The 72,089-nt window shown below is 45.8% G+C and overlaps 1 protein-coding gene across 1 annotated transcript; it reads left to right on the forward strand.

Annotated features, from left to right (window-relative positions):
• The first annotated feature begins 293 nt into the window (after positions 1-293).
• On the forward strand, positions 294-35,044 carry LOC132387265 (oxidized low-density lipoprotein receptor 1-like). The gene is made up of 9 exons (XM_059959615.1): positions 294-341; positions 2,268-2,387; positions 19,779-19,898; positions 26,358-26,474; positions 27,795-28,061; positions 32,369-32,511; positions 33,656-33,717; positions 34,184-34,287; positions 34,918-35,044. Exons 3-9 carry the CDS (start codon positions 19,877-19,879, stop codon positions 35,031-35,033), a joined length of 831 nt encoding a protein of 276 aa, XP_059815598.1. The 5' UTR covers positions 294-341; positions 2,268-2,387; positions 19,779-19,876; the 3' UTR covers positions 35,034-35,044.
• The last annotated feature ends 37,045 nt before the right edge of the window (positions 35,045-72,089 follow it).

Below are 72,089 nucleotides of genomic sequence, written 5' to 3' on the forward strand. Positions count from 1 at the left end.
TCAATCACTCCCTCAGTCTCTTCCACTTCCATCAAGCATGTTTCAACCATCCCATCGATCCAATTTAGTCCTCTCTCCTTCTGTTCTCCTTCACTTCTCTTGCTGTGCTCCCATCCCTCTCTCCCCCTCTGTTACCTCTTCTTTCCGTACTCCGTCTTCCCCTCTCCCGCCACCCCCCATTCTCGAACACTCTCTCTCACATTCTCTCGCATTTTCTCCCAGACGGTCTGACTTCCACCTACTCACAGCTGAACATTGGGAAAGGCGAACCAATCATCGATGAGGATGAGGATTCTCCGTAGCCTCGGGACCCGGCGATCTGCCAGTCACTGGACAGACAGGTCAGAGTTCTCGACAATGACGTCATTCTGGAGAAGTGGCGCGTCATGTGCCCAAGTACCCAAGTTTCTAATGCTTCCGCCTCGACCGCTTCACAGTCAGCTCGTTCCATAGACTGACCAGCATCTCGGTAACAAAATGCTGTCAATCGACTCGCCAATTAAATATCTTTCCCCCCTCACATTAGTCATGCGCGCTCTGGTCCACGATTCCCCACTTCGCTGAAAAAAATATCACTCTGTCTGTTCCCCTCGTGGCTTCAGAAACCCTTGAAAGGTCATCCCTGCCCTATGAGTAACTCAGTCCGTGGAGGCCCGGCAACATCTCGCTCAGCTAGCTCTCTTTCCTGTTCTGTTGCATCTTTCCTAGAGCAGGACGATCAAAGCTGAATAACGTACCCCTTGTGCTGCCTTACCGACGTCCTGTACGTGGCCTGCAGACTCTCGTGGTCTTATGGTCTAATGTTTTTCTAGAGCGGCATACCATTTGCAACATAATATCTACCATCCCGTCCTGATCAGTCCTGCTGATTTAAATTAGTCAAACAGATCACTGATTTTCATATCTTCCTCCAGAACAGACAACTATCTCGCCTTGTTAATCGCCGTGTTATAGTCTGTCACCGCTCCATTTACTCTCCGTGCCTGATCTGTCTTACCCGGTGAAACCAGCCCGACAACTGACCCTGGGTCTCACACTAACTTCCAGCCGCGCTATCTTCCCCTCTCCATCCCTCTATCAGTGCTCAGTGTTCCTTCTCTGCCTCTGCCATCCCTCTCTTCCAGCTTCTGGAGTTATCGACTTCCAGGGACCTTGTGAATGGATGTTTTAAAGTCAGTGTGCAGTATGCCTAACAATTCGAAAAATCAGTCAGTCAAATCCCCCGGTCCCCACACCATTATACAGAGTGACCTCCAAAGTGGAAACGTGAATTCATCATTGAGTTCCCCACACATTCTCGTCTACTTCCCTGTTCTCATAAACTGTTCTGGTTCCTCATTCATAATATAGAAACTGCTCCGCCCGTGACCCTGAGAAGCTGCAGAGCTCTGCAGACGCAGCTGAGCACAACTCCGAAACCAGCCTCCCCTCCATGACCTCTGATTGCACTCCCTGCTGCCACGGGACAGCAGCCAGCATCATTAAATTCTACCTTCACTCACCCCCCCCCCCACCCGTTCTTCTTCTGCACCAAACCAATGGGAGGATAGATATCACCAGGTCATAGAATAGAGAAATCTACAGCACATTGCAGACCCTTCGGCCCACAATGTTGTACCGACCATCTAACCGACTACAGAGACGGCCTAGAAATGCCCTAGCCGCAAGGTCGACATATATCCAATGTGTTAGAAAAGAAGGTTTCATACAAAAATAGAACGAGGAGAAATATAGTACAAACATAATCCTCTGTCTCCTCCCTCTCTGTCTGCAATTCTCTCTCGCTCCCTCTCTCCTCCTCCCACTACCCCTGTCCCTCTCACTCTTTCGCTATCGCTTTCACACTTCTCACTCCCCCTGCACTGTCCTCTCTCCCTCTTCTCTATCCGTCTCCCCCGTCCTAATTCTTCCCCTTTTCCCTCTTCCCATTCTCTCCATTTCCCACCCATTGCTCTTATTTCTCACCCTCTTTCCCTCTCCATCCACTCATTCCACCCTTTCTCTCCTCCTCGGTTTCCCCGTGTTTTTCTCTCAACTCACTCTCTCCCTCACGTCCTCTCAGTGCTCTCTCAACCTCACATAATACTCTCCCCCTCTCTCTGTTCAATCTTTCTGTTCTCACTCGCCCCATTCTAAAACGACCTCTCTCTCTCTCTCTCTCTCTCTCTCTCTCTCTCTCTCTCTCTCTCTCTCTCTCTCTCTCTCTCTCTCCCTCTCGCTCTCACTGTCTCTATCTCTCTCTCTCATTCCTTCGTTTTCTCTTTCAGACCGTTTCAGCGCCACCTACTCAGTGCTGAGTCTTCGGAAAGAAGAACGTCTCATCGATGAGAATGAATATCCTCCCATCGCCTCGGGACCCACCGAAATAACAGTGACTACACACGCAGGTCAGAGTTCACAGTAATTACGTCATTCTGAAGGGGTCACGTGCCTGCTTAGAGAGTTCAGGGAGTTAGGAGTGAAGCTGAAAGGCAGGACATCCAGGGTGACAATCTCGGGATTGCTACCTGTGCCACGTGCGAGTGAGGCGAAGAATAGAATTGTTATGCACATCAATACGAGGCTGAGAGCATGGTGCAGGAAGGAAGGGTTCAGGTTTTTGGATAACTGGTCTTTGTTCCAGGGACTTTGGGAACTGTTTCGAAGGGACGGTCACCAACTGAACCGGAGGGGTACTAACATTCTTGCAGGAGTGTTTGCCAGTGCTGCTCGGGGGGGGGGGGGGGGGGGGTTAAACTAGATGTGCAGGGGGCAGGGATCCAGATCCAGAGGGTTGGTCAGAAGGAGCATGGGGTTAAATGTGTAGAAGGTTTGGGTGACCTTGAGAAGGTCATCAGAATTCAGGGTGCAATTAGCCCGATGGAAGTTCAAGGAGCTGGGTTAGGTACAGTAGATAGTGTTTTAAGCAAAGAGTGGAGGAATGGGCTAAGAAATCTATTCTTGAATGCGCGTAGTGTCAGAAATAAGACAGATGAGCTTGAAGCTCAGATGAAAATGGGGAACTACGATATTGTTGGGATAACGGAGACATGGCTGCAAGGGGTTCAGGCCTGGGAATTGAGTGTACCAGGGTATATGTGCTATCGTAGAGACAGAAATATGGGAAGAGGGGGTGGGGTGACCCTGTTGGTGAGGAATGAGATTCAGTCCTTCGCAAGAGGTGACATGGGAACAGGGGAAGTAGAGTCTGTGTGGATTGAGCTGAGGAACAGTAAGGATTAAAAAGACCATAATGGGTGTTGTGTACAGGCCCCCAAACAGTAGCGTGGATATTGGGTACAAGTTGATTAGGGAGTTAACATTGGCATGTGCAAAAGGTAATGCAGTCGTTATGGGAGATTTCAACATGCAGGTGAACTGGGAGAATCAGGTAGGTGCTGGACCCCAGGATAGGGAGTATGTGGAGTGTCTAATGGATGTATTTTTGGAACAGCTTGTGCTTGCGCCAACCAGGAACGAGGCTATTTTGGAATTGGTGATGCGTAATAAACAGGAATCGATAAGTGATCTTGAAGTAAAGGAACCATTAGGAAGAAGTGATCATAACATGATGTTTTTATCTACAATTTGAGAGGGATAAGGACAGATCAGAGGTGTCATTGTTGCAATTAAATAAAGGAGACTACGGAGCCATGAAGGAAGAGCTGGCCAAAGTTAAATGGTCAGAGTTCACAGTAATTACGTCATTCTGAAGGGGTCACGTGCCTGCCTAGAGAGTTCAGGGAGTTAGGAGTGAAGCTGAAAGGCAGGACATCCAGGGTGACAATCTCAGGATTGCTACCTGTGCCACGTGCGAGTGAGGCGAAGAATAGTATGGTTAAGCACATCAATACGAGGCTGAGAGCATGGTGCAGGAAGGAAGGGTTCAGGTTTTTGGATAATTGGTCTTTGTTCCAGGGACATTGGGAACTGTTTCGAAGGGACGGTCTACAACTGAACCGGAGGGGTACTAACATTCTTGCAGGAAAGACAGTGGATCAGCAGTGGCAGATATTCTTAGGCATATTACAAAAGATGCAAAAGCAGTTCATTCCAATGAGAAGGAAGGATTCAAAGAGGGGGAAGGCGCCACAGTGGTTGACAAAGGAAGTCAGAGAATGTATAACATTAAAGAAAAAGAAGTATGACAGGGCTAAGATGAGTGGGAATACAGATGATTGGGAAAGTTTTAAGGAACAGCAGATCTTAACTAAAAAAGCAATACGGAGAGAAAAAATCAGGTATGAGCTCAGGCTAGCCAGGAATAGAAAAGGGGATAGCAAAAGCTTTTTTAGCTATGTGAAGAGAAAGAAGAAGATAGTTAAGAACAATGTTGGCCCCTTGAAGAATGAATTGGGAGAAATTGTCATGGGAAACAGGGAAATGGCAACAGAATTTAATGTACTTTACATCTGTCTTCACGAGGGAAGACGCAAGCAATCTCCCAGAAGTTTGGATGGGCCAGGGACATAGGGTAACAGAGGAAATGTAACAGATTGACATTAGGAAAGAAACTGTGATGAGTAGACTGGTAGGACTGAAGGCTAATAAATCCCCGGGTCCGGATGGTCTGCATCCGAGGGTTCGAAAAGAGGTGGCTCAGGAAATTGTGGATGCATTGGTAATCATTTTTCAATGTTCCTTAGATTCAGGATCAGTTCCTGAAGATTGGAGAGTGGCTAATGTTATCCCACTTTTCAAGAAGGGAGGGAAGGAGAAAACGGAGAACTATCGCACTGTTAGCCTAACGTCAGTCGTGGGGAAGATGCTTGAGTCCATAATTAAGGACGAAATAGTGGCATATCTTGATGGCAGAAATAGGATTAGGCCGAGCCAGCATGGATTTACCAAGGGCAAATCAGGCTTGAATAATCTGTTGGTGTTTTTTGAGGGTGTAACAAGGATCGTAGACGAGGGTAAGCCAGTGGATGTTGTGTACCTAGATTTTCAGAAGACATTCGATAAGGTGCCACATAGGAGATTGGTGAGTACAATCAGAGCTCATGGCATTGGGGACAGGGTTTCAACATGGATAGAAAACTGCTTGGCAGATAGAAACCAAAGGGTAGCAGTGAATTTGTGTTTCTCGGACTGGCTGCAGGTGACTAGTGGGGTACCACTGGGCTCTGTATTGGGGCCACAGCTCTTTACGATTTATGTCAATGATTTAGATGAGGGCATTGAAAACTATATCAGCAAGTTTGCTGACGATACTAAACTGGGTGGCAGTGTGACATGCGAAGAGGACGTTAGGAAAATACAGGGAGACTTGGATAGGCTGAGTGAGTGGGCAGATACTTGGCAGATGTCATTCAATGTGAATAAATGTGAAGTTATCCATTTTGGAAGCAGGAACAAGAGGGCAGAGTATTGTATGAACGGTGTAGAGTTAGGTACAGGAGAAATGCAAAGAGACCTAGGAGTCCTAGTTCATCAGTCAATGAAGGTGAATGAGCAAGTGCAACAGGCCGTGAAGAGGGCAATTGGAATGTTGGCCTTTATAACAACGGGAATTGAGTACAAGTACAAGGATGTCCTATTGCATTTGTACAGGGCCCTGGTGAGACCACACCTGGAATACTGTGTACAGTTTTGGTCTCCAGGTTTGAGGAAGGACATTCTGGCAATTGAGTGAGTGCAGCCCAGATTCACTAGGTTGATTCCTGGGATGGCAGGGCTGTCTTACGCAGAGAGATTGGTGAGATTGGGCTTGTACACACTGGAATTGAGGAGATTGAGAGGGGATCTGATTGAAACGTTTTAGATAATTAAAGGATTTGATAGGATTGAGGCAGCAAACATGTTCCAGATGTTGGGAGAGTCCAGTACCAGAGGGCATGGATTGAGAATAAGTGGTCAGTTATTTAAAACAGAGTTGAGGAAGAACTTCTTCTCCCAGAGAGTTGTGGAGGTGTGGAATGCACTGCCTCGGAAGACGGTGGAGTCCAATTCTCTGGATGCTTTCAAGAAGGAGCTAGATAGATATCTGATGGATAAGGGAACCAAGGGATATGGGGACAAGGCAGGGACTGGGTATTGATAGTGAATGATCAGCCATGATCTCAGAATGGCGGTGCAGACTCGAGGGGCCGAATTGTCTAATTCTGCACCTATTGTCTTTTGTCATATGCCCAAGTATTCAGGTCCTAAAGCATCTGCACCGATCACTTACTCTGCCAGCTCCTTCCAGCACGGGTAAAAACAAAGTCGTCACTCGGTCCCCTGTCAAATCTCTTTCTGATATCAACTCAGACAAGTGTGCTCTGTTTCTCGATTAAACATATAACCATATAAAAATTATAGCAGGAAAACAGGCCATCTCGGCGCTTCTAGTCCGTGCCGACGCTTACACTCAACGTGTCCCAGTGGCCCGCACTCAGCTTATAACCCTCCATTCCTTTCTGTCCATATACCTATCCAATTTTACTTTAAATGGCAATACGGAACCTGCATCCACCACTTCCACTGGAAGCTCATTCCACGTAGCTACCACTATATGAGTAAAGAAATTTCACCTCGCTTTACCCTTAAACTTTTGCCCCCTAACTTTCAAATCATGTCCCCTTGCTTGATTCTCCCCTATTCTCAATTGAAAATGCCTATCCACGTCAACTCGATCTATCTCCCTCGTTATTTTAAATACGTCTATCAAGTCCCCCCCAACCTTCTACGCTCCAGAGAATAAAGACTTAACTTGTTCAACTTTTCCCTGTAACCTGGGTGCTGAAACACAGGTAACATTCTAGTAAATCTTCTCTGTACTCTCGCTATTTTGTTGATATCTTTCCTATAATTCGGTGAATAGAACTGCACACAATACTCCAAATTCACCCAAGGCCTTTAACAATTTTTACATTACATCTCACCTCCAATACCCAATGCTCTGATTTATGATGGCCAGCATACCAAAAGCTGTCTTCTCCACCCTATCCACATGAGATTCCACCTTCAGAGAACTCTGCACAATTATTCCTAGATCACACTGTTCTACTGCATTCTTCAATGTCCTTCCATTTACGGTGTAAGTCCTATTTGGATTATTCCTAACAAAATGTAGCACCACACATTCATCAGCATTAAACTCCATCTGCCATCATTTAGCCCACTCTTCTAACTGGCATAAATCTCCCTGCAAGCTTTGAAAACCTTCTTCAATATCCACAACGCCATCTTAGCATCATCTGCATAATTACTAATACAATTTACAACCCCATCATCCAGATCATTAACTTATATGACAGACAACTTTGGACACAATAGAGATCCCTGACGCACACCACTAGTCACCGGCCTCCAACCTGACAAACAGTTATCCACTACTACTCTCTGGCATCTCCCATCCAGGCACTGTTGAATCCATTTTACTACTCCAAAATTAATACCTAACGATTGAACCTTCCTAACTAACCTTCCATGTGGAAACTTGTCAAAAGACTTACTGAAGTCCATATAGACAACATCCACCGATTTACCCCCGTCAACCTTCTCCGTAACTTCTTCAAAAAATTCAATAAGATTTGTGAAACATGACATTCCACGCACAAATTCATTCCGACTGTTTCTAATCAGACCCTTTCTATCCAGATAATTATACATACCGTCTCTAAGAATACTTTCCATTAATTTACCCACTACTGACATCAAACTGACAGGCCCATAATTGCTAAATTTACTCTGAGAACCCTTTTTAAACAATGAACCACATGAGCAATACGCCAGTCCTCCGGCACAATCCCCGTTTTATGACATTTAATATCTTCGAGCTTCTATTATTTTATACATTAAATATTCTCAACCCTATTTCTACACTACTTCCTCAAGGTCCTAGGAAACATCCTTTCAGGAACCGGCGATTTATCCACTTTCATATTCCTTAAAAGTGCCAGTACTTTATCCTCTTTAATCGTCATAGTTCCTATCACTTCCCTACCTGTTTCCTTACATTACACAATTCAATACCTACTCCTCAGTGAATACCAAAGAAAATCAATTGTTCAAAATCCCCCCTTTCTCTTTCCGCTCCACACATAGCAGTACACTCTGATTCTCTAAGGGACCAATTTTATCCCTCACTGTCCTTTTGCTATTAACATAACTGTGGAAACCCTTCGGATTTACTTGTACCTTACGTGTGAAAGAAACCTCGTATCTTCTTTAGCGTTTTTAATTTCTTTCTTAAGATCCTTTTTACATTCTTTGTATTCCTCGAGCACCTCATTTACACAATGCTGCTTATATTTATTCTGGATTTCCCTCTTTTTTCGAAACAATTTTTCAATATCCCTTGAAAACCATGGCGATCTCAAACTTTCAACCTTTCCATTCAAACTAACAGGAACAGAAAGATGTTGTACCCTCAAAATTTCAACTTTAACTGGCCTCCATTTCTCTATTACATCCTTCCGATAAAACGAATTGTCCCAATCCACTCCTCCTAAGTCCTTTCGCTTCTCCTCAAATTTAGCCATTCTCCAATCAAAAATCTCAACCGTGGGTCCAGTCCTATCCTTCTCCATAATTATATTGAAACTAATGGTATTGTGATCTCTGTACCCGAAGTGCTCCCCAACACTTACGTCCGTCACCTGACCTATCTTATTCCCTAACAGGAAATCCAACACTGCCCCTTCTCCAGTCGGTACCTCTATGTATTGTTGTAAAAAAAGCTGCCCAGCACACATTTTACAAACGCCAAACCACCCTGCCCTTTTACTAAATTGGGTTCCCAGTCTACCCGTGGAAAATTAAAATCTCGCAAAATCACAAACTTGTGCTTACTACAAATATCTGCTATCTTCTTACAAATTTGCTCCTCTAGTTCACGCTCCCCATTAAGTGGTCTATAATACACCCCTATAAGTGACACTACACCTTTCCCATTCCTCAATTCAACCCAAATTTCCTCCCTAGATGAGCCCTCTAATCTATCCTGCCAAAGCACTGCACTAATATTGTATCGGACAAGCAATCTCCTCCTCTTGTCCTTCCGATTCTATCACACCTGAAGCAAAGAAATCCAGGAATATTTAGTTTGCAATCACACACCTCCTGCAACCATGTTTCATTAATAGCTACAACATCATATTCCCAGGTATCAATCCATGCTCTAAGCTCATTTACATTCGTTACAATACTCATCGCATTAAACTAGATGCATTTAAGAAACACTCCACCTCTTCCTCTCTGTTTATCCCTAACAATGCGTTCAACTTTATTACATTTTTCTTCCTTCTCCCCTACATCTTCGTTCTGAGCGCTCCCCTTCCCTATCACCTGCCTATCCTCCCTCACACACTGTCTACTAGCCTTCTCTATTTGTGAACTAACCACCACTTCACCAGTCTCTTTAAATTGATTCCCACCCCCCAACCATTCTAGTTTAAAGTCTCCCCAGTAGCCATAGCAAATCACCCCGCCAGGATATTGGTCCCCCTTCGATTCAAGTGTAACACCTGCCCCAAACTTCATTCCCTGCCCCCTAATCTAATCCGTTAGCCACGACCTCTGGCGACTCACCTTCCCACCTCAGAATATATTGGACGCGTTCAGAAACATCCCGAACCCTGGGAAAAGGGAGGCAAACTACCATCCGGGTCTCGTGATCGCGTCCATAGAATCGCCTATCTGACCCCCTAACTATCGAGTTCCCTATTACTGCCGCCTTCCTCTTCCTTTCCGTTCCTTTCTAAGCTACAGGACTGGAGTGTGTGTCGGAAGCACGGCCACTCTTGCTTCCTCCAGGAAGGCCGTCTCCCCCCAACAGTACTCAAACAAGAGTACTTACTGTCAAGGGGTACAGTCACTGGGGAAATCTCTGGTACTTTACTCTTCCCCTTCCTAACCGTGACCCACCTGCCTGGCTTCCGTGGTCCCGGTGTGCACACCTGCCTGTATCTCCTCTGTATCCAACTCCTCACTCTCCCTGACCAGACGGTTGTCATCGAGCCGCAGCTCCAGTTCCCTAATTCGGTCCCTCAGGAGCTGCAGTTCGGCGCACCTGGCGCAGATGTGGAGGGTGAGAGGCTAGGAGGCTAGACCAACACACTGCCCTGACACTCATACTTCCCCTTTCCTCAAATAACAGGAAAAACTGAAACCTAAACCCACCTTGCCTCACCCTTTTCCACCTAAACCCGCTGAGCCAAAGCCCATAAGCCTTCAATCTGCTTCCCGCTCACCAACTGCCCTCACAACACTTCTTGCTGTTTAAGGCTGTGTCCTTTTTAAACCTTCCCGTTTCGCTGCCCGACGTTACACGCCTGCGCTGTCCCGCCTCTCTTAACTCCGATGAGGACAAGAAAAAATCAAAATGGCTCCTCCTTTTTCACGTCTAAACATAGAGAAACCCGAAATATCGCGCAGTCCTGCTTGCTCTTCCTACAAGTAATTCTGAAACAAATGTCTCCAATATCATAATGCATTGTTCACAACGGCCTTTCTTTAAACCTTCCTGGAGTCACATATACGCTGCTCAGGACACTGGTCGCAACATGCTCAACCTTTTGATTCGAGCTTTTTTCTGAGATCTTTACAACTTCAGACCCCATAAGGACTTCACTATCTACCCTGGAACTGTGCGCTGGAATCCCATGCCCCCTGCAACTCGAGTTTAACCACTCTCCCCAAAAGCTTCATGCACTGTTCTGGAAATCCTTCCCGCTGGAGTATCAGTTGCCCTCCAGTTTAGGTGTAAACGGTCTTCCGTCTCTTCTGTACACATCCCAACTTCCTTGGAAAAAACCACAATTATGTCAAATTTTTAATCCATCCGTTCTATACTAACTCTTGAGCCAAGTGCTAATCTGTATGGTTTCCCTATGTCTCGACTCACTGGGACGTGTAGTGGTCCTGTCCTTTAAATTACCAGCTCGCTTTTGTCCGAATTAAACTGCATTGCCACTGCTTAGCTCACTTCCCCAACTGAGTGATATTTCCCTGAAATATCTTCACTTTTAACAACGCCACCGACGTTAGAATCGTCCGCAAGCTCACCAGCCGAGTCTTGAATAATCTGCTACAAATCGTCAAAACAGTTGACAAAGATCTCTGGTCCCACCCCTGAAATGCTAGTTAACACCACTAATGACGGAATGACAGCGTGCAAAATCATCGGTTAGTGTGGGTTTAGCATTTTGTAAGGATTATATAGGTCGGTAGAAAGTGAAGTGCTGAAGGGCCTGTTTCCCTCGGGATCAATATAGTTTGTCTGTCTGTCTGATCTTCAACCCTAAAGCTATGTCCCTTCAACAAATAGAACATTACGGCACAGAACAAGCCCTTCAGCCCTTCATGTTCTACCGACCCATATAATCCTTAAAAAAGCACTAAACCCACAATACCCCATAACTATTTTTCTTTCATCCATGCCCCTATCCAAGAGGCTTTTAAATACCCCTAATGTTTTAGACTCCACTACCATTCCTGGCAAGTCATTCCAGTCTCTCACAACCGTCTGTGTAAAAAAACTTACACCTGATGTCTCCCCTCATCTTCCCTCCCTTAATTTTGTACGTATGCCCTCTGCTGTTTGCTATTGGTGCCCTGGGAAACAGAAAGTGACTATCCATCCGATCTATGCCTCTCATAATCTTGTAGACCTCTATCAAGTCCCCTCTCATTCTTCTAAGCTCCAAAGAGAAATGCCCCAGCTCTGCTAACCTTGCTTCATATGACTTGTTCTCCAAACCAGGCAACACCCTGGTAAATCTCCTGCGCATCCTCTCCATAGCTTCCACACTATTCCTATAATGAGGTGATCAGAATTGAACATTATACTCTAAGTGCGGTCTCACCAGAGATTTGTAGAGTTGCAACTTGACCTCTCTACTCTTGAAATGAATCCCACTGTTAATGAAGCCGAGCATCCCATCGACTTTCTTAACTACCCCATCTACCTGCGCAGCGACCTTGAGGGATGTATGGATTTGAACCTCAAGGACCCTTTGTTCATCCACACTCCTAAGTAACTGAACATTAATCCTGTACTCAGTCTTCTGGTTTGTCAGCCAAAATGCATTACCTCATAATTACCCGGATTGAATTCCATCTGCCACTTTTCTGTCCAACTCTGCAGCCTGTCTATATCCTCTTGAAACCTTCGACAACCTGCAGTTTCATTCACCGCTCCTCCAATCTTCGTGTCATCCGCAAACTTACTCACCCAACCTTCCGCCTATCCATCCAGGACATTTATAAAAATCACAAACAGCAGGGATTCCAGAACAGATCCCTGTGGCACTCCAGTACTCACTGACCTCCAGTCAGGATACTTTCCTTCCACAACTATACTCTGCTCTCTTCCTTTTAAGCCAAGCAACAAATGTTCCAGTTATTCCGTGAATCATGCCTTCCTGGATGAGTCTTGCGAAGCGACCTTGTCAAATACCTTGCTGAAGTCCATGTAAACCACATCCACTGCCCTACCCTCATCAATTTATTTTGTTACCTCTCCAAAAACTCAATCAGGATCTTCAGGTACGATCTTCCTGTCACAAAGCCATGTTGACTATCCATGAGTAGACTGTGCTTCTCCAGCGACCTCTTCTTTCAATTTCCACAACAACCTGTGGTGTAACATATCCGGCCCGGGGGGGTTTATCAACCTTGATGTTTTTAAGAAGATCCAGCACTTCTTACTGAATCTCCACGTTGCCTGGCATACAGGGCTGCTCTATTTCGGCCTCACTCTGATAAAGATCCTTTTCACTTGTGAATACTGAAGCAAGGTATTAACTTAGGACTTCCCCAACCTCCTCCGCCTCCAGGCACATGTTGTCATATTTATCCTTTAGCCAATTGTATATCCAGCTGGTCAGCCCTCACTGCGTCGCACACCATCTTCTAGAGTGGTGTGCCTTCTCGGACATTGTTCACAGCCCTGTTAGTCTGTGTATGCTGCATCTGCTGTCGGTGCCAGGTCTTTCTTTCCAGATAAAGAGGCCCGATTACACTCCCGGTGTCTCACACCATCTGGCATCTCCCGCGCTCTTCTATATTCCAATCCCCCTATCGTCCCCCTCCCTTCCTTTATATCTGCTCCATTACTTCTCCGTCTCTCCCTACACCCCTGTCTTCCGTCTTCCAGATCGATATACAATCTGAGACCTGTTTAATTGAACGTTCATTATGCCTACCAATCTGCACAAATCAGTTAGGCAGATCTCCCTATGACCCACACCATTCCACAGAATAGCCTGTAAAGTGGAAGCATTAAACGCCTCATTGATTTCCCGGCATATCACATCTACCATCCTGTACTCATGAACCGCCCTGCTTCCACAACCAAAATACTGCACAGCACTGTGGACACAGCACACCACATCTCTGAAACCAACCTCCCCTTCATGAACTCCGTCGACACTTCCTGCTGACCCTGGAAAGCTATTAACAAAGCGGATGAGCTTAAAGCGTAGATCAGGACGTGGAGATATGATGCGGTGGCCATTACAGAAACTTGGAGGGAACAGGGACAAGAATGGTTTCTTTAGGTGCCGGGTTTTAGATGTTTCAATAAGGGCAGGACGGCAAAAGAGGTAGGGGCGTGGCAATCTTGATCAGAGATAGTGTCGCGGTTGAAGAAAAGGTGAATACAATGGAGGGATTTTCCACGGAGTCTCTGTGGTTGGAGGTTTGGAACAGGAAGGGGTCAATAACTTTACAGGGTGTTTTTATAGGGTGCTCAATGGTAACAGGAATATCGAAGAGCAGATAGGGAAACACACGCTGGAAAGGTTTAATAATAACAGAGATTTCATGATGGGAGATTATAATTTTTCAAATATCGATTGGCATCTCCCTATAGCAAGGGGATTAGTTGGAGCCGAGTATGTTAGGTGTGTTCAGGAAGGTTTCTTGAAACAACATGCATATAAGCCTAACATAAGAGAGGCTGTAATTGATTTGGTACTGAGTAATGAACCAGTTCAGATGTCAGATCTATCAGTGGGAGAGTATTTTGGAGATAATGATCACAATTCTATCTCCGTGACAATATCATTGGAGAGAGAGAGGAACAGACAAGTTAGAAACACTTTTAATTTGAGTAATGAGAATTATGATGCAATCAGGCAGGAAAATAAATGTTTAAATTGGAAACGTATGTTCTCGGGGAAAAGTACGCAAGACGTGGCAAATGTTTCTGGGATATTTGTGTGCAGTTCTGTACAAGTACGTTCGAATGAGACAGGGAGGTTATGGTAGGGTAAAGGAACCGTTGTGTACAGAGGCTGTAATAAATCTAATGAACACGAAAGAGAAAGCTTACGAAAGTTTCAGAGGGCTTGATGATGTTAGAGATCTAGAAGATTGTAAGGGTGATAGGAAGGAACTGCAAATTTACCTTTCAGCTTCCAAACTCTATCTCACGGTTGATGAAGGCAAATACACCGCACGTCTTGTTAACCACAGAGTCAACCTGCGCAGCTGCTTTGAGCGTCGTTAGGACCCCAAGATCCCTCTGATCTTCCGAACTGCAAAGAGTCTTACCATTAATACTGTATTCTGCCATCATATTTGACCTACCAAAATAAACCACTTCACACTTATGTGGGTTGAACTGCATCCGCCACTCCTCAGCCCAGTTATGCATCCTATCATTGTCCCGCTGTAACCATTGACATCCCTCCACCCTATCCACAACATTTCCAACCGTTGTGGCATTACAATAGACAATAGATAATATACAATATGTGCAGAAGTAGACCATTCGGCCCCTCGAGTCTGCACCGCCATTCTGAGATCATGGCTGATCATTCACTATCAATACCCAGTCCCTGCCTTGTCCCCATATTCCTTGATTCGCCTATCCATCAGATATCTATCTAACTCCTTCTTGGAAGCATCCAGAGAATTGACCTCCACCGTCTTCCGAGGCAGTGCATTCCACACCTCCACAACTCTCTGGGAGAAGAAGTTCTTCCTCAACTCTGTTTTAAATAAATGACCTCTTATTCTCAATCCATGCCTTCTGGTACTGGACTCTCCCAACATCTGGAACATATTTCCGGCCTCAATCCTATCAAATCCTTTAATTATCTTAAACGTTTCAATCAGACCCCCTCTCAATCTCCTCAATTCCAGTGTGCACAAGCCCAATCTCTCCAATCCTTCTGCGTAAGACAGCCCTGCCATCCCAGGAATCAACGCTGCACTTCCTCAATTGCCAGAATGTCCTTCCTTAAACCTGGAGACCATAACTGTACACAATATTCCAGGTGTGGTCTCAACAGGGCCCTGTTCAAATTCAAAAGGACATCCTTGCTCTTGTACTCAATTCCCCTTCCAATAAAGGCTAACATTCCATTTGCCCTCTTCACTGCCTGTTGCACTTGCTCATTCACCTTCATTGACTGATGAACTAGGACTCCTAGGTCTCTTTGCGTTTCTCCCTTACCTAACTCTACACCGTTCAGACAATAATCTGCCCTCTTGCTCCTGCTTCCAAAGTGGATAATTTCACATTTATTCACATTGAATGACATCTGCCAAGTATCTGCCCAATCACCCAGCTTATCCAAGTCTCCCTGTATTCTCCTAACGTCCTCTTCACGTGTCACACTGCCACCAGATTAGTATCGTCAGCAAACTTGCTGATAGAGTTTTCAATGCCCTCATCTAACTCGTTGACATAAATCGTAAAGAGCTGTGGTCCCAGTACAGAGCCCTCTGGTACCCAACTAGTCACCTCCGAGAAACACACATTCACTGCTACCCTTTGCTTTCTATCTGCCAACCAGTTTTCTATCCATGTTGAAACCCTGTCCCCAATGCCATGAGCTCTGATTTTACTCACCAGTCTCCTATGCGGCACCTTATCGAATGCCTTCTGAAAATCTAGGTACACAACATCCACTGGCTTACCCTCGTCTAACATCCTTGTTACACCCTCAAAAAACTCCAACAGATTAGCCAAGCATGATTTACCCTTGGGAAATCCATGCTGGCTCGGCCTAATCCTATTTCTGCCATCTAGATGTGCCACTATTTCGTCCTTAATAATGGACTCAAGCATCTTCCCCACGACTGACGTTAGGCTAACAGGGCGATTGTTCTCCGTTTTCTCCTTCCCTCCCTTCTTGAAAAGTGGGAAAACATTAGCCACTCTCCAATCTTCAGGAACTGATCCTGAATCTAAGGAACATTGGAAAATGATTACCAATGCATCCGCAATTTCCTGAGCCACCTCTTTTCGAACCCTCGGATGCAGACCATCTGGACCCGGGGATTTATTAACCTTCAGTCCCACCAGTCTACTCATCACAGTTTCTTTCCTAATGTCAATCTGTCTCAATTCCTCTGATAACTTATGACCCTGGCCCATCCATACATCTGGGAGATTGCTTGTGTCCTCCCTGGTGAAGACAGATCTAAAGTACACTTTAAATTCTGCTGCCATTTCCCTGTTTCCCTTAACAATTTCTCCCAATTCATTCTTCAAGGGGCCAACATTGTTCTTAACTATCTTCTTTCTCTTCACATAGCTAAAAAAGCTTTTGCTATCCGCTTTTATATTCCTGGCAAGACTGAGCTCATACCTGATTTTTTCTCTCCGTATTGCTTTTTTAGTTAAGATCTGCTGTTCCTTAAAACTTTCCCAATCATCTGTATTCCCACTCATCTTAGCCCTGTCATATTTATTTTTCTTTAATGCTATACTATCTCTGACTTCCTTTTTCAACCACTGTGGCCCATTCCCCCTCTTTAAATGCTTCCTTCTCATTGGAATGAACTTCTTTTGCATCTTTTGTATTATCCCCAAGAATATCTGCCACTGCTGATCCACTGTCTTTCCTGCCTGGGCATCCGCCCATTTAACATTGGCCAGCTCTTCCGTCGTAGTTCCGTAGTCTCCTTTATTTAATTGCAACAATGACACCTCTGATCTGCCCTTATCCCTCTCAAATTGTAGATAAAATCTTATCATGTTATGATCACTTCTTCCTAATGGTTCCTTTACTTCACGATCACTTATCAAATCCTGTTCATTACACATCACCAATTCCAAAATAGCCTCGTTCCTGGTTGGCTCAAGCACAAGCTGTTGCAAAAATACATCCCTTAGACACTCCACAAACTCCCTATCCTGGGGTCCAGCACCTACCTGATTCTCCTAGTTCACATGCATGTTGAAATCTCCCATAACGACTGCATTACCTTTAGTACATGCCAATGTTAACTCCCTAATCAACTTGTACACAATATCCACGCTACTGTTTGGGGGCCTGTACACAACACCCATGAGGGTCTTTTTACCCTAACTGTTCCTCAGCTCAATCCACACAGACTCTACTTCCCCTGTTCCCAAGTCACCTCTTGCTAAGGACTGAATCTCATTCCTCACCAACCCCACCCCCTCTTCCCATATTTCTGTCTCTTCGATAGCACTTATACCCTGGTACACTCAATTCCCAGGCCTGATCCCCTTGCAGCCATGTCTCCGTTATCCCATCAATATCGTAGTTCCCCATTTTCATCTGAGCTTCAAGCTCATCTGTCTTATTTCTGACACTACGCGCATTCAAGTATAGAATTCTTAGCCCATTCCTCCTCTCTTTGCTTAAAACACTGTCTATTGTACCTAACCCAGCTCCTTGAACTTCCATCGGGCTATTTGCACCTTGAATTTTGATGACCTTCTCAATATCACCCAAACCTTCTACACATTTAACCCCAGGCTCCTTCTGACCAACCCTCTGTAGGTGTAACTTTTCCAACACGTGTTTTGTCTCACCTTTCTCCTTTATACAATTAATATTTGGGAAATGTGTATTCCCCACCTGTCCCCTATCCTTCATCATATCATCTTCTCTCGCAATCTGGATCCCTGCCCCCTGCACATCTAGTTTAACCCCCCCCCCCCCCCCCCGAGCAGCACTGGCAAACATTCCTGCAAGAATGTTAGTACCCCTCCAGTTCAGATGTAGACCGTCCCTTCGAAACCGATCCCAATGTCCCTGGAGCAAAGACCAATTATCCAAAAACCTGAACCCTTCCTTCCTGCACCATGCTCTCAGCCTCGTATGAATGTGTATAACCATACTATTCTTCGCCTCACTCGCACGTGGCACAAGTAACAATCCCGAGATTGTCACCCTGGAGGTCCTGCCCTTCAGCTTCACTCCTAACTCCCTGAACTCTCTAAGCAGGACCCCCTCACTCACCTTACCGACATCGTTGGTCCCTACCTGGACCAATACATCTGGGTTCATGCCCTCGTTCTCAAGAATAGCCTGCATTAGAATAATTTCCAACCCGTTCCTCCCCTTCCTCATCCAGGTCATTTATAAAAATCACGCAGAGTAAGAAACCGAGGACAGCTCTCTGAGGCACTCAACTGGTGACCGACCAATGCAGAATGTGAGCTGTCTACAACCGCTCTTTGCCTTTTCTAGATTCACAGAGTAAACTCCCCTTGCTTAACACGCCTCCTTACTTTCTCAGTAAGCCTTGCATGGAGTACCTTGTTAAATGCCTTGCTGAATCCAAAGACAATGCGTTTAGTTATATCCTCAAAATTTCAGTCAGGCTCGTAAGGAACGACCTGCCCTTGCAAAAACCATGTTGACTACACCTAACCATATTATACCGCTTCCAAATGTTCATAAATCCAGTCTCTCAGGATCTTCTCCATCAACCTACACACCACTGAGGTAATATTCGCTGGTCAACAATTTCCTGGCCTATTTCTACTCACTTTCCTAAGTAAAGGAACAGCATCCACAACCCTCTAATCATCGGGAAACTTTCCTGTCCACATTGATGATCTAGAGATCATCGCCAGAGGGTCACCGATCTCCTCCCTCGCCTCCCACAGTAGCCTGGGGTATATCTCTTCCGATCCCGGCGCCATATCCAACTTGATGTTTTACAAAAGCTCCAGCACATCCTCTTTCTTAATATCGACATGCTCAAACTTTTCAGTCTGCTGCAAGTCATCACTACTATCACAAAGATCTTTTTTCTCAGTGAATACTAAAGAAAAGTACTGATTAAGTGCGTCTGCTATTTCCTCCGTTTCCGTACCACCTTTCCCACTGTCACGCTTGATAGATCCTAGTCTTTTACGTCTTATCCTCATGCTCTTCACATACTTGTTGTAATGCCTGGGGGTTTCCTTAATCCTGTCCGCCAATAACTTCTTATGGCCTATTCCATCTCCCCTCATTTCCATTTTAATTTCCTTCCCGTTAACCTTATAATTTTCTAGAGCTCTAACATTTACTTAGGTCTCTGAAACTTTTGTAAGCTTTTCTTTCCTTCTTGAATAGATTTATTACAACATTTGTACACCACGGTTTCTGTACCTTACCCTACCCTACAGGAGAAGCAGCTTGACGCAGGTTGCGCGGATGTGACCGTCCGGGAGGCTGGGAATCCCCCGTACTTCCCACATCTGACACGCAGTATAGAATACCGGCCTCACAGACACACGGTCTGTTCTATTCCTCACAGGTAGCTTACCTAACCTCGACCCGTTATCGTCGAAGCCCGAATTAACCAAAGCCCTATCGCTTTGTCTCAGATCACTCCTTTGATAACCGCTCCTTTGTTGACCGCTCCGCGAGGCAGCGTCTCCCTCTTGTGGCTGAACATTCCCGGCTATCCAACTCATGATTGGTACTCCAGTTACAGCCACTTACAGGCCACGTTCAATGGCCTCCCGCTCTCGAATCCCCCTTTTTTAAATAACCCTCGCAGAGCTTCGAGAAATTCCGCTTCAGGAAGTGCTGTTGCCGCCGCCGATAGCAAAGTACATTTCCTCCTTTAATCTCTCTCTCTCTCTCTCTCTCATTCTCCCTTAGACGGGCTGAACTCCACCTACTCATTTCTGAAACTTCCGGAAGACGAATATCTCGTGGAAGAGTATGAAGATCCTCCCATTGCCTCGGGACCCGCCGAAATGTCAGTGACTGCACAGGCAGGTCAGAGTTCACAATAATGACGTCACTGTAAAAGTGGTCACGAGCTTTGCGCACAAGTGTTCAAGTTTTATGTATCTGCTTCGATCAGTTCCTCTGGCAGATCTTTCCACAGACGGACCACTGTCCGGGTAAAATAAAAAGTTGTCACTCTTGCACCCACTTAATGCTATCACGTTTGGTCCACGATTATCCAAGCCTAGAGAAAAATGATTATGTTTATTCACCTTGACTATGCCACATGTGGTTATACACAACTCCGTAAGGTCACCTCTGTGCTCCGAGGTAGAAAGTCTCCGTAATTCATTCACTCAAGTCCCTGCAATGTCCTCGCAAATCTCCTGTGTACTGTCTCCAGCTCAGTGACATCTTATCTAAAGGAGGACGCCAGCAAGGGAACACTTTACTCCAAGGGTGGTTTCACTGACGTTTTGTACAGTTCCAGCGTGCCCTCCCTACATTTGTATTCATCTAACCATCTGATGAAGGGCGGTACGACAGATATTTTCTTCAACGCCCTGTCTACCTATGACTGCACTTTCCAGGAACCGTGTATATGTACCCCTAGATCCCCAAGTTCTACAACATTCCCCTGGTTTCCTGTCTACCTGTGACTCCACATTCAGTGAACCGTGTCCCTGTACCACTGGGTCGCTCTGCTCTACAACACAACCCCAGGGTCCCCGTCTACCCGTGACTCCACTTTCAGAGAACCTAGTATCTTTAGCCCTGGGTCCCTCTGCTCTGTAATATTTCCGAAGGCTTCTCACGTTGATCGTGTAGGTTAGAACATAGCACATAGAAAAAAAATATATGCCCTTCCACACACAAAGTTCTGCTGAAAATGTCCCTACTTTAGAAATCACTAGGCTTGCACGTAACCCTCCAGTTTGCTAAGCTCAATGTACCTATCTTAAACTCTCTTGAAATACCCTATCGTATCCGCATCCACCACCGGTGCAGGCAGCCCATCTCACGCACTTACCACTCTTTGAGTAAAAAGCTTACCCTGACATCTCCTCTGTACCTAATCACCAGCAGCTTAATCCTGTGTCCTCTTGTGGCAGCCATTTCAGCCCCGGGGAAAAGCATCTGACTATCCACAATAACAATGCCTCTCATCATCTTGTACACCTCTATCAGGTCACCTCCAATCCTCCCTCACTCCAAGGAGAAAAGGCCCATTTCACTCAACTTATTCTTATAAGGCATGCTCCCTAATCCAGGCAACATCATTGTAAATCTCTTCTGTATCATTTCTATAGCTTCCACATCCTTCCTGTAGTGAGGCGACCACAACTGAGCACAGTACTCCAAGTAGGGTCTGACCAGGGTCCTTTTAGCTGCAACATTACCTTTCGGTTCCTTAACTGAATTCCACGATTGATGACAGCCAATACACCATACGCCTTCTTAACCAAAGAGTCAACCTGCCCCGTTGCTTTGAGCGACCGATGGATTCGGACCCCCAGATCCCTCTGATCCTCCACACTGCTAAGAGTGTTACCATTAATACTATATTCTGCCATTATATCTGACCTACCAAAATGAACCGCAACCACTTCACACATATCTGGGTTGATCTCTAACATTACCAACCTCTCTAAACTTTTTGTAAGTTTTTTTTTTCTTCTTGACTTGAATTATTACAGTCTTTGTACACTACAGTTCCTGTACCCTACCATAACTTCATTGTCTCATTGTAACGTACTTATACAGAAATCCACACAAATAACATCATTTCTTCTATACTTTTCCCTGAGAACATCTGTTTCCAGTTTAAGCTTCCAGTTTTCTGCCTGATAGCCTTATAATTCCCCTTACTCCAATTAAACGGTTTTCCAACCTGACTTTTCCTATCTATCTCCAATGATATTGTAAAAGAGATAGAATTATGATCACTATCTCCAAACTGCTCTCCCACTGAGAGATCTCACACCTGACCAGGTTCATTTCCGAATACCAAATCAAGTACAGACTCTCCTCTTCTCGGCTTGTGCCACATAATGTGGCAGGAAACCTTCCTTGACACAAGTTCTACGCTGTTGTTTGTCTTCCTGAAGTACCATAGCTCAAACTACATTGCATATCTCAAAATAAAATGATAGCCTTATAATTCCCCTTACTCCAATTAAACGGTTTTCCAACCTGACTTTTCCTATCTATCTGCAATGATATTGTAAAAGAGATAGAATTATGATCACTATCTCAAAACTGCTCTCCCACTGAGAGATCTCACACCTGACCAGGTTCATTTCCGAATACCAAATCAAGTACAGACTCTCCTCTTCTAGGCTTGTGCCACATATTGTGGCAGGAAACCTTCCTTGACACAAGTTCTACGCTGTTGTTTGTCTTCCTGAACTACCATAGCTCAAACTAAATTGCAAATGCTGCTGTTCGGCCACATCCCGGACTAATCGAGATCCCGCTATAAGAGATAACTACCTTCACTGCTTAAAACGCCAGCAAAGTTAATGCCATATGCTAGTCTACATACCGTGTATTTTATAATCTGCTTTTAATGGCAGATGTAGTTGACAAAGATCACTGGTCCCACCACCGACCATCCGTGAACACCGCTAGTGACGGGCCTCTGGTCTGAGAAATGAACTGCTACCCTAAACCTTGTCTCCTATCGCCGAGTCAATCGTATACGTAATCAGCCATCCCTCCCGGACCGACACGCAATCTCCTAGAACGGTATACCATCTTTGGCTTTTTAAAAAATCTATGTGCATTAAATCCAGCACATCTACCTGATCAGTCCTCCGCAATAAAATTAGTCAAACAAGAACTCCTTGGATTCCACGCCATGTCCCGACCAATCTACCATCCGAGACCTTGTTGACAGCTTTGTTCAAGCCTCTGAATGGTACATCTACTACCAATTCCTGGTCTGTCCTTCACAGTCAAATCTGCCCCAGAAATCTATTTGGGTCACAAGCCAACATCCCCCTAATCTCTTTTACTCTCCCTATCTTTCACTCTACAGCCCAGTCTCACCACTCCATTCCTTCTCGGTCTCTCTCTGCATTCCTCTCTCTCTCATCTTCAAGAGTGATCTGCCATCTGGGATCTTGATACGGGACATGTCAAGCGTGCATTATGTCTATCAATCCGATCATCTCAATCCTTCAAACCCCTCTGGGTCCCCACACCATTACACAGAGTAGTCTACCAAGTGAAAAAAAAATACAGTTTTATTTTCTTCCCTGTTCACCATGTCTACTACCCTGTTCTCATGAAACGTCCTGGTTCCTCACTAAAAATATAAAAACTGCTCCGGCCATGACCGCAAGAAACTGCAGAGCGTCGTGCAAAGAGCTGAGCTCAGTTCCGAAACCGGCCACCCCTCCATGAACTCTTTCTACACACACTGCTGCTCAGATAAAGCACCCAGAGTCATCAAAGGTCACCGGTACATTCTGTCTTCTGCACCCTCCCATCGGAGGGAAAATGGGAAATCATGTATCATGGGGTTCAAGGACTGTTTCTGCACGACAGTAATCAGACTACTGAACGGACCCCAAATACGATAAGATGTACTCTTGACCTCAAATCTAGATCTTCGTGGCTCTTAAACCTTATAGTCTGACGGCATTGCAATTTCTCTGTAATTTTGATACTTTATTCTGCGTTCTGTGACTGAGTAACCTTGTTCTACAATGAAGTGACCTTATCTGTGGCTGTGGGTGGGATCTGTCCTCTCTGTGATGTATATGTGGATTACTTCTAATTATCAGGATAGACAGGGTCTGAAAACCAACAGTCAACATGGATTTGTGCGTGGAAGTTCATGTTTGACAAATCATATTGAATTTTTTGGAAATGTTACTAGGAAAGTTGACAAGGGTCAAGCAGTGGAAGTTGTCTATATGGACTTCAGTAAGGCCCTGTCATGGTTCCGCACGGAAAGTTAGTTGGGAAGGTTTAATCGTTAGGTATTAATATTGAAGTCGTAAAATGGATTCAACAGTGGCTGAATGGGAGATGTCACAGAGTAGTGGTGGATAACTGTTTGTCAGGTTGGAGGCCGGTGACCAGTAGTGTGAGTCAGGCATCTGTACTGGGTCCAATGTTGTTCGTCGTATACATTAATGATCTAGATGGTGGGGTGGTAATTTGGATCAGTAAGTATGCAGATGATTCTAAGGCAGGTGGCGTTGTGGATATCGAAGGAGGTTTTCAAAGCTTTCAGAGAGGATTATGTCAGTCGGAAGAGTGGGCTGAACGGTGGCGGATGGAGTTCAATGCTGATGAGTGTGAGGTGCTACATTTTGGTAGGAATAATCAAAATAGGACATACACGATACGTGGTAAGTCATAGAGGAATGCAGTAGAATATAGTTATCTCGGAATAATGGTGCATATTTCCTTGAAAGTGGAATCTCATGAGGATAGGTTGGTGAAGAATGCTTTTTTTGTATGCTGGCCATTATAAATCAGACCATTGAGTATAGGAGTGGCGATGTAATGTTAAAATTGTACAAGGCATTGGTGAGACCATTTTTCCAGTATTGTGTACAGCTCTGGTCAACGAACTATAGGAAAGATGTCAACAATATAGAGAGCGTACAAATGAGATTCACGAGAATGATACCTGGGTTTCAGCACCCAATTTACAAAGAAAGTTTGAACAACTTCGGGTTTTATTCAATGGAGCGTAGAAGGTTGAGAATGAACTTGATAGATGTATTTAAAATTATCAGGGGGATAGACAGAGTTGACGTGGATAGATTTTTTTTTATTAAGAATAGGGGAGATTTCCACAAGAGAGCATGAGTTGAGAGTTAATGTCTAAAAATTTTAGGGTGGACCTCTTTACATAGAGTTTGGTAGCCGTGTGGAACGAGCATCCAATATACGTGGTGGAGGCACGTTCGATATTGTCATTTAATAAAAATGGACAGGTATATGGACAGGAAAGGACTGGAGCGATATGGGCGGAGTGCAGGCCGGTAGGATCTGGTGGGAGTAAGCATTCGGCACGGACTAGAAGGGCCGAGTTGGCCTATTTCCCTACTGGAATTGTTATATGATTATATGTAAATTGCAGTCAATTAGATAATCAGATAGTAATATATAAACGATCTGGATGGGAATGTAGATGGGTGGTTTGGTATGTTTGTAGATGATACGTTGATGGGTGTTGTGTTCGTTTAGAGGACCTGCGAAGAATTCCGCGGGACATGGATCAGTTTCTGATATGGGATGGAGGAATGGCAGATGGTGTTTAACCCGGACAAACGTAAAATGTTGCACCTTGGTAGGCGAAATGCTCAGAGATAACACAAGATCATAAGAGTTACAGAGGGTATCATTCCCAAATGTGAAATGTCTGACACCAGAGGGAATGCATCCCGGACAGCATTGCCGGCCGAGGGGCCTGTTCCTCTGCTGTACTGGCTGGTCTACGATGCAGGATGTTGGAAACACACAAAGCCTTGTTAAATCTCCAGGTTCTCACAGGTCTTGGCCACAGACATTAGAGGTCCCGTGGGTAGCACCACCAGTCACGGACGGCCGCCGGCCTCTGGGTTCTGTGGACAAGCCAGTACGGCGACTTAATTCCCAATTCACTGTGAATCCCGGCCATCACAATCTTGTGAATGGATCTCCAATGAGAGAGACTTTGTCAAAGGCCCGTCTGCAGTCAAATCTTTATCTCTCCATTGAACCGCGTGATCAACCCGAGATCCCTTTCCCTGTCGACAGTTAAAATTTATTTTGTTTTTTTTTTATTATAGAGAAACAGTGCAGAATCGGCTCTTCCGGCCATTCAGGCCGCGTTGCCCAACAATACTCCGAACTATTCCTTTTTAATGACAGTTATATTTACAATAAACAATTAACCGAAAAACCGATATGTCTTTGTGCTACGGGAGGATCGCAGATCGCCCGGAGGAAATCCACTGGCTCATGGGGAGTATTGGAAACTCCTTGCAGGCAGTGACGGGAACTGAACCAGGGTCGCTGGTACTGTAAAGCGCTGCGCTAACCATCACGTGTCCGTGCTGCCCTTCTCCTTGTCAGCAGCTGCAAAACAAAGAAACACAATGGAGTCCACGAAAGCACCACAACATCTTCATCCCCAGAAGACAGTCATTTATATCTCATGCGTGAAAAATGAACAAAGCGGTCAAACAGTGATACAGATAGGAAAAATAATAAACCCGTGACACACTCTCTTTCCACTCTTTCCCACCCCTCTCTCTCGCTCCATTATCTCTTCCCCCCTCTCTCCCACTTTTCTAAATTGTCATTTCGCCTCTCTTCCCCACTTTTTCTCTGTCTCTCTCGCACATCCCACTCCCCATTCACACCGAAAATCGCTTCCACTTCTCACGCGGCCACATCCTAGGTTTTCTCTCCCCCGTTGTTTCCCGTTTTCCGGCCCATCGGTCCTCTCACACCATCCCCTGAATTCTCCTTCTGTTTCTCTGAATCGTCTCTCTGCAGGTCCGCATAAAGAGCAGACGAACGAGAACATTGGAAATAGACCGGACCGTAAGATCTGTCTACTCTGCCTGGTTACGTTCGTACTCTTCGCGACAGTGGTCGGGCTCTCGATCCATGGTGAGTCGAACGGACTCCGGTTGGAGTCAGACCGTAAGCTGGGAGTGTGGAATAAAACATGACTGTAAAACTCTGAATCCAGACGGCCAATTCCCCGTGCATCCCATGTATTCCCATAGTCTGGAAAAGCCTCCCCTGAGGGCTCAGTCAAACACCCACATTTTCAACTTAAACGATGACATTCGGGAGACGTGATTAAGTTTCTGGAATCAGAGAGACGCTGGTCAGCCCTGGGAAGTCAAGCTATTTGGAATCTCAGCGATGAGGCTCAATGTAACTGAGATTGAGAGAGGGAGGGGTGTTGGTGGTGGAAGGAGAGACCGCGTCTGGTGGGTGGAAGAGAGTCCCAGTGGGCGACATGGCTGCATTCACCAACACACTGAAAGAGAACATGGGGAATAGATCGCACCGTAGGATCTGCCAACTCTGCCTAGTTACTTCCGCCATTACCGTGATTGTTGACGGGCTCTCGACCCAAGGTGAGCCGAACGGGCTCCAAATGTAAATAAATTGTTATTGTACAGCACCACAGTGACATCGACACGCCCTGGAAAGTGACACTGAGACACCAGTCTCTGTGACACCAACACGCATCTCACCCTGACCCGTCCAGCTCCGCACCGTGACAAAGACTCACACGTCACTGGAACACCCCTCACCGAGACGATTGCGCCCCTCAACATAACACAGATGCACCGCTCACTGACGCAATTACCTTCACCTCACCCTGACACAGGCAGACACCTGAGCGTGATACCGGCTCCGAAATTCACAGCGAAACCTCAGTGACATCGACGCACACCTTGGCGTGACACTGTCACACCTACCGTAGCCATGACATGCCGCTCACCGTGACACAGACACATCCCTCTCTGTGCGACCAGTGCACCCCAAACCATGTCACAGGTACTCTAACCACAGTGACACCCCCACGCCCCTCACTCTGAGATTTCCCTCGCAGTGACATCGAGAAACACTTCATTATGAACCACCTCAACTCTCGACAGTGCCCCTAAACACCTATCACAGTGACACCGACACTTTCATCAGAGCAACTCGGACATGTCCCCCATGATACTGACGCAGACCCCCATTGGAAAATCAACAAAATCTTCACCGGGACATTGATATACCCCTCAGCTTGCCACAGACACGACCCTCAAAATGGTGCCGAATCCTCTCACTGTGCCACCAGCACATCCTTCACTGTGACACCCTTCACCGTGACACTGACACAACACTCTCGGAGACTCGTTCGGTAGCGTGACGCTGACTCACGTGTCACTGTAAAGGCTAAACATCCTTCACCATCTCTCGCAGTGTCACAGATTCGTCAGTCTCAGATCACATCCGACAGAAATTACCATGAGTTAAACTCAACCCTTCAATCCAAGATATCCGAGAATACCCACCTGAATTTCTCCCGGAGAACATGTCTGAAAAATCTCTCTGCGCTCAACTCTAATCTATCCGATCTTAACCGAATGCACAGCGATCTCCGTCACAAGTTCACGGAGATGGAAACGAAGTACAGATCTGCCAACGAAACCAAGGCTCGAATCTGTGAATTGTTGACCAGCAGAAGAGGTGAGGCATCATCCCCCTCTTTCACCCGCTCCTCATCACAGGGCAGGCATGGAGAGAGGAAGCGTCACTCTGTGATTGACATCGGGAGTGTGTGAAGAGATGGTATGGAGGGTGATTCACTCTGTGTTTGACCCGGTGAGTGTGTGACGCGTCTGTCTGGAAGAAGTTGTATTCTGTCACTGAACCCAGGAGAGTGTGGCGGGATGTTGTAGAGGTGGATTCACTCTGGGTCTGACCTCGGGATTGTGAGACGTAACATTAAAATTTTATTCTATGTCTGACTCCGTGAATCTCTGATGGGACCGTATGGATCCAGCTTCACTCTGTGTCTGACAGAGGGATTGTATGTTGGGACAGTGCCCAGAGAGATTCACCCCATGTCTAACCTCTGAAGTGTGTTATAGCACCGTGGAGAGAGAGTTTCACTCTGAATCTGGGAGAGTGTGACGAGACGGTGCAGCGTGGGCTTCACTCTGTGCCTGAATCCGGGAGTGAGTTATGGGACGTTGTAGAAGGGGTCTCACTCAGTTTCTGATCCCGGGAGTGTGTGATGAGACGTTGCGGAAGGTGCTTGGATAAAAAAAAATGACTTAAAGGAAGAAAGCAGAGTGTAGTTGTGAAAGGGAAGTATTCTTCCTGGAGGTCGGTTACTAGTGGAGTGCCGCAGGGATCTGACCTTGGACACTTGCTGTTCGTGAATATAATAAATAAATGACCTGGAAGTAGAGGTGGAAAGAAGGGTGAGTAACTTTGTGGAGGACACAAAGATTGGAGAAGTTTTGGATGGAACTGCAGGTTGTCGAAGGTTACAAGAGGATACAGACAGGCTGCAGAGATGTACATAAAAATGGCAGATGGAGTTCAATCCGGACAAGAGTGAGGTGATGCATTTTAGAAGGACAAACCAGAAGACAGAGTACAGGATTAATGGTCAGTTACTTAAGATTGTGGGTGAACAAAGGGGCCTTGGCTTTGAAATTCATACATCCCTCAAGGTCGCTGCGCAGGTTGATACGGTAATTAAGCCGATGGGATGCTAGGCTTCATTAACAGGGGGATGGAGTTCAAGAGTAGAGAGGTCATGTTGCAACTCTACAAATCTCTGGTGAGACTACACTTAGGGTATATAGTGTTCAATTCTGGGCACCTCATTATAGGAAGGATATGGAAGCTATGGACAGGGTGCAGAGGAGATTTACCAGGATGTTGCCTGGATTGGAGGACAAGTCACATGAAGCAAGGTTAGCAGAGCTGGGACTTTTCTCTTTGGAGCGTAGAAGAATGAGAGCGGACTTGATAGAGGTCTATAAGATTATAAGAGGCATAGATAGGCTCGTTAGTCTGGACCTGTTTCCCAGGGCACCAGCAGAAAAAAAAAACACCAGAGGCATAGGTACAAAATTAAGGGAGGGATGTTTTGGGGAGACATCAGGGGTAAGTTTTTTTACACAGAGGGTTGTGATTGCCTGCAATAACTTGCCAGGGATGGTGGTGGTGGCTAAATCGTTAGGGGTATTTAAGAGCCTATTGGACAGGCACATGGATGAAAGTAAAATGGAGGGTTATGGGGTAGTGTTGGTTTAGTACATTTTTAAGAGTTATATGGGCAGCACAACATGGAGGGCTGAAGGGCCTGTACTGTGCTGTAGTGTTCTATGGCTTTATGGTTCTATGGAGAAACACGGTGAAACTGACACCGGGGGAGTGTGACTGGACGGCGTGCAGGAAATTTCACTACACGTCTTAACGCTGGAATGTGTGATGAGGCCATGCCGGAAGAGATTCACAGGCGGTGCGTGACGGGACTTTGTGTGATGGGGCGGTGTGGAGGGAGATTCACTCTGTGTCTGACCACGGGAGTGTGTGATGGGACGGTGTGGAGGGAGATTCACTCTGTGTCTGACCCCGGGAGACTGTGATGGGACGGTGTGGAGGGAGATTCACTCTGTGTCTGATCCCGGGAGTGGGTGATGGGACGGTGTGGAGGGAGATTCACTCTGTGTCTGACCCCGGGAGTGTGTGATGGGACGGTGTGGAGGGAGATTCACTCAGTGTCTGATCCCGGGAATGTGTCGTTGGACGGTGCGGTGGGAAATTCACTCTGTGTCTGACCCCAGGAAAGTGTCATTGGACGGTGCGGAGGGAGATTCACTCTGTGTCTGACCACGAGAGTGTCTGATGTGAAAGTGTAGTGTGGATAACGCGGCGCTTCTGAGGCAGGAGGTCAAGCGTGGGAATAAACGGAGACATATACCGAGAGGCAGTTACATCCAAGGTGGACACAGGTAACTGGTTGACAGCCGGGAAGGGGAAAGCGTTTCAGGAGCCAGTGCAGTGGTCAACCTCATCAGCAGCCGGTATAACACTTCAGATGCAGTCGGGCATACGGACTAATAGAGGGAGGTCCCAGTGGTCGGCTGTTTGGAGTGGGTCTGCCTCCTGACTCAGAAGGCAAGGGGGGAAAGAAGAGACACGCTGCGGTGAGAGGGGATTAGTGAGTTTTGGGAAAGGACAGGAGGTTCGCCGTGCCAGAATGTGATTCCCGGATGGTATGTTGTCTCCCGCTTGCCAGGGTCCGGGATATCTCAAACCGAGTCCTCAACACTCCTAAGTGCGAGGGTCAGAAGTCACACGTCTGTTTACTGAGGAGGTGTGATTAAATTCATTCTGTAATTTGTGAGGGAGAAGCGACACTCGCATATATCAGTATCAAAATGGAATAATGGGACTGACAGAGGCATCAAAGATGTGCTTTCCCATGTAGACAGGAGGTGGGGACTGGATGGGATGACCGTAGTCTGAAATTTCTGGTAATTTTACACAATGAACAGGACACATACGCCCCAAAGAAGAAGGGGTTCTCACATGATAAGAGTAGAAATCCGTGGCTGACAAAGGAAATTAAGGATTGCAGTTAAGCAGAGGAAAGCTCATGTAAAATGGCAAAAGTGAGTAGGAAATAGATGACTTGAAAGCATTTAAAATCAAACTAAAGGCAATGAGAAAGGCTGTGAAATTTAAAAAAAAACTGGAATATAACTGGAATATGATCGCAAGCTAGCCAATAATATAAAGCAGGACACTATAAGTTTTTTTTTAATTTCAGTTTATCGGCACCCGTTGTTCTAGTGAGACTATGGACTTGGGCCTGGGAAGGATTCCAGGGCGCAGGCCTGGGCAGGAGTGTATGGGAGACCGGCAGTTGCCCAGGCTGCAGGTCTCCCCTCTCCACGCCACCGATGTTGTCCAAGGGAAGGGCACTAGGACCCATGCAGCTTGGCACCGGTGTCATCGCAGTGCAATGTGTGGTTAATTCCCATTCTCAAGGACACAACACGCTGCTTCAGCTCGAACCAGTGACCTTCAGAATTTCAGCCTCTGTCTGGCCGTGTTAGTGTGTGATCGGACGGTGTGCAGGGAGCGTAAATCTGTGTCTCACCCCGTGCGTGTCTGATGGGACTGTGTGTTCGACACAGTTGCTTGTGATGAGAAGCTACTGCGGGAAGGAGGGAGGGTGGGTGAATGTCTTTGGTGTTGGGGGGGGGGGGTGTCATTATATGTGTGTCTGACACCGGGAACGGTGACGCGTGCCTGGATGATGTTCCGCTCTGTGTCAGATATCTCTGTGATAGGACGGTGCGGAGGGAACTTCTCTCGTTCACAGACCCAAATGATGTCACCGGGTGGAAGGAGCATCATACTATGGATGACCACGGGAGTGTGCGACGGGATGAAGCAGAGAATGTTACATTTCCTATCTGACCACGGGAGGTTGGGGTAGTGTGGAGGAAGGGTCACTCTGTGTTTGACCCAAGGAGTGTGTGATGAGAAGGTGTGGAGGGAGATTCACTCTGTTTCTGAACACGGGAATGTGAGATGGGACGGTGTGGTGGGAGATTCACTCTCTGTCAGACCCCAGTAGTGTGTGTTGGAACGATGTGGAGGGAGATTCACTCTGTGTCTGACCCCGGGAGTGTGTGATGGGACGGTGCGGAGGGATATTCACTCTGAGTCTGTCCCCCGGCGTGTGTGATGGGACGGTGCGGAGGAACATTCGCTCTATGTCTGGCCGGAGGAACATTCGCTCTATGTCTAGCCGGAGGAACATTCGCTCTATGTCTGGCCGGAGGAACATTCGCTCTGTGTCTGGCCGGAGGACTGTGTATTGGACGGTGTGAAAGCAGCGACACCTGCTGTCTGAATCTGGGATGGGACGTTGAGGAGGGAGGTTGACTGTCTCTGATCCCAGTCGGTGCAATGGCGGTTATGGAGGGAGATTCACTGTTGATTTTGTTCCTGATTTGCAGTGCAAGCGTGTCCTCAGGACTGGATCGAAAATGAAGGTCGGTGTTATTTCGTATCCACCTTGGAGAAAGCTTATGATGTGGCCAGGGAACATTGTTCAAACTTTGATGCAAGGCTCCTCGAAATAAATTCAAACCAGGAAGAGGTATGTGATTCCCGGGGTCAAACATAGATTGAATCATTCCACACCGTCCCATCACACACTCCCGCGATAGACAGAGTGTGGAACTCCCTCCAGAATCAGAATCAGGTTTGTTATCACCGGCACGTGACGTGAAATTTGTTAACTTAGAATCAGCAATTCAATGTCATGCACAACTTGGCAGAGAGAGAGAAAATAACAATAAGTGAAATAAAACATAATAAAGATAAACAAGTAAATCAAACACGAACATTGAATAGATGATTTAAAATGTTAAAGAAAACAGAAATAGTCTACATTATAAGAAGTGAGGTAGTGTGCAAAGTTTCCTGTCCATTCAGGAATGGGATAGCAGAGGAGAAGAAGCTGTTCCTGAATCACTGTGTGTGCCTTCAGGCTTCTGATTCTCCTACCTGAGGGTGACGGTGCGAAACGGGCAAGCCCTGGGTGCTGGAGGTCTTTAATAATGGACGCTGCCTTTCTGAAACATTGCTATCTGGAGCTTTCCTGGGTACATTGCAGACTACTGCACAAGATGGAGATGACTAGATTTACAAACTTCCACAGCTTCTTTTGGTCCTGTGCAGTAGCCCCTCCATACCAGGCAATGATGCAACTCTCCACGCTGCAACTAGCGACGTTTTTTCAGTGTGACCGAATGAAGTCTCTCCACGCCGTCCCGTCACACACTCACGAGGTCAGACACAGAGTGAATCTCCCTCCACACCGTCCCATCTCACACTCCCGGGGTCAGACTCGGAGTGAATCTCCCTCCACGCCGTCCCGTCACACACTCCCGGGGTCAGACACAGAGAGAACCTCCCTCCAAACCGTCCCATCACACACTCCCGGGGTCAGACACAGAGTGAATCTCCCTCCACACCGTCCCATCACACACTCCCGGGGTCAGACACAGAGAGAATCACCCTCCACACCATCCCATCTCACACTCCCGGGGTCAGACACAGAGAGAACCTCCCTCCAAACCGTCCCATCACACACTTCCGGGGACAGTCACAGAGTGAAGCTCACTCCACACTCCCGAGCTCAGACGCTGTTTGATTCCCTCTCTATACCGCCCCTTCACATGAATATACATTGTGAGAGTCTTGTTCTAAACATTAACCGAAGGGATTTAACTTCACAGAAGTTTGTTTCCAGTGCTGTCTCCCGATACGTATTATACTGGATTGGAAAATGCGCAGACAGGTGAGGTTTGGTCTGTTGCAGCTCTGTGGTGCGGGAGTGGGTCAGTGGGATTAGTTTGGAGACTGAAACGAGGTCGTGGGGAGAGATTCAGGCAGTGGGATTAGTTTGAGTTCTGACTCAGGTCTGGGGGAGAGAGTGAGTCAGTGAGATCAGTTTGGAGAAAGAATCAGGGTTGTGGGGAGAGTGGAACTGTGGGATTAGTTTGTTCACTGACACAGGTTTGGCGGGTGAGAGTGGTGCTACGGAATTAATTTGGGAGCTGATTCGGGATTGTAGGGGAGAGCGATGTAGTGGGACTCGTACGGCAATGGGCCCGGGGCTGAGGGGAGAGCGCGGTATCATAGAATGTGTTCGGAGTCTGACAAGGGACTGTGGGGAGATCGCAGATTAGTGGGATTAGTTTGGCGACGGTTTGTCAGCTGGATCTGTTTTGACTCTGTTCAAATTGTCAAAAACTCTTTGTCAGGAATGTGGCCTCTGATCTTATGTACGAGTTGAATTATGGATCGCCCACCTGCCGTAAGTGCGAATCGCAAGGATGGAGTTACAGTTCCAGTTACAGTTGCAAACGTAATTACAGATTCATCTGCGAGAAGTCGGCACCGTTTTACCCGGATATTCATGAAGAGATCCGAGGTCTCTGTCAACACCCCGTGGGGCCGACTTCACTCAAATGACTTCACCCCACTTCTCCGCATTCACTCTACCACACCCTATCTCCCCCAACCATTCATTCTCACCCACACTCTCTTCCACTCCTTCCTACCCCAGTCTCCTCCTCTACTCGCATTCTACTCCACTCTCCCGCTCCCCACCGAGACCACTCCTCTCCAAACTGCCCCGAACTACCCCACTCACTCCATTTACTCCTCCTTCCTACTCACTCCTCTTCTCACTCTGCCCTTCTTCTCACCAACTCAGTTCGCTTCTCCACATCTCTCTCTCTCTCTCTTACCCCATTCCCTCCCTCTCTCCTCACCGTTTTCTCCACCCACTCTCACCTCAATTCTGTGCTTACGAGCTTTCGATACCCCAACACACGGTAAAACAAAACTGTGCACATTCACCCTATCTGTGCCTCCCCTGGCTTTATACCTACGCTCCAAAGAACAAAGTCCCATCCTGCTTGACTTCCCACCATAACTCAGACCCGCGAGAACCGGAAACATCCTCGTTAATCTCCCTCTACACTCTTTCCAGCTCAGTGCCATCTTTCCTACAGCTGGGAGACAAGAACTGAACACCGGACTCCAAGCGCGGACTCACCGACCTTTTCTGCGACTACAACGTCACTTCAGTGCGGTGCAACGATGTAAAATTAACGTAAAACGGGGAAGTTAATAAATATTGCAAAAAAGGTGATTACCGAGGGAGTGTTTAAGTATTTAGGGAGCGTTGTCAATCTGACGGCGGAGGGGAAGCAACTGCTTGTAAATTATTGAGTTTACAGGCGCCTGTACCCCCTCCCCGATGGTACCGATGAGCACAGGGCATTTCCCGGCTGGAGAGGGTCCTCGCTGATGGATGTGGTCTTCCCGAGGCATTCCTTCTTGAACATGTCCTCGATGGAGGGGAGGTTTGTGCCCGTGATGGGGTTGCTGAGCCTAGTACCCTCTGCAGCCTCTGGCCACCCTCTGCGTTGCAGCATCCACACCAGGCGGCGATGCGACAAGTCAGAACGCTCTCCACAGTACATCCAGAGAAATTAGCGAGTCTTCAATGACAAACCAAATCCCCTCAAACTCCTAAAGCTCCAATACGTTTTGTAACGAGAGATATAACCATAAAACTATATAAAATTACAGCAGGGAAGCAGGCCATCTCGGCCCTTCTAGTCCGTGCCGAACGCTTACACACAGGTAGTCCCACAGAACTGCATTCAGCCCATAACCCTCCATTTCTTTCTAATCCATAAACCTATCCATTTTTTTTAATGACAATATCGAACTTCCCTCTACCATTTCTACTGGAAGCTCCTTCCACACAGCTACCACTCTTTCAGTATAGAAATTCCCCCTCGTGTTACCCCTAAACCTTTGCCCCTTTACTTCAAACTCATGTCCTCTTGTTTGAACCTCCCCTACTCTCAATAGAAAAAAAAAGCCTATCCACGTCAACTCTATATAATCCCCTCATAATTTTAAATAAGTTCCCACTCAACATTCTACACTCCAAAGAGTAAAAGCCTAACTTGTTCAACCTTTCTCTGTACCATAGCTGCTGAAACTGAGGAAAAATTCTTGTAAATCTCCTGTGTGCTTTTTCTATTTGTTGACATTCTTCCTATAATTCGGTGACCAGAACTGTACACAATACTCCAAATTTAACGTCACCAATGCCGTGTACAATTCTAATGTTACATCCTAACTGCTATTCTCAATGCTATGATATATAAAGGCAAGCATCCCAAAAGTCTTCCTCACCACCCTATCCTCACGATATTCCACCTTCAGGGAACTATGCACCATTATTTCTACATCACTCAGTTCTACTGCATACCTCAATGCCCTACCATTTCCCCTGTACATCCTATTTTGATCAGTCCTACCAAAACGTAACACCCCACACTTATCAGCATTATACTTAATGTGCTATCTTTCATCCCTCTCTTGCAACTGGCTTCAATCCCTCTGCAAGCTTTGAAAACCTTCCTCATAGTCCACTGCACATCCTAACTTTGTATCATCAGCAAATGTGCTGATCAAATTTGCCACATTATCATCCAGATCATTGATATAGATGTCAAATAACAATAGACCCAGCACTGATCCCTGTGGCACACCAGTAGTCACAGGACCCCACTCAGAGAAGCAATCCTCAACTACAACTCTCTGACTTCTCCCATTTAGCCAATGTCTAATCCAACTTACTTCCTCTCCATGTATACCTAGCGACTTCCTAACTAACCTCCCATGCGGCACCTTGTCAAAAGCCTTACTGAAGTCCTTGTATAGAACATCCACTGCATTCCCTTCATCCACTTTCATGGTAACTTCCTCCAAAAACTCCAATAGAATGGTTAAACATGACCTACCACGCACAAAGCCATGCTGACTGTTTCTGATATATCCTGTCTATCCAAATACTTATAGATCCTATCTGTTAGTATTCCTTCCAATAATTTACCTACTACCGATGTCAAACTTACCGGCCTATAATTTCCCGGGTTACTGTTTGAGCCTTTTTTTAAACAACAGAACTACATGAGCTATCCTCCAGTCCTCTAGCACCTGACCCGTGGATATCGACATTTTAAATATTTCTGCCAGGGCACCGCAATTTCAACACTAGTCTCACTCAAGGTCCGAGGGGATTTATCTACTCTGATTTGCCTCAAGACAGCAAACACCTCCTCCTAATTAATCTGTATAAACTTCCTGTTACAGACACAGAGTGCAGCTTCCTCCTCCCCGTCAAATTACACACTCCCGGTTCTGACTTTAGCTTCATTTCTTCCCTTCACAATCACACCATCAAACTCTATCCGAGTGGACTGTTGGCTGGCCTGTAATGTAGCTCCATGAGCATGGTCATGCATGGCTCATTCCTCATTCTGTCCTGACGCCCCTCAGCCTTTGCTGCCCCGGAGCAAAGAAGCAAAAAAATTCTGACCTCTGCTTATAGATTGTGCTCTCGATTCGCGCCAGCATCCTAGTGAATCCCTTCTGTATCCTCTCCAAAGACACCCACACTCGTCCTGTAACGGGGCGACCAAAAATGAATTAGGGAACTCGGAAACGTCAAGCCCAGTCCCAAATCCTATCTATTTTGTCGGTCTGTTCCTCGGCACCCCAATTGTGTTGACTGAAGTCGTTTTCACCTTCAACGCTTCCATCTATTCACGGTCTGGTCCTTTCCACTCTACACTGAGGCTGAACAGCGCTTCCGCTCCATCTTGCGAAGAACAGCGGAAAACAGCCTGGCCGGATCCACACTTGGCAGATCACTCCGGACCCCAATAACGTTGGTCTTTCTCAAATTCGGAAAGTAAACCCGACGTCACACTTATCCTTTTCTACAATGACCTTGTCTCTAATGGCATCACCATCACGAGATACAAAGTGGTCCCCTACACAAACTTCTGTCCCTTGCCTTGTCCCATTCCGCAGTAGGAGATCAAGTATTGCACTCCCTCGATGGGATTTTATACGTACTGATTCGGGCAACTTTCTTCCAAAAGCTTGACTAACTATTCACGGTATGGGACTCACAGTCAAAACCTGCTAAAATAATCCTAAATCACAGCAATATGTTTCTTGCAACAGCCTACGACCTCTTACAGGTTTGTTCCACTAAACTCCCCGGACAGTTGCACCATGAACGAGTTCATTCCGTTCTTATTCCTCAGCTCCACCTTTAAAGCCTCACCTGGACGAGTTCTCCATTCTGTCCTAACTGCCCATTGCAGTGATATAGTCAACAACTAGAAATACCAACCGTAGCCCTTGAATTATCCCCGTACTAGTACGATTAAAACAGCAGATACCGGGAATGATGAACTAACAGTCCTGCCCTTCCTGCAACCGTCTCACTATTGGCTGAAATATTGTACTTCCAGGCGTTGATCCCTGCCCTGAGCTCATCTTTCTTTCCTACAATACTTCCTGCATTGAAATGGACGCAGCTCAGAACATGAGTCCCAGCAGGCTCACCCTTTTGTTTCCTAACTTGGTCTGACGTCTGGACAAAATCTGTACCAACAACCACTCCTGCTATGGGATTCTTGTTCCAAAACCCTACTCCAGTGTAAACCCCACCACTCCCCCTTTCGAATGGCGAAACTCACGCTGGGATATTAGTTCTACTTCGGTTCAGGTGTAAACTGAGAGTTTTGCTCGCTAGCGGAGAAAATGAAGCAGCGGCGCAACGCGGTGCAGTGTGGTGCGGCCACCAGACAGGAGACTGTGCTGCCCCCCATTGTTCGCTCGGAAGAAAGCAAGCTCCGTTGAGGTCGACTTGCAGAATTGCATAGATGTATATGCATGTAAATGTAGTATATGTGTTTTGTGCCGCGTGTGATTGTTGGCATTGTGTTTCTTTATGCTGAGTAACGCTGACGCGTTCGGCTGTATTCATGTTAACTGACGTATGGTTGAATGACAATTAAACTGGGTTGCATTGAAACGGTCTCTTATGCACAGGGCTCACCTGCTTTGGAAGAGAACCCGGTACTCCAACTATCTGAAGCCCTCATTCCCACCCCAACGGCTGAGCCACGTGTTAATCTCTGGTATCCTATTTCCGGCGATCCCAGCCCGTGCCGAACTTTGCCCGCTCACCCTCTCACTTGTCATTGCTGAAAACCCGATCCGAGAGGTCGCGACCCTGGCACGCGGAAGGCAAATCACCACGTAGGAATCTCTATCCTGCACCGAAAACCAGTTTTACGCTCCCCAAACTAGGAATCGCCGATAACCGCAGCTTGTTTCATCTCGCCTTCCCTTCTTAACCACAGAGGCAAACTCGGTGCCAGAGACCAGAACTGTGAGACTTTCCTCTTCACAGTCATTAACACACGTCTCCCCCACCCAGACGAATACAAAATGGTATATCTATTATTAAGCCAGTTGGACAAACCCCTTTCAACCTCCTGACAGTCACTCAGCTTCCTTTGAATTGCACATGGAGTCTAACTTCCTCCCAATATGTCCTCCCGACCACTGCCTCAACTTCCCGAATGACCCTGAATTCATCCAGTAGCAATTCCAACTCCATAAGACGGGATCTGATTAGAAGTAGCCAGCATGGAATTGTGCGTGGAAGGTCATGTTTGACAAATCTTATTGAATTTTTTGAAGAAGTTACGAGGAATGTTGACGAGGGTAAGGCAGTGGATGTAGTCTATATGGACTTCAGCAAAGCCTTTGACAAAGTTCCACATGGAAGGTTAGTTAAGAAGGTTCAGTCGTTAGGTATTAATGCTGGAGTAATAAAATGGATTCAACAGTGGCTAGATGGGAGATGCCAGAGAGTAGTTGTGGATATTTGTTTATCATGATGGAGGCCGGTGACTAGCGGGGTGCCTCAGGGATCTGTTTTGGGCCCAATGTTGTTTGTAATATACATAAATGATCTGGATGATGGGGTGGTAAATTGGATTAGTAAGTATGCCGATGATACTAAGGTAGGAGGTGTTGTGGATAATGAGGTGGATTTTCAAAGCTTGCAGGGAGATTTATGCCGGTTAGAAGAATGGGCTGAACGTTGGCAGATGGAGTTTAAAGCTGAGAAGTGTTAGGTTCTACATTTTGGCAGGAATAATCCAAATAGAACATACAGTGTAAATGGTAGGGCATTGAGGAATGCAGAGGGACAGAGAGATCTAGGAATAACTGTGAATAGTTCCCTGAAAGTGGAGTCTCATGTAGATAGGGTGGTGAAGAGGGCTTTTGGAACGCTGGCCTTTATAAATCAAAGCATTGAGTACAGAAGTTGGGATGTAATGCTAAATTTGTACAAGGCATTGGTAAGGCCAAATTTGGAATATTGTGTGCAGTTCTGGTCACCGAATTATAGGAAAGATATCAATAAATTAGAGAGAGTGCAGAGACGATTTACTAGGATGTTACCTGGGTTTCAGCAATTAAGTTACAGAGAAAGGTTGAACAAGTTAGGTCTCTATTCATTGGAGCGTAGAAGGTTGAGGGGGGATTTGATCGAGGTATTTAAAATTTTGAGAGGGATAGATAGAGTTGACGTGAACAGGCTGTTTCTATTGAGAGTAGGGGAGATTCAAACTAGTGGACATGATTTGAGAGTTAGGGGGCAGAAATTTAAGGGAAACACGAGGGGGTATTTCTTTACTCAAAGAGTGATAGCTGTGTGGAATGAGCTTCCTGTAGAAGTCGTAGAGGCCAGTTCAGTTGTGTGATTTAAGGTAAAATTGGATAGGTATATGGACAGAAAAGGAGTGGGGGGTTATGGGCTGAGTGCGGGTAGGTGGGACTAGGTGAGATTAAGGGTTCGGCACGGACTAGGAGGGCCGAGATGGCCTGTTTCCGTGCTGTGATTGTTATATGGTTATATGGTTATAAATCAGAGTGTTGGAATCTGCATACGTATGCAATTATCAGAGGCGAGGTTTTCGGAGACACTGGGATCTCCCTGCGGTCCCATTTCCTGCAAGAGGAGCATTTAACTCTCCTGCCAGGCATGGCTACTGTTCAAACTGTGCAATTATGACGAAGGAAGCGATAATTAAACTAAAAACAAACCTACCAACAGTTTGTCCCGATAGTGACATGTAAATATTTGGCCACCCCGGTCAAGATTTTTGTTACTGTGAATAGCTAAGCGAGTAAAAGAGGACTTGATTTCCAAAAGGCATTATGTTAAAGATGACACATTAATATTTTAAGCAAGATTGATTTTTCCCCATCTTTTACAGTTTCAAAATAACAAAAATGTAAATGGGCCCGAAGCAAAGCTTTAGGTACACTTCATGGTCAGTACTTATTAACACCCACTTTAGCAAGTGTCACCTCTTTTAAACGCTTTCTGTAGCCAGCTAAGAGTCTTTCAATTCTTGTTTAGGGGAATTTTCAGACATTCTTCCTTGCAAAGGGCTTCTAATTCGGAGAGATTATTTGCCCGTCCTGCATGCACTGCTCTTTTGTTCGAAGTGACCATTGCCGTGATATATTCAACAACTAGAAATGACACACGTGTCCCATGAATTAAACCCTTACTAGTACGGGTAATACAGCAGATACTGGGAATGCTGAACTAACGGTCCTGTCCCTCCTGCAACCGTCTCACTATTGGCTAAAATATTGTACTTCCAGGCGTTGGGCCCTGCCCTGAGCTCATCTTCCTTTCGTTTAATACTCCCTGTATTGAAATGGACGCAGCTCAGAACATGAGTCCCAGCAGGCGCACCCTTTTGGTTCCTGACATTGTCTGACGTCTTAACAACATCTGTACCAACAAACACTCCACTGTCTGTTATGGGATTATTGTTCCAAAACCCTACTCCAGTGTAAACCCCACCACTCCCCTTTTCTAATGGCGAAACTCACGCTGGGATGTTAGTTCTACTTCGGTTCAGGTGCAAACTGAGAGTTTTGCTCGCTGGCGGAGAAAATGAAGGAGCGGCGCAACGCGGTACGGTGTGGCGCGGCCTGCAGGCAGGAGTCTCTGCTGCCCCCCAGTGTTCGCTCGGAAGAAAACAAGCTCTGTTGAGGTCAAGTTGCAGAATTACATAGATGTATATGCATGTAAATGTAGTATGTGTGTTCTGTGCCGCGTGTGATTGTTGGCATTGTGTTTCTTCATGCTGAGTGAAGCTGACGCGTTCGGCTGTAGTCATGTTAACTGATGTATGGTTGAATGACAATTAAACACGGTTGCATTGAAACGGTCTCATATGTACAGGTCTCACCTTCTTTGGAAGAGAACCCGGTGATCCCACTATCTGAAGCCCTCATTTCCATCCCAACACCTTAGCCAGGTGTTAATCTCTATTATCCTCCTATTTCTGGCGAAACCAGCCCGTGCGGAGCTTTGCCGCTCACCCTACCACTTGAGGTTGCTGAGGACCGGTTCGGAGAGGTCGCGGCCCTTGCACACGTAAGGCAAAATACCATGCAGGAATCTCTATCTTGAACAAAAAAAAAACATTTTGTGTTCCCTAAGCAAGGAATCGCAAATAACCACAGCTTGTTTCATGTCGCCCTCCTTTCTTAATCATAGAGGCAAATTCAAAGCCAGAGACCTGAACTGTGAGACTTTCCTCTGCTCTGTCATTTTACCCGCCTCCTCGACCCAGACGTATACAAAGTGGTGAAACTGTTCTTAAGCCAGTTGGACACAGGGGTACTCTGCAGTGATCGTTTCAACCTCCTGACTGTCACTCAGTTTGCTGTGAAGTCCACATGGGGTCTAACTTCCTCCCAATATGTCCTCCCCACCACACCCCTCACCTTCCCGAATGACCCTGAGTTCATCCAGTATGTTCCAACTCCATAAATCCGAGCGTTAGAATCTGCATCCGGAGGCAATTATCAGAGGCGAAGTTGCCGGAGACACTGGTCTCCCTGCCGTCCCAGATGCTGCAAGAGGAGCATTCAACTCTCCTTCCAGGCATACCTACTGTTCTAACTGAGCAATTATAAACAAAGAAACGATAAATAAACTGAAAACAAACCTACCAACTGTTTGCGCCAACAGTGACAAGCAAAGGTTTGAGCACACCGGTCAAAAGTTTTGCTACTGTGAATAGCTAAGCGAGTAAAAGTGGACCTGAATTCCAAAAGGCATACTGTTAAAGATGACACATTTCTTTAATATTTTAAGCAAGAATACCTTTTTTTTAAGTTTCCTTCTTTTACAGTTTCGAATTAACAAAAAATGGAAAAGGACCAGAAGCAAAGTTTGGGCACCCTGCATGTTCAGTACTTAGTAACAAACAAGAGTCTTTCAATTCTTGTTTGGTAAAATTTTCACCCATTCTTCCTTGTAAAGGACTTCTAGTTCTGTCAGATTCTTTGCCCGTCCTGCATGCACTGCTCTTTTGAGGTCTATCCACAGGTTGTCGATAATATTTAGGTCGGGGGACAGTGAGAGCCACGGCAAAACATTCAGGTCGCGCCTCTTGAAGTAGTCCGTTGTGGAGTTTGAGTTAAGGATGTGTTTCAGATGATTATCATGTTGTTGAAGCCGTCCTGTTTTCATCTTCAGCATTTTTACAGACGGTTCCTTCATGGAATGTCTGGCGGTAACGGCCTCGCGCCGAGCACTCAGTGCTCAACCGTACGGGATCCATTTCTTGTACTGCTGCTTGTGACTTTATCTTTGGATTTCTTCACTGTGCTCTTGTTTAATTCCAGTCTGAGCCGGAGTGTATTCTAGACTCTACTCGGCCCTTGCCTTCTCCACCATCCATGCCTCTCTCGGTACAGAAGAGATTCCAAGGTTAGGAGTTTGAGGGGATGTGGTCTCTCATTGAAGACTTGCGAATTTCTCCGGATGTACTGTGGAGAGCGTTCTGACTTGTCGCATCGCCGCCTGGTGTGGAGGCTGCGACGCAGAGGGTTGCCAGAGGCTGCAGAGGGTTCTAGGCTCAGCCAACCCCATCACGGGCACAAACCTCCCCTCCATCGAGGACATGTTCGAGCAGGAATGCCTCGGGAAGACCACATCTATCAGCGAGGAACCCCTCCAGCGGGGAAATGCCCAGTTCCCATCGGTACCGTCGGGGAGTGGGTACAGGCGCCTGAAAACTAAACAATTTACAAGCAGTTGCTGCCTCTTCGCCATCAGTTTCAGAACACTCCCTACACATTTAAACGCTCCCTCGGTATTCACCTTTGAACTAGTATTTATTATTTTTCGCTATTTACGTTAATTTTGCATCTTCGACCGTGCTGAGGTCACGTTGAAGTTGTACAAGGTGTCGGTGAGTCCGCACTTGGAGTCCGGTGTTCAGTTCTGGTCGCCCTGCTGAAGGAAAGATGCCACTGAGCTGGAAAGAGTGTAGAGGGAGATTTACGAGGATGTTGCCGGGACTCGAGGGTCTGAGTTACGGAGAGACGGCAAGAAGGAGGGGACTTTGTTCCTTGGAGCATGGGTATGAAGCCAGGAGAGCACAGATAGGGTGCATGTACACAGATTTTTTCCTCTGGATTGGGGAGTTGAGAGCCAGAGTGCACAGAATTGAGGTGAGAGTGTGTGGAGAGATCGTACAGAGGAAAGGCAGAGAATGGGGTCCGAGGGAAGAGGAGGGGTGGAAAGGGAATGAGTTGGTGAGAATGGGAGAAAGAGAAGAGGAGTAGAAAGGGAGACTCAATTGGGGGATCGGGGGAGTTCGGTACGGGAAGGGAAAAGTGTTGACTAGATGGGGAGAGGAAGAGCAGTGGAGGAGCATGCGGATGCGAGTAGAGGAGGATAATGGAGTAGGAAGGAGTGGCGGAGAGGGTGGGAGTGTAAGAACAGATGGGGGAGTTAGAGTGGTGTAGATTAAATGGGGAAAAGTGGCGTGAAGACTTGATTGAAGTCGGCCAGAGAGGCTGTTGACAGAGACCACGGATCTGTTCAGTAATATCCTGGTATAAATGTGCCGACTTCTCACAGATGAATCTGTATTTACTTTTGCAATTGTAGCTCCAGTACGCGTCGCACTTACTGCAGCGGGACCGTCTCTCGGACATCGAGTGGGAGGAGAGCAGAGGGACGACGTAGTTGGGGAGCGTTTAGGGGTTGGAGTGTATCATGGAGACGGGGCGGGGCGTATGGATACGTACGGGATGATGGAGATGGCGAAATGGGCAGGACAGGATGTGGGTCAAGGAGTCGGGATGGCTTGTAGGCGAGGGATGGGTGACTGAAACGGGAGCGGTGCACTGCAGTCTGTGTGACGGTGACTGGCAATAGTGTAGGAGTAGGGTGACAGAGTCGGGGAGTGGTTTTGGAGAGGGAGGGTGTTATGCATATGGGGAGGACTGTATTCGAGTTACAGTGCAGGGCCTGACTCTGTGTTGGTATCGTTGAGTGGTGAGACCCTGCCTCGGTGTAGAGCCTGTCTGTGTCAGTGTCCCTCCTGCAATCCAGACTCACTAAAATCTGCCGTGTCAGGCTTAGAGGCGTTGACCCTTGACCTGAGCGCATCGGCCCTTCGAACAATACTTCCTGCATTGAAGCGCACGCAGCTCAGAACATGTGTCCCAGCATGCTCAACTACTTTTATATTCCTTAAAAATGTCAGTACTTCCTTCTCTTTAAATGTCATAGTATCCATAATTACCTTACTTGTTTCCCTTACCTTACACAATTCAATTTCCTTCTCCTTAGTTAATACCGAAGAAAAGAAATTGTTCAAAATCTCCCCCATCTCTTTCGGTTCCACATCTAGCTGTTCAATCTGATTCTCTACGGACTAATTTTATCCCTCACTATCCTTTTGCTGTTAATATACCTGTAGAATCCCTTTGGATTTATTTTCCCCTTACTTGCCAATGCAATCTCGTATCTTCGTTTTGCTTTTAAAATGTCTTTCTTAAGATTCTACTTACATTCCTTATATTCCTCGAGCACCTCATTTACTCCATGCTGCTTATATTTATTATAGATCTCTCTCTTTTTCGAACCAAGTTTCCACTATCCCTAGAAAACCATGGCACTCTCAAATTTTTAATATTTCCTTTCAACGTAATAGGAACTTAAAGATTCTGTTCACTCATAATTTCACTTTTAAATGACATCCATTTCTCTTTTACATCTTTCCCATAAAACAAAACGTCCTAATCCACTCCTTCTGCCTCCTTTCGCATCTCCTCAAAGTTAGCCTTCTTCAATCAAAAATCTCTACCCTGTGTCCAATCCTATCCTTCTCCGTAATTATAATGAAACTAATGCTATTGTGTTCCCTGGACACGAAGTTCTCCCCAACACATACCTCCGTCAGCTGACCTGTCTCATTCCCGAACAGAGATCCAACACTACCCCTTCTGTAGTCGGTACCTCTATGTATTGCAGCAAAACAAAAAAAACCTATCCTGCATACATTTTACAAACTCCTAACTATCCAACCCTTTTGCAGAATGAGTTTCCCAGTCTATGTGTGGAAAATTAAAATCTCCCACAAACACAACCTTGTGCTTACTACACATATCTGCTATCTCTTTGCAAATTTGCTCCTCCAATTCTTGCTTCCCATTTGGTGGTCTATAACACACGCCTATAAGTGTTACTACTCCTTTACCATACCTCAATTCCAACAAAATAGTCTCCCTAGATGTGCCTTCTAATCTATCCTGCCAAAGCACCGCTGAAAAATTTTCTTGGACAAGCAATGCATCACCTCCTCCTCTACACTCTCCGATTCTATCACACCGGTAGCAACGAAATCCAAGAATATTTAGTTGCCAATCACACCCCTTCTGCAACCATATTTCACTAATACCTAGAAAATCATAATTCCAGGTATCAATCCATGTTCTAATCTCGTTCTCGTCCACAATACCTCTTTTCTGCTCCCCTAACAAAGACAAAGCTATCGATACAGCTCGCCACTTTTCACCCTCTTCCGTGCTGAGCCACAGAACCATACTCAGTGCCTGAGACCTGCCCGCCGAGACTTTCCCCTGGTTGGGCATTTGCACCTCTCTCCTCCCATCCGGAAGTATCCAAAGTGGTCTACCTGCTATTGAGAGGATTGGCCAATAGTGGCCTCTGCAATGGCTCTGGCTGTTTAACCACTTTCACCTTCCTGTTAAAGTGGTCAAAGGAACTAGGGTAAAGGACGAACTGAAGGAATTTTAAATTAGGCAAGAAACGGTGTTGTATAGACTGTTGAGTCTGAAGGTTGATAATTCCCCGGGACCTGATGGTCTGCATACCAGGGTACTTAAAGAGGTGGTTCTGGACATTGTGGACGCATTGGTAATCATTTTACAATGTTCTACTAATTCAGGAATAATTCCTGCTGACTGGAGGGTGGCTAATGTTGTCCCACTTTTCAAGAAAGGAGGGAGAGAGGAAACAGGGAATTATAGACCGGTTTGCCTGCCGTCAGTGGTGGGAAAGATGCTGGAGTCAATTATAAAAGATGGAATTACGACAGATTTGGATAGCCGAAGAAGGATCGGTCCGAGTCAGCATGGATTTATGAAGGGAAAATCATGGTGGACTGATCTGGAGTTTTTTGAGGATGTAACTATGAGAATGAACAAGGGAGAGCTAGTGGATGTAGTGTACCTGGACTTCCAGAAAGCTTTTGATAAAGTCCCACATAGGAGATTAGTGGGCAAAATTAGGGCACATGGTATTGGGGGCAGAGTACTGAAATGGATTGAAAATTGGCTGGCTGACAGGAAACAAAGAGTAGCAATTAACGGGTCCGTTTCGGAATGGCAGGCTGTGACAAGTAGGGTACCGCCAGGTTCGATGCTTGACCGGAGCTGTTTACAATATACATTAATGATTTATATGAAGGCATTAACAGTAACATCAGTAAATTTGCTGATGACACAAAGTTGAGTGACAGTGTGAAATATCAGGAAGATGTTATGAGAATTCATGGTGACTTGGACAGGTTGGGTGAGTGGACAAATGTATGGCAGATGCAGTTTAATGTGAATAAATGTGAGGTTATCCACTTTGGTGGCAAAACAGGAAGGCAGATTACTATTTAAATGGAGTCAAGTTAGTAAAAGGGGAAGTGCAACGATGTCTTGGTGTTCTTGTACATCAGTCAAAGAAAGCAAGTATGCAGTTACAGCAGGCAGTGAAGAAAGCTAATGGCATGCTGGCCTTTATAACAAGAGGAATTGAGTATAGGAGTAAAGAGGTCCTTCTGCAGCTGTACGGGGCCCTGGGGAGACCCCACCTGGAGTATTGTGTGCAGTTTTGGTCTCCAAATTTGAGGTAGAACATCCTTGTTATTGAGAGAGAGAGCTGCGTAGGTTCAATAGGTTAATACCCGGAATGGCGGGACTGTCAGATGTTGAAATACTGGAGCGACCGGGCTTGTATACACTAGAATTTAGAAGGATGAGAGGGGATCTGATTGAGACATATGAGATTATTAAGGGATTGGACACGCTGTAGAGAGGAAACATTTTCCCGGTGATGGGTGAGACCAGGACTAGTGGCCACAGTTTACGAATAAGGGGTAGGCCATTTAGAACTGAGATGTGATAAAATCATTTTCACCCAGAGAGTGGTGGATATGTGGAATGCTCGGCCCCAGATGGCCGTGGAGGGCGTCTCTGGATGCATTCAAGAGAAAGTTAGATAGAGCTCTTATAGACAGCGAGGTAAAGGGATATGGACAGAGTGCAGGAACGGGGTACAGATTATGTATGATCAGCCATGATCACAGTGAATGGCGGTGCTGCCTAGAAGGGCCGAATGGCCTACTCCTGCACCTGTTGACTATTGACTATTGTCTGTCATCCAGTTTCCTGTACACCGTGGGTTTAAAGACCTCTCCATATGTCTTCCCTATCAACCCCTCAGCTTCCCGAATGATCCCGAGTTCATCCAGTACCAGTTCCAACGCTGTTACACAGAGTGTAACGGCGAGATGCGCGTGGGTAACATACTATGTGGTCGTTTAGCGTCCGGTCGGGGTTGTGTCCATGTCATGGTGAGGGGTGCGTAGGTGTCACAGTGTCAGCTGTCTGACTCCATCACTGCCTATGCTGTCTGTGAAGTGGCTGTTCTCTGTGTTTCGCAACCTATCGTCTAACAGCTTGATTTAACCCATCCCCTGATGAGTTTAAATGTGTCTTTTTGCCCCTCTCGCAGAGCAGTGAACGTAAATGACGGAACAGAACAGACCCTTTGGCCATGAATGTTGTGATATACCACTTGAGCTGAATCACTTCTGACTGCACAACAACCAACCCCCTGCATTCCCTGCACAGTAACATCCCTGTCAAAGAGGCACATGAACTCCTCTCTCGTTGAGTTTGTCAGTGAATCTCACGTGACTAGGAAAGCTACCTCGCAACTTTCAATACTTCCCGCTTCATCACGACTAATACAACGGAAACCGGGAATGTTGAGCTGACCCTCCTGCCCGCCCTGTAACGGCGTCTCACGAATGTCTACAATATCATAATGCCAGCGGATGACCCCTTCCCTGAGCCCGTCGGTCTTTCGTACAATACTTCTCGCATTGAAACGGAGGCAGCTCAGAACAAGAGTCCCAGCAGGCTCATCCTTTTGCTTCCTCACTTTGTCTGTGGTCTCAACAACATCTGCTCCAACAACCACTCCAACATCTGTTTTGACATTCTGTATTTCATACCCTGCATCGCTGGTTCAATCCCCACTCCTCCTCATCTTTAGTGACAGAATTTCCGGCTGGAATATCAGTTCCAGTCCAGTCCAGGTGGAAACCGTGTGATTTGCTCGGTGGCGGAGGAAATGACGGGGCTGCGCCACGTGGGGGCGCTGTGGCGCAGCCTCTGGGCAGGTATATGTGCTTCCCTCTAGTGTTCGCTCGGCAGAAGACAACCTCTGTTGGTGTCGAATCTAGATTTCGGTCGCATTCTGTGGACCACGGGCCTCAAGCTGCGTCGTGGCCTATTTTAAGCCTTATATATTAAAGCTTTTTTTTTGCACGTTTGGTCCTGGAGTAACGCTTATTTCAGCATTTCAGCCTATTCATGTAAGACTGAATGAAAATTCAACTAGGATAATATTGAAACAGGCCTCATACACTGGCCACACTTTCCTTCGAAGAGAACCCAATGTTCCAACTATCAGAAGCCCTCATTCACACCTCGACACTTTAGCCCCGTGTTAGTAGGTGTTGCCTTCCTATTTCTGGCCACATCAGCATGTACCGAACTTCGCCTACTCACCCTCCCACTTAATATTGCTGAGGTCCCGCTCAGAGTGGTAGTGTCCCCGACACTCGGGAGGCGACATACCATCCACGAATCCCCCTGTCACACACAGAACCCCTTTTCTAATTCCCTAACAAATAATGCCCTATCCCAGAGCGCGCCTCATCTCGCCCTCCCCCTTCCCTTCTAAACTACAGAGACCAAATCAGTGCCAGAGACCTGACCTGAGATACTTCCCTCTACTTGGTCATTTGGCCAGTCCCCCACCCAAAAGTATACAAAGTGGTAGACTTGCTATTGAAGGGGTGGGCGACAGAGGGCACTCTAACCTGGGCCTGTCTGTTGAACCGCTTTCATCCTTCTGACTGTCAGCCAGTTTCCTGTGAACTGCACATTGCGTCTAACCTCCTCCCAGTATAACCACCTCATCACACCTCAGCTTCCAAGCAAGAATGCCAATAATTCTAAATAAGGATCTGTGAGGCCACATTTGGAGAATTGTGAGCAAGTTGATATTCCTTATCGAACAAAGCATGTGGTTATATTGGAAAGGATTCAAAGGAGGTTCCCGAAATAAATTGCCTGTCGTATGAAGAACGTTTGATGTTGTGGACCTCGACTCGCGGGAACTCAGAATAATGAATAATGAAGGGTGCAAATTTAAAGATTTCAGATTGTGAAAGATCATGACAGAGTTGGTGTGAAGAGAATGGATCTAGGATCAGAAGACACAGCTTGAGAATGTAGAGATATATTTTAAAAAGGGGATAATAAGGAACTTCCTTCGCCAGATCGTGCTGAATCTGCGGAATTCCACGCCGCAGGCAGCCATGGACTACAAGCCATTCTGTATATGAAAGAGATAGTCTGAAAAATTCTTCATTATTGAAGGAATGAAGGCGGGAGTTTAGAACCAAGAGGACTATGAATCTGCCATGAAACGACCAGCAGACTCGATGTCCTAATTCTCCTCCCGCGTCGTATGGGTTTAATTGGGTTTAATTACTAGGTTATTGAGTGTCAGTAACTCAGAGGGTCTATTGTGGCCCAACGCGTTCACGCAAACGCTAAGAAGGTGTCATGTTTCCGCACGTGCATTTCCCAGAGTATAGTTAACAGTCACTTTTCTTCTAAAGATTCAGAGATATAATTTAGCAATGCCACAATTCCTTACGGACAGTCTATAGTTAAAACACTGAAGCAGAGCACAGTGCTCAATCTTAAGAGTCCCGTCTCCGGTCCAATTGCTTGAGATTTTGGCTTTGGTTGGCTTGGTGCTGTATTATATACTTCGATTCTGAGTCTTAATTCCAGACCTGACTCTACATTTGTGTTTCGTTACAGAGGGGATCACAGCTTTAGGAGTTTGAGGGGCTGTGCTCTCTCAGTGAAGATGAGGAATATTCTATGGGTGTTCGGTGGGGAACTTTCTGACTTGCCGCATCGCCGCCGGGAGTGGATGCTGCAACACACAGAAGAGTAACGGGCTACAGAGTGGTCCAGCCTCAGCTGCCACTCTGACGGTCACACCCCTCCCTACCATCGAGGACATTGTCAGGAGGCGATGCCTCGAGAAGTGAGTATTCTCTCCACTCGGGAGAAGCTCTCTGCTCGTTAACACAATCAGGGAGGAGTCGCAGGAGCCTGAAAACCCACACACAACGATTCATGAACATCTTCTCACCCTGCGCCATCACATCTTTGAACGCACAGGCACACACACGACATTTTTGCGGTGTTTATTAATGTTTGTAATTTACGTTAGCTCTACATATTTTTGCCGTACTGATGAAGTTAAAGAACAAATTGTATGCCGTATACATTTCAGGGCAAAAATCAAATAGCGATTCTGGTGAAAAATATTCGATAGGACAGGACACTGGGCACGCTGGCCTTCACCGGTCAGGACACTGAACACGGGAGTCGGGAGATCTCGCTGCAGAGGTACAAAGCGTCGGTGAGGCTTTATGCTTTAGGAAAAATGCCGCTGAACTGGAAAAAATAGTACATGGAGTTCTCTGGGATATTGCAGGAAATTGAGGGTTATGCAGAGAGGGAGGGAGTTTGGGACTTTATTCCCTGGATCAGTTTTGTAACCTTACAGAGTTACATAAACCCAACAGCGGCACAGACAGAGGAAATAGGCACACACTTTCACCTAGGGTTGAGTTCCCGAGCACCAGACGGTGAGACGTAAGTGGAAAGGAGAAAGTGGACATGATGAACACTGAGAGTTCAGAGAGACGGAGAGGGAAGGCAGAGGGAGGGGTAGAAAGAGGGTGTAGAGGGAGAAAAATGTGGGAAAATGTGGCAAAATGTTGGCATAGGGAGAGGACAAAGAGCCGGCGGAAAAACGGCGAGGCAGTAGGGGTTGGAGAATAACGGCACGGGTTGGAAATTGCCAAAAAGCTGGAGATCAAAGGGGACAGAGGTTTGTCGGTGTGTCATGGGGAGAATGGGGATGCGAGCACTGATGGAGAATGGGAAAGGAGGAAGGGACAGAAAAGGTGAGGAGGGAGTTCGAGAGGATGGAGCAGTGATAGTTGACGAAGAGAGAATGTGGAAACAGAGGGGAGGAAGTATGAGGCAATAAAAAAGGTAGGTAGAGGGAGCAGAAAGAGCGTGACGGGGGAATGGAGGGAAAGAAGTGGATGGTCGGGGAGAGGTGAAAGGGGGGTAGAGGGAGCAGAAAAAAGCGGGAGGAGGAAGTACGAGGTAATAATAAGATAGGTAAAAGGAGCAGAAATATCGGGACGGGAGAATTTTGGGAAAGAAGGGGATGGACGGGGAGAGAGGTGAAAGAGGGGGTAGAGGGATCAGAAGAAAGCGGGAGGATGAAGTACGAGGTAATGATAAGATAGGTAGAGGGAGCAGACAGAGCGGGACGGGGAAATGGAGGGGAAGAAGGGGATGCACGGGGAGAGAGGTGAAAGGGAGGTGGAGGGAGCAGAGAAAGCGGGACGGGGAAATGGAGGGAAAGAAGGGGTGGACGGGAAGAGAGGTGAATGAGGGGGTAGAGGGAGCAGAAGAAAGCGGGACGGGGAATGAAGGGGATGGACGGCGAGAGAGGTGAAAGGGAGGTGGAGGGAGCAGACAGAGCAGGACAGGGGAATGGAGTGAAAGAAGGGGATGGACGGCGAGAGAGGTGAAAGGGAGGTAGAGGGAGCAGAAAGAGAGGGACGGGGGAATGGAGGGAAAGAAGGGGATAGACAGCAAGAGAGGCTTGTCGGTTTCTGGTGGAGACAATATGATTGTGATAAGCAGAGGAATTAGTGTAGCAGGGAAAGGCAGAGAGGGTGGGCAGGGAATCTGGAATGATCGGGGAGTGAGAGTGAAAGGGAGACTGGGGACAGTCATTTGATTCACGTCGCCTCCACTGGCTGTTGACAGAGACCCTGGATCTTTTCAGGAATATGCGAGAACAAATTTGCCGACTTCTCGCAAATGAAAGGCCAATCAACATCGCAAGGGTACTTCCTTCCGAGTGAAGTCAGATCACACTGACTGCAAGGGGACGTTCCAGAGGACCCCTTGGACAGGAGACCGAAGCTCACATTCCTATTCAAGAGGGATAAACAAATTCAACAGAGACCAAACAGCTTCAGCAGAGAACTCGAGCCGTGACCGTCCCCAAGCTAATCCCATGATTTTGCTCTCTCCTAACAGACTGTGTCAGTACGCACACTCATCCCACGCAACTGCTCTTCACCACGGCCCGGTGCCGGTACCCAGACAGATAACACGGTCCCAATGTCTACCCGCAATCTGTCCCCAACGAAGGCACTGACCCAATGTCTCCCCACAGCCCCATATACCCCAAACTAATCCCACCGAACCGCTTCCTCAACACAGTCCTCTGTCAGTCCCCATACGAATCGAACATGCCCACCCTCTCCCCTCTGATCTGTTTCAGTCCGCGAACAACCCCCACTCTTCCACCGTCTAATCCACCTGCCCAGCTCTGGTCCCTCAGATCTACGTCATTTAGCAAACGAATCACTGTTTCTCCCTCGCCACACAGCCCGGCGACTATCTCCGAAATGATCCCACTGAACAGCGCTCTCCCACCGACATGGGTCATACCAAAATAATCCCTGTGTACTGAACTGTCCCCGCTGCCCCATGCCAGTTTCCGAAATAACCCACTGCCCTGTCCTTCGCCGGCAGACACTTGTCGTCCCCAAAATGTTCCCATTGTATCACCCTGCTCTCTACCCGCGTACAGTCTACAGACAAATCATAATGCCCCTCCCTTTCCCCACAAAACTACTTCAGTCCGTAAACGAATCCCATATAATCCCATCAGCACAATCTGCATACTCAACTCTCACCCCACACATCAGTCTAAATCTTACCCGTCTTCGCATTTTCCAATCCAGTACTCAAGGTTCTTGTACAAAAGATTGTTGTATACAAAGCTCTGAGGAATTACATTCATTTGATTAATGCCAAGAATCGAAATCAATGTAAGGAAATTCTCTCAGATGACTACAAAAGGAATCCGTGATGGGACGGTGTGGAGTGCGATTCAATCTGTGTCTGACCCCGGGAGTGTGTGATGGGACGGTGTGGAGGGAATTCACTCTGTGTCTGACCACGGCAGTGTGTGATGGGACGGTGTGAAGGGAGCTTCACTTTGTGTCTGACTACGGGAGTATTTGATGGGACGGTGTGGAGGGAGATTCACTCTGTGACTGACCACGGGAGTGTGTGATGGGACGGTGTGGAGGAAGGTTCACTTTGTGTCAGACCCCGGGAATGCGTGACGTCACGGCATGGAGGGAGAACCGTTCTGTGTCTGAACCCGGGAGTGTGTGAAGGGAAGATGTGGAGGTAGATTCACTCTGTGTCAGAGTGTGTGTGTGTGTGTGTGTGTGCTGGGAGTGTATGTTGTGTGTTCAATCTGTGCCTGAATCGGAGAGTGTGTGATGATTCCTGCGATATTGTGGGATCTTCCCGTTCTGTGACACATACCGCTTCATCCCTTGAATTGATTTCCAGCAGCCTTGAATCACGGTTTGAACATTCTTGTATCGCTTTTTGGAAAGATGCTTTAAACCTGGATACGTAATAACAACGGTCTTTATTTGTGACCCAGTCCTTGGAACTGTTTTGCTCTGTAAATCACGAACAAGGAACAGTGAGACACAGAGTGAATCTCCCTGCACATTTTCCCATCACACACATCCGGGTGGATGCACATAGTGAATTTCAGGCCATGCTGTCCCGTTACGTTCACCTGAGGTCAGTCACAGAGGGAATTTTCCCGCCCCCAACATCGTCCCATCGCACATTAACAGGATAAGGCACAGTGAATTCCTCCCCAAACCATCCATCAGACACTCGCGGTGTCAAGACGCAGAGTGAATCTCGTACCACACTGTCCTATCGCACACGCCCGGGGAGAGACACAGAATGAAGTTCCCTCCACAACGTCCCGTCACAGATTCACAGGATCAGGCATAGAGTGAAGTTTCCTCTACATCATCTATCACAGACTCTCCAGTCAGGCACAGATTCAGGCTTCCGCTACCACGTCCCCGAAACACTCACGGAGTCAGACAGAATGTGAGGCTCGATCCACAGCAACCCATCACACAACCGGTGTGTCAGAAACAGAGCGATGCTACCCCCACACCGTCCCAACAGTCTCTGGTTTGGACCCAGAATTAAGTTCCCTCCAAACTCTCCTATCGTGCACCCCCGGCATCAGACTCAGTGGGAATCAATCTCTCTCTCTCTCTCTCTCTCTCTCTCTCTCTCTCTCTCCCTCCCTCCCCTCCACAGCGTCCCATCACACATCACACATTTGCGGAGTGAGACACAGAGCTCGGCGACTGTGACAGTGTCCATTCACACACTCCAGAGATCAGACACAGTGTAGCTCCTTCAGCACCGTCCGATTACTGACACCCGGAGAAAGACACGGAGTGAAGACAGTAATTAGGGTTCCATCCAAAATGTCACGTCGCACATTTTCGGAGACAGACAAAGAATGAAACTCTTGTCTCACGGTTCCTTCATACACTCCCAGCGTCAACCACAGAGTGAAGCTCACCCCACACCGCCCCTCACACATTCCCTACGTCAGAGATCAGAATTAAGATCGCTCCACAAAGTCCAGTCACACAAGGCCTTGTTCAGACACATTGTGAATCTCCCTCCTTACGTCACCTTACTTCCATCTGCACGCTCCCATCACACAGTCCTGGAATCAAATACAGTCCCTCTCTCTCCACGGTCCCACCACATAATCCCGAATTCAGACACAGAGTAAAGCCCCCGCTGCACCGTCCCGTCACACACTCCCGGATTGAGAGTGAAGCTCTCTCTCCACGGTGGATAACGCACTTCAGGGGTCAGACATGGGGTGAATCTCTCTGTGCACTGTCCGATCACGCAATCCCGCTGTCAGGCACAGAGTGAAGCTGGATCCATACTGTCCCGTCAGATATTCCCAGAGTAAGACATAGACTGAATCACACTCCCTACCATAACCATACACTCCCGATGTCAAGCACAGAATGACGCTTCTTCTCTCCATGCTTGCTCTGTGATGAGGAGCGGGTGAAAGAAGGGGATGGTGCCTCACCTCTTCTGCTGGTCAAAAATTCACAGAATTGAGCTTTGGTTTCGTTGACAGATCTGTACTTCGTTTCCATCTCAGTGCACTGGTGACGGAGATCGCTCTGCATTCCTTTAAGAAGGGACAGATTACAGTTGAGTGCAGAAAGCTTGGATTGCAGGGTTGAGTTCAACTCATGGTAGTTTCGGTCGGAGGTGACATTAGACTGAAGAATCTGCGATACTGAGAGAGATGGTGAAGGATGTTTCGCGTTTGCAGTGACACGTGAGTCAGCATCGCGCTACCGCACGGGTCACAGAGAGTTTTATGTCAGTGTGACGGTGAAGGGTGTCCCAGTAAAGGAGGAGAAAATGGCGGCGCGACGCAGCGCGCGCGGCCTTTCTGGAGATGGATATCTGTTACTTGTTAAGTAGGGATCCGAGCACAATCCTGATTTGATGGAGACAGACGTGAGAGGCGGAGGAACATCTGGAGAATCTTCTGAAATGCCCGCTTCGCTGCCGCTGCTACCGTGCGGTCCGGAATCTCCGGAGGAGAAGGCCTCCGAGACCTCGGCTTTGCTTGTTTCGGCGGCCGGGACGAGGTCGACAGTGAATGTCGTGTGGGTGTCAGGACGAGTCTTGACTGTGTTACGGTTCAGGCCGTGTTTTTATCACGGTTAGGGGTGTGTCCGTGTTATGGTGATGGGATTTAATCGGTGTTAGGTAAGGGCCGTGTCGGTGTCGCTGTGGTGTTTTACAATAACAGTTTATTCCACTCTCTTTATTTACGGTCTGACTCCACATGGAGCCGTTTCCACTCACCATGGATCGAGAGACGGACCACTATCACGATGAGGGCGGATGTAACTAGGCAGAGTAGGCAGACAAGACGGTACGGTCTATTTCCGATCTTCACTTTCGACTGCTGGTCATGCGCACCTGCGGAGAGACCATAAGACCATGAGACCATAAGATATAATGGCAGAAAGAGGCCATTCGGGCCATCGCGTCTGACCCGCCATTCAATCATGGGCTGATCCAATACTTCCAGTCATCTCCACTCCGCTGCCTTCTCCCCATACCCTTTGCTGTCCGGGCAAATCAAGAGCGTACATCACTCTCTGCCCTAAATACATCTAATGACTTGATTCCACAGATTTAACAGCCTCTGACGGAAGTAATTTCTCCGGATCTCAGTTCTAAAAGGGAGTTCATCAATCCGGAAGTGGTGCCCACTTGTCCCAGAATCGCTGAACATTGGAAATAACATTTTCCATATCTAACCTGTTCAGGCCTTTCAACATTCGCTAACTCTCTATGAGATGCCCCCTCATCCTCCAGAACTCCGGGGAATAGAAGCCGAGCTGCCCGGTTTTCCTCAGACAGTACCGCTTTCATTTCTTGAATCTTCCTGGTGAATCTTCTCCGAACCCTCTCCAATGTCAGTATATCTTGTCTAAAACAAGTAGCCCAAAATTGCGCTCGATACTCTAAGTGTGGTCTCACGAGTGTCTTTTGGTGACTCAACATCACATCTCTGGTCTTATATTCTATACATCTAAAAATTAATGTCAACATTTCCTTCGCTTTCTTCACCACCAACTCAACCTGGAGGTTAACCTTTAGGGTCTGTTGCACAATGACTCCCAAATCTGTTTTGACTCTGCATTTTGAATTCTCTCACTATCTAGATAATTGTCTGCTTGTTTATTTCATCCACCAACGTGCATCACCATACATTTTCCAATATTGTACTGCATTTGCCACTTTTTTGCCCATTCCCCTAAACTATCTAAGGTTCTCTGCAGGCTCTCTGTTTCCTCAACGCTACCCGTTCCTTCACATATCGTTGTATCATCCACTAATTTTTCCACAAATCCCTGAATCCCATGGTCCAAGTCATTGACAACCATCATAGAAATCTGCGGTCCCAACAACGAGCCCTGTGGAGCTCCGCTGGTAACCGGCTGCTAGCCAGAATCATTTCCCTTTAGTCCCACTCTCTCTTTTCTGCCGATCAGCCAATGCTATAGGGAGTGCGCAGTTTAGTGGGATATGACAGGAGACAGACACGAAGATTTGGGTAGAGAGAAAAGCAACAGGATTAATCTGGGCCCGGCACAGGGCTGAGAGAAGGGTGTGGAATATTGGGATACATTTCGGAACAGTCATAAATCAGTTTGGAGACGATAGGACAATGGGGTTTGTTCGGAGACTGAAATTGATCTGAGGGGAGAGGGAGCGCCTGTTCATTTCGCATTTTTCTGCTTAATCCCTTTGAGCTACACCTTGTCCATATCCGTCCACATACCTTTCATCTATGTATCTGTTCGTTTTTTTTTTAATTTTAATTGTGAGCCCGCATTTACCACTTCATCTGGCAGCCCACTCCACACTCCCACCGCTCTCTGGGAGAAGAAGCCCCCACCCCAATTTTCCCCTTAAATTTCCGCCTTCATCCATAACACGTACTCTGCTTTTTTTCTCCCCTAGCCTTACTTGAAAAGTCTGTTTGTATGCATTCTATCTATACCCATCATAATTTTATATACCTCTGCCATGTCTCCCCTCATTATACAATTTCATCTTCATCACTTATATACATCATAGTCAGTAGCTCCCAGAGAAGTGGTTGAGTTAGATGAATTAGAAATCTGAAAATCGTGGGCGAATGACTCCTGACTCTTCCAGAATAGCGTCACTATTGTGAACTCTGACCTGTTTGTGCAGTCGTTGGCATCCGTCCGGGTCCCGAGGCAATGGGAGGAACCTCGTCCTCATCCATGAAGGGTTCGTCTCTCCGAAATTTCAGCTCCGTGTATGTGGAGGTCAGGCTGTCTGGGAAAGAGAGTCGGGCAGGCATATCAGGGAGGGAATCAGACAGGGATAGAGAATGAGAGAGAAAGGGTAAGCAAGGGGCAGAGGGGGCCTGGGTGAGAGCGGGACAAATGGTGTGGGGGAGAGAGAGGAGAATGAAGAGGTGTGTGAAAGCGATAGACAGGGACTTGCAGAGAGCCATGGGGCAATAGGCGGGAAAATACGACAACAAACGAGAAGATGAGAAAGAGGAGAGATTGAGAGATGACGGGGAGGGGTGAGTGTGACGGGAGAGAGTACCGAAAGACAGGAACAGTGAGAGGGGAGTGAAACGTGCGAGACAGAGCGAAACAGATGGTGAATGAAAACGGAGAGAGTGCAGAGAGCAATGGGAAAGAGAGAGAAGAGAACCAGCGAGAGGGGAAATGGCGAGGAGAGACAACATTGGAGAAATGGATATAGAGGTGGATAGGGGCTAGAGGAGGGCATGAAAGGCAGATGGGCGGCAAACCTAGGGACAGTGGTAGATAGAACGGGTATAGCTCGGGAGGGGATGACAGTGAGAGGAAAGGGTGATGATCAAGGGACAATGGGAGACAAAGGGGAACGATTTTGAGAGAAGGACAGGGTGGTAAAGGGAGAGAGGATAGAGAGAGGAGATGGAGTGAGAGGAGGGTATACAAGGGAGAGGAAGGAAGAGTGTGAGGTTAGAAAAGTGAGTGAGAGTTTTAAGTTTTATACTGTGCCCCCTCCTCACCGTCTCTCCCACTGACCCTACTCAGAACCCCGACAGATATAGAAAATAGGTGCAGAAGTAGACCATTCGGCCCCTCGAGTCTGCACCGCCATTCTGAGATCATGGCTGATCATTCACTATCAATACCCAGTCCCTGCCTTGTCCCCATATCCCTTGATTCCCCTATCCATCAGATATCTATCCAGCTCCTTCTTGATATGTCACAGACAGGAGAGTCCCAGTGGAATGCAATAGACACCGATCACATCACGAGAGCAGAACAGGGTAAACCAGTGACAGAATGCTGAAAGTGCAGTTCAGGCAGTCCATAAGGGGCAAGGGCGACGGCGAGTTAAACTTTGCGGTCAAGAATACATCTTATCGGAATTGTGGACTGTTCAAATGTCTGATAACAGCGGGGTAGAACCTGTCTTTGAGCGTGCTGCAATGTGCTTTCGCATCTTCCACCGATAGGAGGGAATGGGGTGTAAGAGAATTATCCAGGCTGGCTGTCTGCTTCAGCGGAAAGTGAAAAGCGAGTCCGGGGAGGTGAGGCTGATACCCCGGATGTGCGGAGATTTGTTCACGAATCTCTGCACTTCCCTCAGTTCACAGAGGGAGTAGTTTCCCTCAAAGCCGAGCTGGATCGGGGACGTCACGTGATGACGTAGGTTCGAGACATGGAAATCCAGCTCTTCCGTAAAACATCAGTAAATTAATGTTTAAGTGAAGAAAAGTTAGTAAATACTTTTTAAAAGTTACTTATAAACTTCTCCGGATTGTTTCAAACTATGTCTCAAAAACGGAAGACGAAGAAAACTATTACCTTGAAGACAACGCAAGTTGGAACAGAATCAAGCCCCGCCGCTACAGAAGAACATCGAGCTCAAGTACATTATACCTCCGGCGATACAAAACAGGAAACTGTGGCAATATCAACCATTTCTAAAGAAAAAGATCAACAAGAATTGCGCAAACGTGAAAGAAGCAGCATGCGCAACCACGAGCAACTTGGACAACAAATCCCAGATAAGACTAAAACCGGAAGTTGAAGTGAATCTGCGGTAGATTCAGATTCTCTGGAAAAATCATGCGAAGATGGAGGTAAAAGTTTTTTATGGAAATATAGAAAAATGTTTGATGCAAATAATGTGTAAATTAGAAAAATTAAACTTATTAAAAGCAATAAAAATGATATTAAATATATCAAGATTATATTTGACAAAATTATTAAAAGACAGGACAAAATGGAGAAGAGAATTACAGACTTGGAATTAACAACAGAAGACATTGTTGAAGGAATGAACAAAATGGACGATAATATTTCTGCCTGGACATCAGAAATAAAACAGTTATTGAAAAAAGTCGATATGCTTGAAAAATTTAGCAGACGAAACAATATTAAGATTGTTGGACTTAAAGAATATGTAGAAGAAGAATATCCGATAATTTTTTTTTTTAAATGGTGTACGGAAAACTTGGAAATGGAAGAAGTATCCCAGTTAATTGAAATTGAAAGGACTCATCGATCCTTAAGATCAAAACTTCAAATTTATCAAAATCCACGATCATTTTTGAGAAAATGCTTATGATATCAAGATAAAGATCCTGACGGTGGCTGCCCAATGAGCCAAAAAGAGAAAAGAGCCATTGATGATAAAAGGGAAAGCAGTTCGTTTCTATCCTGATAGAAGTTATAGCCTTTTGAAGAGAAAGAAGTAATTTAACCCAGCGAAAAATGCTTCATGGGAAAAGGATTATAAATTCATAATGCGTCATTCGGCAACACCGATAATTTTTTGAAGAATGGGAAAAGAAGTTTTTTTTTTACCGATTATCGAGATGCGGAAGAGTTCGCACAAAAACTCCCAAATATTCACTAACCACACTCAAAGGTTTCAAAGCGAAACGGATGGAAGATGAAGACAGGGAAAGTTAATGGAATTGATGGATATTTAAGGACAGAATAATATTTAAATTTATTTAAATTATATGATACATCTGTGAAAGGTAAAACATTTGAGAAGTATTAATTGAGAGTAGTGATATTATTTTTTTCTTCTCGTATGTACATACACTTCTATTTTGCGGGGGAGCTGGGGGAGCATCGGATCGATTGCTACGGGATTCACGTGGTAATCATGGCGATTGTCATGACCCGTACAACAAAGGCGGGTAATGTTATGTTTTCTTTACCCACAACATTAGTAGGGGGGGTGTATATTGTATTTTTATATAATCTATTTTTCTTCTATCTTTCTTTCTTTGCCTGGATAATCGATGGGGACACACATAGAAACACGAAGAATTTTAAAAAGACTCCCCAAAGTACCACGAAAGTTGAAACATTAGGTATTATTATAGATTGGAGTAACACAATTAAAAACTGTCTAATTTACTGAATTATTAAAGTTTTAATGTTAATGGGCTTAATGGAGCAGTGAAAAGAAAAAATAATTTTAACATATTTTAAGAAAATGAAAATAGATATAGCTTTTTTTTTACAAGAAACACACTTAACAGAGATAGAACATCAGAAATTTAAAAAAAAAAGATTGGGTTGGAAATGTTATTGCAGCTTCATTTAACTCAAAGGCGAGAGGAGTTGCAATTTTGGTTAATAAAACTTTACCGATTAAAATACAGAATGTATTAATTGATTCGACGGGCAGACTTGTAATTATACATTGCCAATTTTTTTCAGAACAATGGACTCATGAATATTTATGCACCAATATTTATGATGTAAAATTTATACAAGACGTCTTTTTGAATTTGGCTGACGCACATGACAAAATATTATTAGCTGGAGATTTTAACTTTTGTCTTGATCCAGTTTTAGATAGATCAACAAAGGTTGTTATAAAATCAAAAGTAGCAAAATTAACTTTATCATTGATGAACGATTTTAATTTGATTGATATATGGAGAAGAATTAACCCAATAGAAAGAGGTTATTCATTTTATTCAAATAGACATAAAACTTATTCAAGGATAGATTTTTTTCCTATAAACAACGAATATTCAAGACAGAGTGAAAAATATGCAATATAAAGCGAGAATATTGTCAGATCATTCTCCTTTGTTAATGACAATGATAATGATAGATAAAGATGTATCGATTTATAGATGGAGATTTAATTTAATATTATTAAAACATTAACATGGCGATTTTATGAAAAAGCAGACAGTTCTTTTAGATACAAATTCACATTCAGTTGATTATAAATTCATATTGTGGGAAGCAATGAAGGCATATTTAAGAGGCCAGATAATGTTACACTTTTAAAGTTAAGAAAGAATATTTGATAGAAATTGATCAATTGGAAAAGGAGATTACAAAATTAGAAAAAGAATCTCATAGATGTATGACAGAAGAAAAACGAAGACAAATTGTTAACAAGAAGTTACATTATAATAGACTTCAGACCCATCGAACAGAAAAAAACAATTATGAGAACTAAACAGAGATAATATGAACTAGGTGAAAGATCACATAAGGTTCTTGCTTGGCAGTTAAAAACAGACCAGACTTCTAAAACAATAAATGCAATTAGAACAAAATTAAATATAATTACTTACAAACCTTTAGAAATTATTGAAACTTTTAGGAATTTTTATACCGAACTGTATTAATCAGAATCACAAAATGATAATGTCAGGATAGAAAGATTTTTATCACGAATGTCTCTTCGAAAATTGACATCGGAAGAACAGAAGGGATTAGAAATGCCTCTCACATTAAAAGAGGTCGAAGAACCCAGGAGAAGATGGTTTTCCGACCGATTTTTTTTTAAAAAAGTTTAAATATTTATTAATTCCTCCTTTTATGGAGTTAATATATCAAGGGGAAAAAAACACATGAACTTCCAGAATCTTCTTCGACAGCTATCTTAATAGTATTGCCACAAAAAGATAGATATCTTTTAAAGTCAACATCTTATGGACCCATTTCTTTGTTAAACACTGACGGTAAAATAATAGCAGAAAATATATCTGGAAGATTATCTAAATACTTTCCAAAATTAATACATATGGATCAAACAGGGTTTATCAAAAACAGACATTCGATAGATAATGTAACCCGTTTACTTAGTATAATTAATTTGGCACAAAAGAGGGAGGAAATCAGTGCGCAGTTGCGTTAGATGCAGGAAAAGCATTTGATAGATTGGAATGTGATTTTTTTAATTTAAGGTATGGGAAAATATGGATTAGTATCCTTTATAAAATGGATTAAAACCTTAAATAATAATCCCAAAGCTAAAGTAGTAACAAATGTTCAAATTTCAACAACATTTCAGTTAACCAGGTCAAATAGGCAAGGTTGTCCATTGTCACCTGCTTTATTTGTGTTGGAGATTGAACCATTAGCTGAATTAATTAAATTGGATCCAGATATTAAGGGTTTCACAGTTAATTAGGAGGAATACAAGATTAACTTATTTGCTGACGACGTTCTGCTTTATTTAACAAACCCATTCAACTCGCTGCGTAAATTATCTGCTGGATTTGAAGAATATGGGAAAATATCAGGCTACAAAATAAATTAGAATAAAATCGAAATTTTACCTCTTACTAAAGGAGATTATAGACTATGTCGATTAATAACTCAATTTAGATGGCCGATAAATGGTAAAACATTTTTAGTAATAAGGGTTTATAATGATATAAAGAACATATGAATTAAATAATTTACCATTATGGAAAATAATTCAAGAAGATCTTGATAAATGGAAGATATTACCAATGTCATTAGTAGGTAGAGTAAATGCCGTAAAAATGAATATATTTCCTAGATTGCAATACTTATTCCAAACACTACCAATACAACTACTCCACAAGTTTTTTTTTTAAGAGTTAAATAAATATGTGAGGAAGTTCCTTTGGAAGGGTAACATGTCAAGAATATCGTTGGAAAAATTGACATGGAAATATATCTAGGAGGGTTACAACTTCCAAGCTTTAAGAATTATTATAGAGCAAATCAACTTAAAGATAAACAGGCATGGATTAGAATAGAACTGCATAAAATAGGAGAAAATACACCAGAATATTTTATATATAAGTGGGAATCTAAGAGAATACGGGAAAAGAAAGAATCCCCTATATTAAAACATTTGATTGATCTATGGAATAAAATAAATGTGATGATGTGATAAGGAATTCTTTATCAGCAAAGAGACCTTTAACTCAAAATATACTTATTCCTTTTACAATGGATAATCAACTTTTATTCAACTGTTTTCAAACAGAGATTAGATATATAGGAGATTGTTTTGAAGTAGGTATATTAATGTCATTTGATTAATTATAGAATAAATACAAAATATCAACCAGGGGAGGAAGTGCTGGAGGAGAGAGAGATTGAGAGGAGGGTGGTCTGGAGGGATGAGAGCGGCTGAGGCGGGGAAGCAGTGAGAGTGGGGAGAAACAGAAGAAGGGAGAGTGAGGGGAGAGAGGGTTTGGCGGAGAGAGAATCGTGAGTGACGGGAGGGAAAGGGGTATCACTGAAAGAAGGGGAGGGCAAGAAGTGGAAGACAATGTAGAGAGAGGGGTAGAAATGGAGATGGTGGATTTTTGGAGGGAATCAATTTGGCTTCACTCTCGAGCTTTCTCTTTTGTCTTCTATTCACTCTTTCGGGCGGATAAATTGCATTTACTGTAAGAGAGGTTTAGAACCAACCGCAACATCCTGTTTATTCAGGCCCTCTGTGCATATATTTAGATATTGATGTTTAAAGAAAGCCAACAGACGCTGAGCGGTGTTTGAGGTTTGACTCTCTTCACCCATTGTAATTGGGGTTTTCAGTATTTCAGAGAAGTATTGAAAGCGTGCGGCTACACTGACTTGGCCGGCATACAGGCAGCAAAAAATAAAAATAGCAGTGACGTCAGCCCCGCAGACGGAGTTCTGGAGCTCTCTCAAAAACCCTCCATCGCCTTCTGTCTATCATTTTCTCTTTCTGCGTCCCCCACTTTCCCTTCACTATCTCCCTATTTCTAACCCATGAATGCGTAAGCGATCTTGAAGTAAAGGAGCCATTAGGAGGTAGTGACCACAATAAGATGTTTTTATCTGCAATTTGAGAAGGAGAAGGGCGGCTCGGAGGTGTCAGTGTTGCAGTTGAACAAAGGAGACTATGTATCCCTGAGGGAGGAGCTGGGAAAAGTTAAATGGACGGATATCCTAGCAGAAAAGACAGTGGAACAGCAAAGGCGGGTATTCTTGGGAATAATGCACAATGTGCAAAATGATTTCATCCCCGGAGAAGGAAGGAATCAAAGGGGGGAAAGGGGCACAGTGGTTGACAAAGGAAGTCACAGATTGCATAGCATTAAAAAGAAGGAAGTATGACAGAGCTAAGGTGAGTGGGAGGATAGATGAATTGGAAGTTTTTAAGGAACAACAGAACTTAAGTAAAAAGGCAATACGGGGAGAAAAAATGAGATACGAACGCAAGCTCGCCAGGAATATAAAGGAGGATAGCAAAAGTTTTTTTAGCAATGTGTAGTGAAAGAAGATAGGTAAGAACAATGATGGGCCCTTGAAGAAAGATTTGGGTGAAATTGTTTAGAGAAACAGAGAAATGGCAGAAGAATTTAATTAGTACTTTAGATCTGTCTTCACTAGGGAACACACAAGCAATCTTCCCGATGTATGGATGGGCCAAGAACATAGGGTAACAGAGGAAATGAAACAAATTGACATCACGAAGGACACGGTGATGAGTAGACTGACGGGACTGAAGGCTAACACATCCCCAGGTCCAGATGGTCTGCATCCGAGGGTACCAAAGGAGTTGTCTCTGGAATTTGCGGATGCATTGGTAATCATTTTTCAATGTTCTTTAGATTCATGATCAGTTCCTGAGGATTGGAGAATGGCTAATGTTATCCCACTTTTTTAAGAAAAAGGAAGGGAGAAAAGAGAGAACTGTCTTCCAGTCAGCCCAACATCAGTAGTGGGGAAGATGCTAGAGTCCATTATTAAAGATGAAATAGTGGCAAATCTGGATAGCAGTGATAGGATTGGGCCGAGCCAGCATGGATTTACCAAGGGCAAATCATCCTTGACTAATCTATTGGAGTTTTTTGAGGATGTAACCAGGAAGTTAGACAAGAGAGATCCAGTGGATGTTGTGTACCTCGATTTTCAGAAGGCATTTGATAAGGTCCTACATATGTGAGTGTTGGGTAAAATCATGGCATTAGGGAGAAGATATTGACATGTATAGGAAACTGGTGGGAGATAGAAAGCAAAGGGTAACGGTGAATGGGTGTGTCTCGGAATGGCAGGTTGTGACTAGTGGGGTGCCAGAGGGTTCGGTATTGGGACCACAACTGTTTACTATTTCCATCAGCTATTTAGATGAAGGCATTGAGAATAACATCAAAAAGTTTGCTGATGATAGTAAGCTGGGTGGCAGTGTGACATGTGATGAGGATGTTGGGAGAACGCCGGGTGACTTGGATAGGCTGAGTGAGTGGGCAGATACTCGGCAGATCACGTTTAATGTGAATAAGTGTGAGGTTATGCACTTTGGGAGTAAGAACAGGAAGTCAGATTTTAATCTGAGCGGTGTAGAGTTAGTTAAGGGAGAAATACAAAGAGATCTCGGAGTCCTTGTTCATCAGTCACTGAAGGTGAATGTGCAAGTGCAGCAGGCAGTGAAGAAGGCTAATGGAATGTTGGCGTTTATTACAAAGGGAATTGAGTACAACAGCAAGGCAATCTTTTTGTATTTGTACAGAGCGCTGGTGAGACCACAACTAGACAATTTTGCACAGTTTTGGTCTCCAGGGTTAAGCAAGGACATCTTGGCTGCAGAGGAAGTGCAGCGTAGATTCACAAGGTCCGGACTGTATTACCCAGAGGTTAGAGAGACTGGGCTTGTACACGCTGGAATTAAGCAGATTGAGAGGGGATCTGATTGCAACATATAAGATTATAAGAGATTGGACAAGATAGAGGCAGTAAATATGTTCCAGATACTGGGCGAGTCCAGAACCAGAGGGCAAGTTTCGAGAATAAGGGGTAGGTCATTTAGGACAGTGTTAAGGAAACACTTCTTCTCACAGAGAGTTGTGAGGGAGTGGAATGCACTGCCTCAGAAGGCAGTGTAGGCCAGTTCTCTGGATGCTTTAATGAAGGAGATAGATAGGTATCTCTATGGATAGGGGAATCGAGGGAGATGGTGAAAAGGCAGGAGCCGGGCATTGATAGAAGATGATCAGCCATGATCTCAGAATGGCGGTGCAGGCTCGAATGGCCGAAAGGTCTACTTCTGCTCCTATTGTCTATTGCCTATTGTCTATTGAATGCCTCTAACCTGCTTCAATTTCGCTCCTCTCTCATGCACTCACCTTTTTTCCTCTACTCCCTCTCTTTCCTCAGCTATTCTATCTCACTGCCCTCCTCACGAAGCTTTCTCTTTCTGTCTCCCCACCCTCTCTATCCACCTTCTCCCTTCCCATTCTCTCCCACTCATAGTGAAAGTTCACTGGACTGAAATGTGACCGAGCCGTCTCTACCGTTTCCGTGAATGACGCCACTCACTGGACAGTGGGGATTAGTTATTTCATCCACAGTAAGTAAGCGGGGGCTTCGGTGATGGGAGTGAGGGTAGTGGATAAACTGGTGGCGGTGTGGAAGGAGATGTGTAGTGTCTGTGTCTGGATAAGAGAGAGAGAGAGAGAGAGAGAGAGAGAGAGAGAGAGAGAGAGAGAGAGAGAGAGAGAGAGAGAGAGAGAGAGAGAGAGAGAGAGAGAGAGAGAGAGAGAGAGAGAGAGAGAGAGAGAGAGAGTGGAGTGTGTTTGTCTAGCTGTCAAGCCAAATGAGTATCCACTGGGACTGTGTTTTGAAATCAACAGGACTATTTGATGGGAGTGTGCATGCGGAGCTTCACTCTGTCTCTAACCCGCCAAGTCTGTTTGATCAGCCGGTTCGTAGGGATATTTACTTTACACCTGACGCCTGGAATGTGTGATGGGCCGGTGTGAAAGGATGGGCCGAAGCAACATTGTTCTAACTCTGTTTCAAAGCTTCTTGAAATAAATTCAAAAGAGCAGGAGTAATGTGTCATATATCCACACCAGAGTGAAGCACCCTCCACTCCATCCGATTTCATATATCGGGGTCAGACACCCAGATCAGCTCCGTCCACACCGTCCTACCACATTCTCTCGGGCTCATTCACAGATTGAATCTGCCTCTACACCATCCCATCACACACTCCCACAGTCATACACAGAGTGACGTCCCCTCCACACCGTCCCGTTACACACTTGCAAGGTCAGACCTGGAGTGAAGCTCTCCTGAGCATCACACTCCTCCAGATTGGAAATATAGTGAAGCTCCGTCCACTGAGTCCCAGCGCGCAGTCCAGGAGTCAGACACAGAGTTAAATCGACGCTTCACAGTACGATAACTCCCTGCCTCTCACCAGTCAGCAGTTGCTGTAGAGTTTCACCGGTAATAAGTGTGTGTGCGACCAGAGGCTGAACAGTGTACGGACGGGAAGCTGAGGGAGGGCTGTGAAGGGGTATTGAGTTTGCAGTCACTGGGAGAAAGGGGTGAGAATCCAAACAACCGTCCGGTACATAAAGAGAATCAGAGAAACTGAGAACAGAGAGATTGATATCCAGTTTAAAATGCAGAATTAACACCAAAGGTGTGGAGGGACCTTGACCATATAACTGACCCCGAGTGTATGATGGGATCATGTGGAGGGAGATTTTTCCTGTGTCTTATCCCGGGATTGTGCGATTAGACGGTGTGGAGGGAGATTCACAATGTGTCTGACACAGGGAGTGTGTAATGGAACAATGTGGAGGGAGGTACATAGAAACATAGAACACTACAGCACTGTAAAGGACCTTCAGCCCTCCATGTTATGCCGATCCATCTAATCCTTAAGAAAAGTACTGAACCTTTAATCAGGTGACCAGAATTGAACACAATACTCTAAGTGCGATCTCACCGTTGTTTTGTACAGTTGTAACATGAGCTCTCTACACTAGAACTCAATCCCCCTATGAATGAAGCCTGGCATCCCATAGCAAGAATGTAGAAGCTATGGAGAGGGTGTCCAGGAGATTTACCAGTTTGTTGCCTGGATTGGAGAACAGGTCATATGAAGAAATGTTAGCAGAGCTGGGACTTTCTATTTGGAGCGGAGAAGAATAAGAAGGGTCTTGATAGAGGTCTACAAGGTTATGAGAGGCATAGATCGGGTGGATAGACAGTACCTGTTGCCCAAGGAACTAACAGCAAACACAACATTGCATATGTACAAAATTAAGGGAGGGAAGCTTAGGGGAGGCATCAGGGGTAAGTTTTTTACACAGAGAGTGGTGAGTGCCTGGAATCACTTGCCAGGGATGTTGGTGGAGGCTAAAACATTATGGGTTGTTAAGAGCTTCTTGGGCAGGCACATGGATAAAAGAAAAATGGAGGGTTATGGAGTAGTGTTGGTTTAGCACTTCTTAACTATCCTATCAACCAGTGCGGCGACCTTGAGGGATGTACGGATTTGAACCCAAAAGAACCTTTGTTCATCCACATTCTTAATTAACTGACCATTAATCCTGTACTCGGTCTTCTGGTTTGTCCTTCCAAAGTGCATCACCACACCCTTGTCCGGATTGAACTCCATCTGCTATTTTTCTGCACAAGTCTGGGGATGTCTATATCCTCTTGTAACTTTCCACAACCTGCAGCTCCATCCACAACTCCTCCAACCTTCATGTCATCCGCAAACTTACTCACTCATCCTTCCACCTCTACATCCAGGTCATTTATAAAAATCACAAATAGCTGGGGTCCCAGGACAGTTCCCTACGCCCCTCCACTAGTCACCGGCATCCAGGCAGAATACTTTCCTTTCACAGCTACCCTCGACTTTATTCCTTTAAGCCATTTTTTAAAAATCCAAACAGCCAAGTTTCCAATTATCCAAAGTTTCATGTCTTTCTGATGGGTTTCTCGTGAGGGATCTTGTCAAGGGACATCTTGTGTTTGACACAGGGATTGTGTGATGGGACGTTCTGCAGGGAGTTTCACTCCGTGACTGACCCTGGGAGTGCATGATGGGACGTTGTGGAGAGAGTTTCTCAGTGTGAATAACTCCGGGAGTGTTTGTTGGGGCGTTCCGTTCCGTCACACACAAACCCCGTATCAGACACAGAAAACAGTTACTACCTCACAGTCCGATCTCAAACTCACGAGGTCAGAATCAGTGTGTTGCTCGCTTCAGACTATCCCATCACACAACACCCAGGTGGATCTCGGAGTGAAGCTCTCTGCGCACAGTTCCATGATCAGACTCAGAGTGATGCTCCCGCCACAACATCCCCTCACACAGTCCCGGGGTCAGACACAGAGTGAATCTGCCGCCACACAGTCCCATCTCACAGCAACGGATTCAGAAAGAGAGCGAATCTCCCTCTTCACTCCCTCTTGCCCCGCTCACTAATCAACAGCCCTTCACCGTTCCTGTAGTCTCCAACAGTGTGGCTGTATCAGAGGTAATAAGTGTGTGTGAGAACAGAGATAGAACTGTGGAAGGAGGGGGAGGAGAGAGAGGGCTTTGGAGGGGTGTTCAATTTGCAGTCACTGGGAGGACGAGGGAATAAAACACACGACGGGCCTTTGCTCGCAGAGACGTAGAGAAGCTGACAACCGAAAGATCGATATGCGGTGCAAATGAGAAGAAATAATACCAAAGGAGAGCAAGGAGATTCACCATGTGTCTGAACAAGGGAGTGTGTAATGAGACTGTGGAGGGAACTTCCCCATGTGTTTCACCCCGGGAGTATGTGATGAGACAGTAAGGAGAGAGGTCCAATGCTTGTCTGGCCCCGGAGTGTGTAATGGGACGCTTTAGAGGGAGCTGCACTCTTTGTCTCACCGTGGGGCTGTGAAATGGGACGGAGTAGAGGGAGCTTCACTCTGT

This window comes from Hypanus sabinus, unplaced genomic scaffold (genome assembly GCF_030144855.1).
Source record: "Hypanus sabinus isolate sHypSab1 unplaced genomic scaffold, sHypSab1.hap1 scaffold_1671, whole genome shotgun sequence".
Taxonomy (NCBI): Eukaryota; Metazoa; Chordata; class Chondrichthyes; order Myliobatiformes; family Dasyatidae; genus Hypanus; species Hypanus sabinus.

What these genes read in the sequence shown, in the direction of transcription:
- LOC132387265 (XM_059959615.1), top strand. Translation starts at nt 19,877, where the DNA reads ATGTCAGTGACTGCACAGGCAG. An exon ending in ATTGGAAAATGCGCAGACAG is followed by an intron (nt 33,718 to 34,183) that starts GTGAGGTTTGGT and finishes ACTCTTTGTCAG; the next exon opens with GAATGTGGCCTCTGATCTTA. An exon ending in TTCCAGTTACAGTTGCAAAC is followed by an intron (nt 34,288 to 34,917) that starts GTAATTACAGAT and finishes CACTCTTTCCAG; the next exon opens with CTCAGTGCCATCTTTCCTAC.